General features: G+C 36.8%; 6 protein-coding genes across 12 annotated transcripts; 4 read left to right on the top strand and 2 right to left on the bottom strand.

Annotated features, from left to right (window-relative positions):
* Positions 1-22,856: 22,856 nt before the first annotated feature.
* LOC116126871 lies at positions 22,857-24,811 on the bottom strand. The gene is made up of 4 exons (XM_031412544.1): positions 24,708-24,811; positions 24,533-24,615; positions 23,182-24,244; positions 22,857-23,101 (listed from the first exon to the last, which is right to left on the bottom strand). The coding sequence occupies exons 1-4, from the start codon at positions 24,789-24,791 to the stop codon at positions 23,021-23,023; spliced, it is 1,311 nt and encodes a 436-aa protein (XP_031268404.1). The 5' UTR covers positions 24,792-24,811; the 3' UTR covers positions 22,857-23,020.
* Positions 24,812-33,900: 9,089 nt separating this feature from the next.
* Positions 33,901-36,244, top strand: LOC116126877. Its single transcript, XM_031412551.1, has 4 exons — positions 33,901-34,956; positions 35,023-35,184; positions 35,305-35,669; positions 35,735-36,244. Exons 1-4 carry the CDS (start codon positions 34,143-34,145, stop codon positions 36,242-36,244), a joined length of 1,851 nt encoding a protein of 616 aa, XP_031268411.1. The 5' UTR covers positions 33,901-34,142.
* Positions 36,245-44,618: 8,374 nt separating this feature from the next.
* On the bottom strand, positions 44,619-46,178 carry LOC116126876. Its single transcript, XM_031412550.1, has one exon. It carries the CDS (start codon positions 46,176-46,178, stop codon positions 44,619-44,621), a length of 1,560 nt encoding a protein of 519 aa, XP_031268410.1.
* Positions 46,179-50,251: 4,073 nt separating this feature from the next.
* On the top strand, positions 50,252-55,907 carry LOC116126884 (splicing factor U2af large subunit B). Of its 7 annotated transcripts, none has more exons than XR_004127545.1 (13): positions 50,252-50,500; positions 51,319-51,611; positions 51,720-51,821; positions 52,442-52,518; positions 53,156-53,226; positions 53,322-53,369; positions 53,453-53,512; positions 53,589-53,649; positions 53,735-53,847; positions 53,978-54,424; positions 54,721-54,856; positions 54,971-55,201; positions 55,500-55,907. XR_004127545.1 is itself a non-coding variant. In XM_031412556.1 (13 exons), exons 1-13 carry the CDS (start codon positions 50,381-50,383, stop codon positions 55,635-55,637), a joined length of 1,731 nt encoding a protein of 576 aa, XP_031268416.1. In that variant the 5' UTR covers positions 50,252-50,380. The 7 variants fall into 7 exon arrangements, 6 of the variants coding, with proteins under 6 accessions (XP_031268416.1, XP_031268415.1, XP_031268420.1 ...); XM_031412556.1 differs by having other exon boundaries at positions 53,325-53,369; positions 55,134-55,201; positions 55,500-55,637; XM_031412555.1 differs by having other exon boundaries at positions 55,134-55,201; positions 55,500-55,637.
* Positions 55,908-56,641: 734 nt separating this feature from the next.
* LOC116126890 (pentatricopeptide repeat-containing protein At4g36680, mitochondrial) lies at positions 56,642-58,278 on the top strand. The gene has a single exon (XM_031412571.1). The coding sequence runs from the start codon at positions 56,742-56,744 to the stop codon at positions 57,930-57,932; it is 1,191 nt and encodes a 396-aa protein (XP_031268431.1). The 5' UTR covers positions 56,642-56,741; the 3' UTR covers positions 57,933-58,278.
* Positions 58,279-62,726: 4,448 nt separating this feature from the next.
* On the top strand, positions 62,727-65,315 carry LOC116126875 (indole-3-pyruvate monooxygenase YUCCA6-like). Its single transcript, XM_031412549.1, has 4 exons — positions 62,727-63,356; positions 63,586-63,834; positions 64,194-64,316; positions 65,118-65,315. Exons 1-4 carry the CDS (start codon positions 62,727-62,729, stop codon positions 65,313-65,315), a joined length of 1,200 nt encoding a protein of 399 aa, XP_031268409.1.
* Positions 65,316-71,257: the final 5,942 nt, after the last annotated feature.

Raw genomic sequence — 71,257 nt, 5'->3', positions numbered from 1 at the left:
ATAAATTGAATCTTCCACATCAGAAAATAAGGCTAGTTTATCTGTTAATATTTTCTTATAGTTATGTCTAAAATATCAATATTGCAAGTCTACAATTTAAAGCACTTAGTCAAAATGATGAATATGCTGATCACCTATGGCCAAAACAAGCTGCATTAAAGATGCAACAGAAACCTGACCTGGCCCAGGCCTCGGGTGGCTCGGCCCATGTTTGGCTCGGCCCAGGCATATAACACTCAAGTCTGGGCTTGGAAAATTAGGCCCAAGCATATATAACACTCATATTCGGCTTCCCTAGCTGAGAGGCACCGAGGAGAGGCCAAAGCTTCGTCTACCGAAGCTGGCTCTTGAGGCTCAGGTGAAGTTAAGTGTTGTCAGGGCCATGAGACTAGAAGATGAGCTGATGTTTGAGACCTGGTTTTCATAGGATGTAATCTAACAAGAGGCTTGATATTAGACTTGCTATGAAATGAAGGAGTGGCAGAATTGAGATCCATATGAAAGGGAATAGACATAGCAGAGAAATTACTAGGAACTAAAATAAGAGAATGGCCTGCTTGGAGTGAAGAAGAATTTGGACAATAAGAGATAGGATTGGAAACTGAGGGCGTTGTACAGGAAACATGTGTAGGAGGGGTTTAGAGTTTGGCGTGTGGACAATTTATGGCTGAGGAGCATTACTTGGGATAAAAAAGTATGTGAACTAGGCAAGAAATTACATATGGAAAGCATAGTAGATATAGGCCAAGATACAGGAAAGACTGAAATAAAATTAGAAGAATAACAATCAGGAGTACCTGAATTGAAGTTTGAAATGGCTGATTTTGAAGAAGTTGAAGAACCAAAACCTTGTCCTAAACGCAATCAATTTCAGCAAAAGAAACACTTCTCACAATGTCTATCCTCCTTGACGAGTTCAAGTATTTATACCCTTTATGCAAGATACTGTATCCGAGAAATACACATTGAGCTTAATGAAAACCAAACTTGTGTTTTGCCTAAGGCCTGAGATACTGAAAACAGGCACACCTAAACACTTTGAGAAAGGAATACGAAATAACACTTCATAGGGAGAAACATTTTGCAACACAGGAGTAGGTAATCTATTAATAAAAAATTAAAAAAGTTTGGAATAAGGCCTGCCACCAGTATACTAAAGGCATGGAAGCTTGTGCCATGAGGGCGAGACCAATCTCCACCAGATGTATTCTTTCGCTTAGCTTTACCATTTAGCGGAGGAGTATTAAGGACAAGAATAACAGAATATAATACCATATTGCTTCAAATAAGGCATAAGAGCAGTGATAGAATTTGAGATGAGCTTGACTCCTCACCCAATAAGGCCTTGTTGAATAGAAGGATTACACTCTCTTATAAACCAGTAGCTTGAGAGTGCCTAGTCGGTGTGGGACTCTAACACTTTCCCTCACAGTCAAGCCCATATGTTGGGTCATGCCTATTATTGGAGGTAGTTGTTGGCTCTAACTTCTCATCCGCTGCTCAAGCGCTCAGCTCAACTGAATCTGGCTGTGATACCATGATAGAATTTGAGGTGGGCTTGACTCCTCATCCAATAAGGCCTTGTTGAATGGGAAGATTACTCCCTCTTATAAATTAGTAGGCTTGAGTGTGCCAAATTGGTGTGGGATTCGAACAAGCAGCAAGAATTCACCACCTGAATCAAACTGAAAACACTTTAAAGATGTGTGAAATTATGGTTCAGCCATAACATGGAACTGTATAAACATTNCCTTGTTGAATGGGAAGATTACTCCCTCTTATAAATTAGTAGGCTTGAGTGTGCCAAATTGGTGTGGGATTCGAACAAGCAGCAAGAATTCACCACCTGAATCAAACTGAAAACACTTTAAAGATGTGTGAAATTATGGTTCAGCCATAAAATGGAACTGTATAAACATTTATTTGGTTCTGATTTAGCTTTCAATTGAAAAATCCAAGTAAATCTACTAAAATCTTCAATGAAGTGAACAAAGTACTTGAATCCTTTGGTGGACAGCATAGGGGTAGGACCCCAAACATATGTATGAACCAAATCTAAAGGTACTGAGGTTTTTGATGTTGAAAGAGGGGAAACTAATTCAACTGTGAAAAATGCACCAGTGGAATAAGAAATTGAATTGGTGAAAGTAGTAGCATCAGTGTAGTTGGTTGGGGAACAAGTCTTCAAAGGTAATGTAAGGCAATAAAGACCTTATTTAAGCTTCCATGGTGATCACGTAGTCCCAAGTTAAATAAAATTGTGTCAATGGAGTTAATATAAAAGACTTAACTATATTCATAAAAGTAGTGCCCAACTGATTCATTTGAGCCATGGAAATGATGAACATATTACACTTAAAAATATACAACAAGACTTTAGTACAAGAATTCAAAGTTCAAACACAAAAATGCACATTGAAAATAGATCTATCTCCTAATACAATTACTGAAACCACTCAACTTGCTTAATGGAACAAATGGTATGTATGAAAGTTAGCAGTAGCAGTATAATTGCAGCAATAGTTCCTGTGCCTTTCCATAGATTGCTGAAATAAACTCTTTTCAAAGTTGCCCTTTTACGGTTCCAGCCATTTTCATAATGTGCAATTAGATCCCATGCAATGCCACTATGGCAGGACTTATATTAATGTCAAGGCAAAGTCTGTTAAACATCCGTGCAATTGTAGCATTGTCGCCCATAAAATTAAAAATAATTCCTTTTTCAATAAGCAAATCTACATCCTTCTCCGTGTCGATAAGAAATCCATGAAACTGATGTAGTTACAAACGTGAGTATTTGATATGGAATTGGGAATTTCTCTTTTCTCGTTCTATATTAGCTAAACAACGTCCTGCACTAACTGTAAACTTCACTCCTGATTCTTTCAATTTGACTGCTGAAGGTAAATCTGAAAAAGAATCATATTCTTGAGGGTAGATTTGCAGGAAATCATGTCTTCTCAAATAAGTGAAATGATTAACTTTTGAACGATAAATTTGTTTTTTACCGCACATACTATCACGGAAGAACAAAACAATAAGATAAAAGAAGTTCGGAGGATACCCTTGTACTTTAAATATAGTTGACTTGTATAATTCTTCGAGGACAAAGTATCGGAGTTGATTTTCAAGTAATGTAAGTCTCGCTTTAAACCAACTCCTAAGTATTGTTTATTTAGCAAAAAATCATTTTTGCTTTCTTGAAAATTTGAACTAACTTTTTGTTTTTCCATTTCAGCCAAATCCTTGTTACCATGATGAAAAGGGCCTATGGAAATTGATTGAGGAGCATATGCTGCTTCATATATTTTGCGAAGCACTTTAGGAACCTTATAAATACAACACTCAGAGTCAGGCTCTAACTTTTCGTCAATACCAATTTTCAGCTCTTTGCGTTTATGCCCTTCAATGAAAGTATTTGATAACTTCCCGTAGCTAATCTTCATTTATCCTAGTAAAACATATAGTATGTAAAAGTTGTTAACGCGGAGTATCATATTATGATGCAAAGAAAGATTAATTACTAAAATACAACTAATACTATACATCAACTTATAAATTTTTTATTTTTAATAAATTATCATCATACTGTCAAGGGTTTGTTAAAAAGAAAAAAAAAAAAATGTATAATTTATTCAATTTTCTTGTTTCACTATAGCTGATTATCAACACTTTTATATAAGAAATATAATTATACAGGGGCAAAATTAAAAATTAATTTTCCAGAGGGCTAATAAAATTGATTTACAAGAAAAATATAATACCCAAATCATAAATTTAAATTTATTATAATCTTGTCCAGAAAAAGAGATAGAGTTATTTTTTAATTTAAAATTGTACATAAATAAAGAAGAGAGGTTTGGAACAAGAGAAAAAAAAAATAGCATAAATTGAATTCTAACAAAAATGTTGAGAATTTAGATAATTAAAATTATTTTTTAGAGATAATAACCTTATTTATAATAAATAATGTATTTTAGATATTTCTTTAGAAAATCAACATAATTTCGACTATTATACATAACAAATTATGCATTTTGTTATATTTATAAGTTATAACATTGAAAAATATTAATAAAAATTTTTTAGAAACTTCCCCGGGCCACTGCCTGGGGCCCTGGCTCTACCGCTGCTTTTATATAAATGCCTATTGTAACGGGGATTTTGGGAATTTATTTAAGTTGGATAGTTTATGAGCTTAAATAAAGACTACAATGTATAAGAAAACATGAAATAAATCTTAATTGTAATGTTGGAGAAGTAACATAATATGTGTTTCTAGTAAATAAATAAATAAAAAGACTTGGGATAGAATAGAAGGAAGTTAAGTATTGTTGGGTTTAAGAAAACTGATGTCAATAGGGTTAAGAGTCTAAATATCTAGGATTCTCAAATAATTATAAAGAAAAAAAAAATTGCCAAAAACATTTCTTTAATCAATTTTTATCAATAATAATATCTTCCGCTGCCTATATAAAAAAAAATCCAAAATCCTTCTTCTCAAAAATAACTTCTACAATAAATTAGTTATTTATGTATATATATTATAAAATTTTTAAAAGTTCATGAAATACCCAATCAAGAAATGATTCTAATTTAGAAATTGAATGATAAATATGCAATGAAATAAGTTACAAATATCCTAAACTAATCTTTTAATACTAAAACTATAAGAACTTCATAGCTCAAATTAACATTAAAACATAGTACTATTAAATAGAGAAACTACTTAGTCTGAATTTTGGTGCATATATAAATTAAAGAACTTGATCTTCAATATGAATTTCACAAACCAAAATACAGAATAAATAAATAAAGAGCGAGAGAGAGAGCAAACAAACAAAGCCAAATTAGAGAAAGTTAAAATGAACCTGGATAATTCGAAGGAATAGGAAATAGTGGTGAGATTGACAAAAGAAGAATAGCTTCAAAAATACCACAATGAACTTTAGAACTTTTGGTAGATCTATGTAATCTTCCTTTCACTTTGATAATGTGTTTCCTCTTCTTCTAATATATATATATATATATATATAGATTTGTGAGAGTATCTGTATTTTAAATACAAACCGATAGTTTAAGAGGGTGTTTATCTGAACTTATGAAAATTAGTTTATAAGCAACAAGTACTTATAAGCTAATTTTAGCTTATAAGCATTTGAAATTTTAAGCAATTACGTGTTTGGTTAAAATACTTATAAGTGACTGATAAGTAGTTGACGTGTTTGGTAAAATGTGGCTTATAAGTACATTTTATTATAAAATGACTAAAAAAGATACTACATTAAACAATGGTATACTATGAAATTTTAAAATTAAACAAGGATAATATGGTAATATACTTTGTCAAACTAGCTTATAAGCAGAGTGCTTATAAGCAAAAAAAAAAAAATAAAAAAATACCTCCCCCCAACTTTTTTTTTTTTTTGCTTATAAGCTCAACTTATAAGCTCAAAAAAGTTATAAACAAACAGATCAGCTTAATTTTACAGCTTATAAGCAAGTTTGACTAGCTTATAAGCTTAGACAAACACCCCCTAAGTCGAGGGAGAAACCATAAATTAATTTCGGTGATAAAGGTATTCATATATAAATTGTTTTTTCGATTTTGTTGATATGAGAAAATTTATTAATAAGCAAATACTTATAAAATTTAATGAGTTTTATTATTTTAAATTTATATTCTTATATATTTCAAAAAGGTAGAGAAATAAAGATAATACCCATAATATAAGTACTTGAAAATTAAGATAATCTATTTAATAACATTAAAAATATTTTTTTATAAAAAAAAAAACTTAAATACTATGTAATAAATTATATATTTAAATTTAATTACAAATTTATTTATTTATTTATTTTTGTTTTAAAAAATTTCACCAGGCTTATGGCTCTCTCCTTCGCAGCTACCAGTACACTTACACCCAATAGTTATTGTTTCTCTACATCATCCAGTTTTCTAAGACAAAACAGTGTTGTTCTTATTTCTAATTTGATTAAAAATATGCAAAATTGTTTGCTGTGAGATTTTGAAAATTCTTTAAAATTTATTATGAATGTGATTCTATTTGAATCTCAAAAACAAACAAGCTGGAATCAGCTTATCCTATTTATTTCACTTTGGCCATTGTTGCAATTAATTCGCCCAACGGGCGGTTGGCTACTATAAATAGCCTTAAAAGCCTTCTGTAAATCGTACAATTGAAATAAGAGCACGAGGATGAAATCATATAGCCCCTTATAGTTTCCTAAAAAATTTTTTCAGCCATATTATTTTATATTTCTATATAACAATTATACTGCACATATAAAAATTATTCCATAGTTCATATTTCAAATCATGTGTAACCATATATGATCCTAAAATGTAAATAAAGACATATTAGACATGCCTAATATACCTATATAGTTTGTGTAAAGACATTATTTTGCGCTTTAACCTCATTTACATTTACAAAAGCATTTGAAGAACTTGTAGAACCCTTCTTTGTGTTTGATACACATTGTTTCTGTTCTTTAGATCTCTCATCTGAATTTAAAAATAATAATAACATAATTAATACCATACCATGCAACAAATTATATAACTGAAAAGCTTAACCAAAAGGCAAAAACAGTAATTAAATATCTCATTTATATTTATAGAAGCATTTAAAGAAATTATTGCATTTTTCTTTGTCTTTGATACACAAGTTTTATGATTGAGACTATGTTACACAACAAATTATATCATTAAAGAAAACAGAAACTGATTTACTCAACCATGTAATATATAACAAAGTAATTAAATAACATTATGTTTTTTAAGATATAAAAAACTGAATGTTTAAATGCATGTTGACAGATTCAGGACTCATGATTGTATTGTTCTACATTAGTGATTGGAATATTAGAGTTAGGCTCTGCACACAGAGAAGCACCTGAAAAACATAGATTTAGTTAGTCAATTTAAGTTATCATAATCTTAAAAACGTAGGTAACCATTAATATAATATTTTTTTACCTCTCTTCCCTTTTAATACGGACATTCTCTCTGTTCTATTTTCCTCACATATCTCATTTACATTTACAAAAGCATTTGAAGAACTTGTAGAACCCTTCTCTATGTTTGATGCACATTGTTTCTGTTCTTTAGATCTCTCATATGAATTTAAAAATAATCATAACAGAATTAATACCATACCACGCAACAAATTATAGAACTGAAAAGCTTAACCAAAAGACAAAAAGAGTAATTAAATATCTCATTTATTTTATAGAAGCATTTAAAGAAATTATTGCATCTTTCTTTGTCTTTGATACACAAGTTTTATGATTGAGACTATGTTACACAAAAAATTATATTATTAAAGAAAACAGAAACTGATTTACTCAACCATGTAAAATTCAAAATACTTGTATGACTATACCAAAATAAATAAGGTAGTTACTTTTGTTGGATACTTTATTATGGATCATTTTGCTGTGAAATTCATACGTCAAAACACCGATTTAAAGTTCATGAATAACTAAAAGAACAAAGATATAGACTGAACTTGTTTACTCTTTACATACTAATTATATAAAGTTCTAATATTAAATATACTTTTTTTATTTTTGGAGATTGACTTTCTGACTCGCTTTAAAAATCTAGGCCTTTTTTTGTTCCATATAAACATTCTCAATTTTCTATTCTCCTTGCATACTTTTGTTCTGAAATCAACAATACTTATTTGTCCAAAATCATACGCCAATCAATAGTTTTCAATCACTTGCAAATGTATTTCCTGAATGTATGACTATATGGCTACTGCATCTTCATCTGTAAGAACCATTTTATAATCTTGCACCTGACCAAAACAAAAAATATATTGTGTTAATTGCATTCTTTTTTTCACCTTTGCTAGGTCCAAATTTTTATAATCGTATGCAAAAATTGATAACAAATGATTTACTACAGTTTTTTATGTAAATTTATGGATGGACAAATATTTTATTAAAACTTTATAGCATAAAATATTATGATCTTGCAGCAAGATTTGAATCGAAACAGAGCTTCATTTGTTATAAGCACACATTAAAATGGTTCAGCAACAAAGAGATTTCCAAACAAAAGAAACATTTATTATTATAAATATGAATAAGTTGTTGGTTCGGCAATGGTCTATCAAAAGTATATCATGAATTCGTTGGTTTGACAACTAAGAATACGTTCAACTATGACCTTAAAATGAAAAATATACCTACATTTATTACAATTATACTTATATTATGGTGTTCTTATTAACTCATCAAAATTCTACAGGCACATTATAAATAAATAAATGGTTCGTCAATTAAATTTTGATCTCATGGTTAATCTTAATTAATTACAATTCTAATGAAAAATTATGATTAACCATGAAGTTTTGAGTTTGTTCTTTATTGGTTTTCCAAGAATTTATATAAATATTTTTACAAATTAGGATCGTCAAATTCACTTGTATAAAATACTTGAGTTATTTGAATCTGATATCACAATCAATATTCAATTTAACAATTGTAAAAAAAATAGTTCACAGAAACAATATATTCATTACCTTTAATAGGAACCACACTGTAACTATAAGGAACAATTGTTTCATCCAACTGTATATATCTACATTAACAAAAAAATAAAATAAAGATGTAAGAGTAATACAATGGTAAGAAGGATGTAAATATTATTATGCATAAATTATTTAAGAAACAAAAATAGTACGATATAAAGAAAAAAAGAAAATGTAAACCTTAAAGTAGATCAAACACATCATACATAAAATTATACCAGTCTAACGTTCAAACAAATCTCTCTCTCTCTCTCTCTCTGTGTGTGTGTGTGTGTGTTTATATATATATATATATATATAGCAATGTTATTAATTTCAATAACCAGTCAAGCACAATATTCTATAACATTTACAATGTATGAGTCTATTCAAATTCACATAACTATTTATATATGTATTTATAAATGCCTCATATTATACCTGATCATTTATTTATCGGATCAGATTCATCTCACCTGTAGTTTATTAAGAGCAATACATTAATGAACAAATTAAATTTTACAAAATAAATCATTAGGAAATTAATAGTTTGATATATCTTTATATTTTCAAATATTTATATATATTTTTTAAACTATAATGAAACCATGAAGTTCATAATTAATTATGTTTTTATCAGGTGTAATTATATTCGGAGTTGGACATCTTCCACTTGGTTAAAACGTCACCGTTTAACATGTTCATCGTCTTTAAAAGCAAATTAGGGATTAAGGTCATTTTATCGTTGACTTCGTAATCACAGCTGCACTTCAAAATTGATTGTTTTTATTGACGCCTATCATTATTCAACTATGTTTTTACTTGCATCAACCAACAACTTGTGGGTAATTTCAATATTTCCTATTGAGTTTTATCTATATCTCATTTTTCTGTCTAATAATGTCGCACATAGAAATTCCTAGCACAGTTACCTATACCGATCTTTTGCAATTTCGAAAACATTACAATATCGCCAACAATTTTGATTTATTACCATGTGATGATTTTAAAATTTTTATAAATTCGAAGACGCCTCCTAGGTTTTTCACCTTTTTTGAAATTTTTTCCAGTGTGGTCTTCTGCCTCCTTTCTCTTCGTTTGTGGAAGAAGTCATGATTGTTATAACATTGCACCCACTCAGCTCCATCTCAATGCCTAGAAATTAATTTTGGGTTTTGAAAGTTTGTGTTTAATGCACAATATTTTATCCATGTTTTATATTTTTTAACTACTTCTATGCATTGAAAAAAAGGCTGAATAGTCCATTTTATTTTATCGAGGGTAGAAAAAGTTGAGTACCGTTAACTAGATTATCAAATAAAGTGTGAGGATGTGGTGATAGTTATTTTCTATTGGGTTGCAAAGAAGGTTGTGGTGGACTACCCACACAATGGACAAAAGCTACAATACCCCACCAGAATCTCAGTAAAATAGATGTGACGGAACCTGGCATTCAGAAATTGGAGAAGTTTATTCAAAATCAACAAACATTTGATGTTTTCGATATGTTGGAGAAATACTTCATTCTTTAATTCGAAAGACGTATTGCAATTTTTTATATGATCACTTTTCACTTATTTATTAACTGATTCTCATGTAACTTTTGTTTTTCGCTGGTTGTAGTGGATATCGACATTGAACCCCCAAATTTAACAGCTTCAACATCCACTTCTACACCCAAACTGATGAGCGCTATTTCTGTGTGACCATCTACATTTGAAAATGAAGATAAAGATGAAGATATAGAAGAGCTAACACTGATTAGACGAACCAAGCGTAATAAGGTGTGTGATAAGGAAGTTCAAGTCTCAGCCCCTCCCATCAGGTTAAAAACAATGTCTAAAAAAGATCTTGAAGAACTTACATCAGAAGAGGTGAATTCTATGATATAAAATTGATGAATTTGATTTACTTTTAATTTATTAAAATTTTTTTTATATTATTGTTGTTGTTGTTGACATGTTTGTGGCACAGAGAGTTATGGCTTATTTGGAAATCAAAAGGCGATGGTTGGCCTCCGATAAGATCATTGAAGATTTGGAAAGTAACAAAAAAAGATTAGTTGTTCAGAGGGGCAAAATCAAAAGGAAATAATGGATATAGAGAAACGGATGGCAGAAGCTATGAATGAATTGGAGTTTTATAGGAATAAATTATCAGTGATTGAACAATCATGTTCAAATGCAAAGTTAGAAAATGATGTTCTTGAAAGAAAGGAGAAAGAACTGTTGGATTGCAACAGCAAGCTGAAATCTAGCCTTGTTGTAGTTGAAAAGGAAAGAGATAGAGCTTCTGATGTTGTCTCACGCATGTTCTTGAACACTCGAGAAGTATGTTGTGATGCATTTAAGTCCAGATTTGCTGATGAAGATTTCAATTTCTTAGAGAATTTTGTTTTGCAAGAGGAATAGACAAATTTGGTAAAAGAGGATTGCAACGCGGACATTTATGGTAACACTAGCAAATTAGTTCAGGCCTTGAAGTTTGCTGTTACTTATAGTTTGTTTACGGATCTGATTCTTATACTACTTCCATCAATTTTTTTTGTTCAAATCTGGATTTTTTGTTTTGGAAATGTTAATTTCCCCAAAAGGCAATTCGATTCGCATCTGAGAGGTGTTGGATGATAATCTCGAAGAGGAATTTGCTTAAATTCATGAAATTGTTGATAAGTAGGATTACGTAGCCATGGGTACCAAGTTTGCTGGTGTTGTTTTGTGTTTGTCTGGGAGTTTCAAGAATATAAATATAAACGATGACGTTGAAAGTTATGTTTAAATTCATTTGATTGGGGGTAACGTTTACAGATAACAATGGAAATTTACCTACTTGTGGTTTGCAAGTGATTCAGTGGATATGTTGCAGCAATGTGTGATTGACTTTAAGAAGAATATTGAGAAGCGTATTAATGTCAATCCATTTGGTGAGCTTTTGATGTCATCAAGGATTGTGTTGAATGATGATGTTTACTGGGTTACGTTGGTTTATGTTTGTATGTGTAAAAATATTCCCTGATATATTATTACTAGATTGTGTGTGGAGCTATTGTAATTGCTATACAGCATGTACTTGGTTAATCACTGGTGCACTCTTAAGAACATTAACTTGGATTGTATTAGCAAATATTGAAATACTAGTATTACAATATTGCAATCCTATTGTTTAACCAGTGGAAAATGATTTCAAACAATAAACAAAAAAAAAAAAAAAAATTTATACGAGAACAGAGATCCGTTTAATATATTTTAATATCAAAATACATGTGTGCATTGCCTTATATATTTAGGTTCAGGTTTTGTAGTCATCTTATCAAAACATTCTGATTCCTTTTTTTTGAGATCAATCAAATACTCATGTGTATTAAACCTAACAGCAATAAGCTTAACATCGTCCGCGATTTCAAATAAAGCATCAATCATATCGTTGCATTTTTCTCTTGTACCATTTAGATTTTCAATGCTGCTACAAACATTTGGTAGTATCTGTTTGAACTGATTTTGTCTATCACCCATTGTCACACAACAGGTTTAAAAGTGTGATGATGATGTGGCTTGAAATTGCCACTGTAGAGTCAACATCAGTCAAAGAAATCAGATTCAAACCTAAACTAAGACGGCGTTGTTTTGGCTATCAAACTTAAGTGCCCTATCTGGCATTGGCAGCCCATTCTGTTGCAACAAACTCACAGCTCACCTCTCTTTGTCTCTGGTCCCATTTCAGCCCTAGTTCTTCATTCATGACAAAAGATTCCAGTGCCCACCTTCTCCAACGAATTATAGATCATACTGGACAGTTGGAGGATGACCAACGGAGTCCTGATCTGTATAAAATCAGACTAATATGTGCAAGAGGAAATAGAGTTCTGAGACGGCTTAATCGGGTGTGTTCTTTCTTGTATTTCTTTGGTTGTATACTCTCTGTAATCTTGGTTTCCTTGATTAATGAAATACCCTATAGTGTGCCTTGAAGAGTGGATGTAGGCTACCTTATCCAAACCTATAAATGCCCTGTGTCTATTTCTTCTTCTGCTCTTTCATGCTTTACTTAATCTCTGAATCGATTGCTTGTTGATTGATAAGATTGTGTTAGCTCATTGATTGATTTGATTAGCATAGTTGAAAACCCTAATTAGTCACTACAAATTGGTATCAGAGCCTAGTTCGAATCTTAATTAGGGCTATTTGAAATTTATTTCCTGTCATTGCAAACCTTATTCCAAAAACATGTCCACTAAATCTGAACTCAAAAAGTTTACGGGGGACAATGATTTTGGACTCTAGAAGATGAAAATAAAAGCTGTGCTGATTAAAGAAGGACTAGCCTTAGCGTTGAAAGAGGAATCTGAGTTGCCTAACACCATGACTGAAGCTGAGAAGCAGGATGAGCTCAACAAAGCTAAGAGCTACTTGATCTTAGGACTAGGTGACAAAGCCCTATGAGAAAACTACTATTGAGATCTGGAACAAGTTAGACTCCCTGTATCAATCTAAAGTTGTTCCTAATATACTATATTTAAAATAAAGACTGTTTGGGTTTAAAATGGATGAGCAGAAATCTTTAAACAATAAGGATGATTTTCTGAAACTTATATAGGATTTAGAAAGCATATCAGTAGAGGTTGGTAATGAAGATCAAGCTGTAATTCTTCTAAATTCCCTACCAAAACCTTACTCCAATTTTGTAGAAACATTAAAATATGGTAGGCATATACTAAAATTAGAAGAGGTTGTAGAAGCAATCACAGCTAAGGATAGAGAGAATAGAATGACATTAGGCAGTGATGGGGAAGGTCTCATGGTAAGGAGTAGATCAGAGAAGAGAAACTGGAAAAAGGGGGGACAAAATAGGAATAGATCTAAGTCCAAAACTGGGAAATGGAAGTGCCTCTTCTGTCACAAAGAAGGACATCTTAGGAGAGACTATCTTGAAAGGGAAAATAAGAAAAAGTATGGAAAGGAGGAAGAAGAAGGCAGTGCTGGTGTTGTGTCTGAAGGTTATGAAAGTTCAGAGGTATTAGTCATCTCTGAAGGTAGAAACAGTGAGGAATGGATTTTAGACATAGGATGTACCTACCACATGACACCAAATAGGAAGTGGTTTAGCTCTTTTCAAACTGTAGATGGTGGAAAGGTTATGATGGGAAATAATGCAGTATGTGGCATTAAGGGCATAGGTACTATTAAGTTGAGCCTTCACAATGGCCTAACCAAAACTCTCACTGATATAAGATACATTCCTAACCTCAAGAGGAATCTAATATCACTAGGCACCCTCGAGTCAATAGGACTAAGTTACAAAGCTTCAAGTGGAAGTCTTAGTGTAATGAAAGGGTCATTATTAGTGATGAAAGGAGAAAAGAAAAATGGTCTCTATGTGTTAAAGGGTGAGACAGATTATGGCATAGTTGCTGTAAGGTCTTTAGTAACACAAGAAAAAACCTTATTGTGGCATCAAAGGTTGGCACATGTTAGTGAAAGAGGGTTAGATGAGTTGAGTAAACAGAATCTATTAGGAGGGGATCAAACTGGAAACTTAACCTTCTGTGAACACTGTATTTTTGGCAAAATGTGCAGGGTGAAATTTGAATCTGGTAAACATTACTCAAGCTCACCACTTGAGAATGTTCACTCAGATGTATGGGGACCAGCTAGACACTACTCACTAGGGGGCTATAGGTATTTCATTAGTTTTGTAGATGATTATTCTAGGCATGTCTAGATATACTTTCTGAAGACTAAGGATGGGGTATTTCTTAGGTTTAAGGAATGGAAATAATGCTTGAAACTCAATCTGGGAAGAAACTTAAAAGGCTCAGGACTGATAATGGTCTTGAGTTTGTGAATGATGAATTCAATAATTTCTCTAAAAACCATGGAATTTTTAGGCACAAAATTGTTAGAAATAACCCACAACAGAATGGCCTCTGTGAAAGGATGAATAGGACAATCCTAGACAAAGTTAGGAGCATCCTATCAAACTCTAAGCTACCTGTAAAATTCTAGGTAGAAGCTGTACATACTGTGGTGTATTTGATTAATAAAACCCCCTCATCTGCCATAGGTTTCAAGGTGCCTTTAGAAAAATGGACTGGACACCCTATAAAGCTGGAACACTTAAGAGTTTTCGGGTGTCTATCTTATGTTCATGTAAAGGATGATAAGCTAAAACCTAAAGCTGTAAAGTGCCTGTTTCTTGGATATCCAGAGGGAGTAAAAAGTTATAAGTTCTGGAATCTAGAAACGAAGAAGTGTATAATTAGTAGGGATGTGGTTTTTAGGGAAGAGGTCCTTCCTAGACTAGAATGTGAACTGGAAAATCAGTTGATAATGACTCAGGATCAGATCTTCTAGAACTGGAAATTCAGGATGTAGTTACTAGTCATCAAGGTGGAGCTGATGAGAAAAAGGAGAATCCTAAAAATCTCAATACAGATGAGTTAGATGAGTAAGGAGAATAGGAACCAGACCTGATAAACTATTAGCTAGCTAGGGATAGAACCAAGAGAGTCATTAAACCTCCCAACAGACTAGGATATGCAGACCTGGTAGCTTATGCACTTCAGGTAGAAGAAGAGTTGAATGATGAGCCTAAAACATTTCAGGAAGCTATATTAGGACCTGATAAAACTGAGTGGAAAAGGGCAATCAAGGATGAATTCAGTTCCTTAATGAAAAATAATACCTGGACCATAGTTGATAAACCAGAAAACTGCAGGGTGGTTAAGTGCAAGTGGATCTTCATAAGGAAACCAGGTCTAACCTCAAAAGATTCACCTAGGTATAAGGCTAGACTGGTTGCAAAGGGATTCACTCAAGTGGAAGGCATAGACTATAATGAAATATTCTCCCCAGTTGTAAAGCATGCATCAATCAAAATTCTGATTTCTTTGGTCGTACATTTCAATCTGGAACTAGAGCAATTGGATGTAAAAACAACCTTTTTACATGGTGACTTGGAAGAGAATATTCTGATGGAGTAGCCAGAGGGACATTCAAGACCAGCAGGTAAAGTTTGTCTTCTAAGAAAATCACTTTATGGCCTAAAACAATCACCACAACAATGGTACAAGAAATTTGATTTTTTATGATTGAAATTGGCTTTAATAGATGTCAGTTTGATAGTTGTTTTTACTTTAAAAGAAATTCTGATTTGACTCATACTTACTTGTTGCTTTATGTGGATGACATGTTGGTTGCTTGCCATAACAAAACTGAGCTTACTCAATTGAAGAAAATCCTCAATACCAAGTTTGAAATGAAGGAGCTGGGTCAAGCTCAAAAGATTCTTGGTATTACCATTATAAGAGACAGAATGCAGGGAAGCTTGAAGCTGGTTCAAGAAGAATATGTAGAGAAAATTTTGTAGAAATTCAATATGTAGAATGCTAAGGCTGTCCAAACTCCCCTAGGGCAACACATCAAACTATCTCATGATCAGTGCCCGAAAACAGAAGAAGAGCAAAAGGAAATGTCACCATTCCATATGCAAATGCCTTGGGCAGCCTAATGTACCTAATGGTTTGCACAAGGCCAGATCTGGCATATTCTGTGAGTTTAGTAAGTAGATTCATGAGCAATCCAGGAAGACTCCATTGGTCTGCACTTAAATGGATTCTAAGATACTTACAAGGATCAAAATCAGTGGGCATAGTATTCAGTAAGAACAAAGAAGAAAAATATTGCATTAGAGGGTATGTTGATGCTGATTATGTAGGGGACTTTGATAAGAGAAAGTCCACTTCAGGATTTGTTTTTACATTGTGGGGAAATGTGATTAGTTGGAAATCAAAGCTTCAGCATATGGTTACACTCTCATCAACAGAATCTAAGTATGTAGCCTTGACAGAAGCATCAAAGGAAGCTGTATGGCTCAAGGGTTTTATGAATGAACTGGAGCTGGAACAGAAAACTGTGGAGATCAAAAGTGACAGTCAGAGTGCAATTCCTCTATCCAAGAACCAAGTCTTCCAGGAGAAGACAAAACACATAGATGTCAGACCGCATTTCATCAGAGAAATGATTGAAAAAGGAGAAGTCAAGATTGAGAAGATAAGAGGTACACACAACCCTGCAGACATGCTCACCAAACCAGTAACTATAGATAAACATAGGCTCTGTATGAGCCTATTACATGTTCAAGCATAATTCAGTTTTTCCAAGGCCACTTAGGGTGTCAATTCACAAGCCAAGGTGGGGAATTGTGATGATGATGTGGCTTGAAATTGCCACGGTGGAGTCAACATCAGTCAAAGAAATCATATTCAAACCTAAACTAAGATGGCGTCGTTTTGGCTATCAAACTTAAGTGCCCTATCTGGCACTCGCAACCCATTCTGCTGCAACAAACTCACAGCTCACCTCTCTTTGTCTCTGGTCCCATTTCAGCCCTAGTTCTTCGTTCATGACAAAAGATTCTAGTGCCCACCTTCTCCAACGAATTGTAGATCATACTGGATAGTTGGAGGATGATCAATGGAGTCTTGATCTGTATAAAATCAGACTAATATGTGCAAGAGGAAAAAGAGTTGTGAGAGGGCTTAATCGGGTGTGTTCTTTCTTGTATTTCTCTGGTTGTATACTCTCTGTAATCTTGATTTCCTTGATTAATGAAATACCCTATAGTGTGCCTTGAAGAGTGGATGTAGGCTACCTTAGCCAAACCACTATAGTGGATGTAGGCTACCTTAGCCAAACCACTATAAATCCCCTGTGTCAATTTCTATTATGTTCTTTCATGCTTTACTTAATCTCTGAATCGATTGCTTGTTGATTGATAAGATTGTGTTAGCTCACTAATTGATTTGATTAGCATAGTTGAAAACCCTAATTAGTCACTACAAAAAGAAACAATGAATTTCAATAAATATTTAGACATGCCAGAAATACAAATTGCATTATAACTGTATATATATATATATCAAAATAATACGATAATATAAAATTGAATTCCAAATAAATAAGTCACTGAAATGTTTAGAGTTTATAATATTTTTTGCTTAGTTTTATATTACATAACATTTGTATTACCTTCTCTCTTGATGTCTTCCCATTCCAAGTCGTTCCTCATCTGTAGAAAGTAAAGTATCCTTTGTTTTCAGATCCAAAACAATAGCAACTATAGAATTCATGACTTGGACTAGCAAATGCATGCCTTCTCTTATTTTTGTTTTTGCAGTATTTATATCAGTAATATTCTGGTCGATGTCATACAAAATCTGTTGTAGAAGGTCACCTTTTTCTCTAGCGTTTATTGAACCAATTAAAGCTAAAACAGATAAATAGAGTGTACAAATGTATAAAAGTTATGTGAATAGAAGTTGAGATTGATACTGTTAAAATATATATATATATATATATATCNATTGAACCAATTAAAGGTAAAAGTGATAAAGGGAGTCTATAAACGTATAAAAGTTATATGAATAGAAGTTGAGATTGATACTTATATATACATACAGTTTCAAGAAGAGCTTAAATAAGAATAGAAAACAAACATATGGAAAACAAACAAACATGTCCTATTAAATGAATACAACGATTGAAGAACCCCAAAACATTAAAAACCCAACTGAGGTAATATGCACTAACTTGAAACGTTTCATCAATTTAATAAATTATTACATTTGGAAAACCAACAAAAGAACTAGTAATAAAAAAGTATAATAGTACATCTCTGATTGTTTGCCATATGTTTGTTTTCTCTTCTTATTTAAGCTCTTCTTTATAAGTTATTGGGCAGTTTGTTAAGAATGTTATTATATAATTTTTAACTTATATAACTTTAATTGTTTAGTAGACCAATGGTAAGAATGTTATTGTTCAATGAATGATATAATGTCTATAAACATTATCAAACTTAATTAATATGAAACCGTATATTAAAGTAATTTGTTATTTTAATTTGCTTGATGGTTTTATATTAATTAGGTAAATAATTTATTAAATTAGTAATGATATTTTAGTTTTACATTCCAGTTATATTTTGCCAGTTGACTTATTTGAATTAAGTATATTTCACCTAATTTTTGCAATATCTAACAATAATGTTGTTCGCAGTATTTGTAATAAATTAAATATTATTTTATTAAAAAATGCACCTGCTATTTCAAAATCATCGGTCCAACCGGTTTTCTATAGTCGGTAGATTAACAGTCATTTATGTTTCATTAATATATTCATTTATCTGGTCTTTCTTTATCTAATGCATTTTCTATTTCTTTAAGCTGTGTTCATGCCCATTGTCTGTCAAACACGCTATCAGTGAATCATTTCGACTTTCTCTTCTATTGGTGCAGACTTTCTTTCAAATGGTTTGAAGCTTTCGCGTCGAGATTTTCTACATTGTCGATTCAATTATTGTATATCTGATCCCTCTTTTCAATATTGTTCTTTGTTTTTCGTAGTAGTTTCATATGTTTGTTTCTGTAATGTATCATGAAATTTTGTTTAATGTTATAGTATACAATTGTATTTGATGGGCATTCCTACCAATTGAAGTTATTTCTATGCAATTATTACACCTGTACAAAAATTTGAATCAAGCATTATCAAAAACAAAAACCTAGGTTTACCATTCATAAGAAATCAATACTTGAAGGGTCACAAAAAGGGAAGAAACAAAAAATAACTTGTTACAACAATTTTTAGAGAGAAATTTCTTGTTTCAGAATTTACATGTTTGAGATAACGATGCTTTTTTTTTTTTTTTTTTTTTTTATTGGTTGTTTTTCTCGTTAATATATTTCAGTTTTATATTTGATTGCTTTATTATGTAATCTTAGTAGAATGGAAAAGACGACTCACAAAATGATGACAAGAGTTCAAGGAACAGTTGTGGAAACTAAACATAAGAAAGTTGGTAGGTGCTCTGCAAGACTTTAAGGAACAGTTGCAGAAACTCACAATGATAACATTCAGCGTGTGATAGAATCGATGGTTTTCACTTATAGCAACCAAGAGATCGAACTGCAATCACCTTAGCAGATAAAAGAGCCTAACACAAGTAATACAACTAAAAATTTGAAAGCAAAGGTTGACCATTTGATACACGTAATCAAAAATCAGCAAACCAGATATAAAGATCTGTACTTCGAATCCCATAAAAAGGTATAGAGATTCTGGTAGAATATCATTTGCTCTTTTAGATGATTTAAAATGCCATATCTATTTAATTGTTGTTAATGATCTTAATGATTTTCTTTTCACTCAAATTCAAGTGTTAATTTTTTTATGTGGACAACTGTAATTCTTATTTAAATCCCATATGATACAAACTTATACTATTATATGACATAAGCAATACCATCTATTTCATCAACACTTTAGTAAAAACACAATATTAAGAACCAAATTAAATATAAGGATACCAAACATCATCGTAATACCGAAAACATCAATAAAATAGAAAGTACATTAACCGATAATTAAACCAAAATTCTGATATCCTAACCATTAATACTAATATCACATTGAAAGTATCACATAACAATACATTGTACAATAATCTTATTTACTATCACATTACCTGTAATAGGAACTATATCTAAACTATGCTAGCAATCTGTTTGTTTTTTTTTTTTTTTTTTTNATTTTTTTTTTTTTTTTATAACGAGAGATTTGTATTGTGGCCAAAGAGTTGATTGAAATTAACAAGAAACTCAGAATTTGGGTCAGCGAAATGAGATTCCTGTGTCGATTATTCAGCTTGGCGAAAACACATGCAGCACATGCACATGCACTAGATAATATGACCGTCCACAAAAGTACGTCTACTTTTCAGAGAGAAGAAAATAGAAAAGCAGGAAAGAGAATGACTGGATTTGGGTCGACACTTGGGCCCTCAGCAATCAGCAATCAGCAATCAGCAGAGGAATTTGTTCTTACCAGAACACGCCTCAAACACTTGCATGTGCCATCAGCTAAAATGGTGGCACGTGCAAGTCAAAAAAGGCGAAAAAATTTTTGACTTAAATTTCGTTAATAAATTTTTGTATACAAAATAATTTTCTATTTATTTATGACAAATTAAAATATATTTGATATTCCAGAACAAACAAAATATTTAAAGGGCCGGGCCGGGGAATGTGCCCAATGCCCATCCCTTATTAGTGGCTCAGACTTCAGCACGTTATTAAAGGGTTATCTTAACATGTAGTCTTATAGCATGTGTTAAGAGCACTAATTAATAAAATATTTACTTATTTTAATATATTTAATGTACAAAATAACATAGTTTCCATATTAATATTCTAACTATTTTGTTTGTTAAAAATATTAAGACACCCATCAAGATAATTCATTGTTAAATAATAGAGAGATGCTGGTGATGAAAAGTGTCAAACTTGAAACTTTGAAAGAGACTAAAAGACTATCAAATCAAACCAATGTTGTAAGATCCGGGCCGGGACTCACCCAGTCAAGGGGCTGGTTCTTAGTCGGACCGGTTGAATCGGCCGTTCGGATCGGTGATGACATGAGCATGGCATAATAAAATTTTAAAATCCTAATAAATTTCTAAAATAATTACATCCAAATCCAAAATCCATATAACAATATAAAATAAATTTAAAATCTCAATCTAAAGATGAACTGATAAATAAAATAAGTCCGAAATCCAAATCCAAATAACAATATAACATAAATAAAATAAATTCAAATCTATTTCAATTTCAATTTCAAATAAAATAAAATCTGGGCAGTAGGTGCTGGTGAGTTCTATGTGGCTTTTTGTCGAACAGGTGGTCTGCAGGTTGGAGTCGACAGAAGTTAGGTGGGGAGTGGCCGACGACCGGTGAACACAACACAACAACACAAACAAACTTCCACAAACAACTCCAAACAATCAACCTCCAACAATCGACTCCAACAACCCAAAACCACAATCTCCGAGCAATAAAAAATCTCACGATTTCAAGGGTTGTCGCACAAACTGACTATGGAAAGGTGGAGTTCGGATCGGACTAGCGGAGGCAGGAGGCCAAGTGAACTAAAGTGCAGACGGCCGGCGACGCGAAGGCTAAGCGAACTACAATCCAAATCGAATATTAGAAGATTTGAAGGAGGGAAGATGAAGAACTATAAATTGAAATTGAAGAATCGAATTTAGGGAATTTAATTTTAGGAAATAGGAATTCGGTTTAGCCACCCATTCTCTAACCCGACGGTTTAACCAACTGTTTCGCCGGTTCAATCTGGGTCAATTATGTCCAACTTAGTGATGGCAATGGGTTGGGCCGGGACTGGGTACCTCTTGGCCCAAGCCCAAGCCCGACCTCATGACAAAGGCCCAAACCCGGTCTAGACCTATCACGGGTATGATAGGTAAAGCCCAAGCCCGACCTGACAGACTTTTTGTAACCTCAAGTCGAGCCCAAGCCCGCTATTTTTATAATGTGAATTTTTAAATATTAATAAATTTCAATTTTTTTTTATATTTTTAATTCTAGAGACAATTTTTAGATATTAATTTATTTTTTAATACTCACCAAATATATAAATAACTTTTCCCAAAGTGCATTCATCCATCCATGTAGGGTTTGGAAAAAATGAGTATATATATGTAGGATAATCTTGTAATTAAATATATAGTATAAGGGTAATTTAGTATAATTAATACTAAAATTGCCAGGCCGGGCTCGTACCAAAGGTCGGACCTTAAAATCAGGTCCAGGTCCAAGCCTAAGTCTGCAAACATCGAGAAAAGCCCGATCTTTTTGGGTTGGACCGAGCCGGGTACCCAAAAATATCAGGTCCATTGTCATCTCTAGTCTAACTGCTATAACTGGGTTTAGGATGTACCTGGACTGGATAAGGGTCTAGTTCTCGGTTGCACCCATCGAACCGGTCGATCCTGTCCGAGTTTCAAAGCAATGAATCAAACCAATCAACTCAAACTCCCAAACCCACACCATCAAATCAACACAAAAGATCATTAAAAAAAAATTAATTAATGCATGTTAAAAGTAATTCTACAAGTTCGAATCCAAATTTGTGATTAATTGATGTTTATTCTTATCAACAAATATATGTGGAGGATAGATTAATGCATATTATGATTATTATCTGAAAGCTGAAAATCCCCAATTAAATTCCAATCAAAAAGTGTTCAGCTATTCAACAGAACCTTATTTTACACATACGCTTTTCGATTATTTGCGTTATTCGTTCGATAAGTTTCATGTAACTTCTGTTTCATTGAGCTCAAGGTCATTTTGAAGAACAAAACCAAACATGCAATAATTCTCAAAACCATGTATTTTTATGATCCTGTTTTGAACATTTCAGGAAATTTATATAACTAGAATGTGGAGGATTTATTCTTGCTAACCATGTATAAAAGCCAACATAAGTTTAACAGTTGCATCACAAACTAGATAAAACCGCCAATATATTTACAAGACAATTAACAATAGGATCATAATACTACCAAAACACTTCTCCCATGCTAAACCATCTCATACTCCATTAGAAATCAAGCTAAACTTCAGCAACACCAATTTCCAAAGCTTTCTCCAATCTTGCTTCAAAGGGGGTAGATAGCAACTTCAATCTCTCATCCTGCACAAGCAAAATCAAATTTATCAGTACCAGCATCGACTAATGCATACATGAACACACAAGCCTAACTTCTATTATACCTCACTATTTCTGCTTCTTGTTTTTGGCATTCCACGAGTAGAAGAGCCCGAGTCTGAATCTATAATTTTCCCTGTATGTTTCCAGAAGCTCCCAACAGTCCCTATTACAGGTTCCTGTGGAGTTATAGATCCAGATAATTGTTTGAGCTCCTCAACTGTCAAGGCTCCTAAAACTGGTTTGTCTTCATGACTTCTTGATGAATTCACAATCTGAGATGGCGAATTCCCAACAGAAACAGAGCTAGTCTTGGACACCGGGGTGGTTTCAGATTCAACCAACCAGCTTGAGAGGCTGGTATCAACTGCAATTTCTTGTTCCACAACCTTATTATTAAAATTCAATTTTGCATTGTGAGTTAATAGCTTGACATTAGGCTCTGGACTAGTGGGGACATCATGATTTTGCACCAAACTGATGTTCTCCTTATCTTGGTACTTTGATACAGGAGATGTTGCTCTTGCTTTTACCACTTTCCATTGACTAAGATTTTCAACTGGACTCAAGACGGAATGAACAAACTGACTCCTATCTCTAGCATTTTTACTCAATCCAATTTCCTCGAGTTCTGGATTCGCGCAATGAATTGGCATCGGACTACTATTCACCTCCTTTTCACCTGATTCAACTTCAGAAAATTGCTTCCTGGACTCTATTGATAAAGAAAACAATGACTCAGATGACTCTGCTTGAAACAATTTTTTGTCATCACCATCACTGTTAACATCATCTACTTCACATTCTTCCAAGTCTAAATCTTCAATTTCATCCTCACTACTTGCACAATTTTGGTATCTATGATTTGAAACATGAGGTATTTCAGTTGGGGTACTTGAATCAGAATCTAACTTGGTTTCTTTTGTTGGATCCTCTCTCTTTTCACTCCCTTCCTTCTCCTTGTTTTCGACTAAATTATCAAAAACATGAACTTCCTCACCCTCTTCCTTCTCCTTACTGGTTTTAACTAAATTATCATTAACATTAACTTCCTCATTAGTTTTAACATTCAAATCAAAACTAACTTCTCTTTCAGTACTACCACTGTTTGGCTCCTCAAGCTTCTCCCTACGTAAATACACATAAAAATCAAATGAATACATAAGAAAAAAAAAAGAAATTAAATCATTTATAAAATAGAAAGAAAGCACAAGGAAAAATGTATGTACATTATACATATTATTGCCCTAGTTTTGAGAATACTACTCTCAATGCTCATATAAACAACTTCAAAAACCCAGAAACCATTGACCTATTTAATACTTTGAAAAAATCAAAACCCGAGAAAAAAAAATATATAAAATAAAAGGTAAAAAACAAACACTAGATTTAGACTTGTTGAAAAGGATAACTCACTTTGATTCTGAAATGGGTTTCTTAGTTTCTGCTTGCTTAATCCATTCAGTCACTTGAAGAACTGCGCTAACCTCATCATGTCTCTGCAAAACAAAATTTCATTCACCAAAACGATTTACTCTGGAACAAAAAAAGAAGAATCCATTTAAAGTATCAAGGTTGGAACTATTCTTACAAGGTCTCTATAGTGATTTGTATTGGCCAAACGCTTGTGCTTTCGATGCTTATTAGCGCTAAAACATGGAAAAAAGCAGACCATTATGAGAAAAAATGCTGACTTGTATGCAAAAAGTGCTTCTTTCTCTTCAACAGAAGCGCTTTTAGTTGAGTGGTTTAAAAAATGATGGTCATAGAGAGAGAAGATAAGTGGGGAAAAGATGGATGAGGTTGAAATGGAGGACAGAACGGTAAAAAGATTCTGAAGTATCTGATGAGGATTGAAAATTTGACCGTTAAGATTCTTTTATTTTAAATTTTGTTTGGGCTTTCATTTAAGGCCAGAATGGATTTCTCTGAGTCGCGTTAATTAATACAGCAACTGAGTTACTTAACTAGTTTAAGCGGCTTATTTATTATTGTTACTTTTTATTATAAGTAATCTTCTATTATTTATTTAAAATTAATGTGATACTAATACTAGACTAATGGATGTTTGGATGAGGTTATATAGGATAACTGCGATCATATTATCATATATTACTTATATTATCATATTTGGTTGTCAAGTAATATAAGATTCTAACAATTTTATAAAATCAATAACAATTTACATGAACTTGCTATTACAATTTTACCCTTAATTAATTAAGTTTTTTTTTTTTTTTAACAGTAATCCCCTTGTATTTAAAACAAATTGTAGGCCATCAAAGACCACCACCACCCGTCAGCAACCAACGTCAATCACCACCGACCAACATGTCCGAAACAACGCACAATCGATTAGATCTGGTCAGTCATGCACCGATCTGACCGTTTTTTACTAGATTTTTAAACTAGATCCAAATGCTACCAATATAACAATAGGATCATAATACTAACAAAACACTTCTCCCATGCTAAACCATCTCATACTCCATTAGAAATCAAGCTAAACTTCAGCAACACCAATTTCCAGAGCTTTCTCCAATCTTGCTTCAAAGGGGGTAGATAGCAACTTCAATCTCTCATCCTGCACAAGCAAAAACAAATTTATCAATACCTGCATCGACTAATGCATACATGAACACACAAGCCTAACTTCTATCATACCTCACTATTTCTGCTTCTTGTTTTTGGCATTCCACGAGTAGAAGAGCCCGAATCTGAATCTATAATTTATATTCTTTCGTATGCTGTCCATAACTCTTGGAGCTAAGTTGATGTCTCCTTGTTTCATTTTTACTCTATCTTTTTGGAACTAAATATGCATCTATGCAACAGGACAGTTTGATATTAATCCTATTTATATCTTCTCATGCATTTTTTTTTTTTTTTTCAAATTTCATTTCCAGATATAAATCAGTGATGTTAAAATTTTTAATTAATGTCAATTACACAGATGATGGAGTGGTGGTATCAATCAGTGAGAAAAAATGCTGACTTGTATGTAAAAAGTGCTTCTTTCTCTTCAACAGAAGCGCTTTTAGTTGAGTGGTTTAGAAAATGATGGTCATAGAGAGAGAAGAAAGAAGGGAAGTTATGTGGGGGAAGAGATGGGTGAGGTTGAAATGGAGGACAGAACGGCAAAAAAGATTCTGAAGTATCTGATGAGGATTGAAAATTTGACCGTTAAGATTCTTTTATTTTAAATTTTGTTTGGGCTTTCATTTAAGGCCTGAATGGATTTCTCTGAGTCGCGTTAATTAATACAGCAACTGAGTTAACTAGTTTAAGCGTCTTATTTATTATTGTTACTTTTCATTATTAGAAATTTATTAGAAATTATCTTCTATTATTTATTTAAAATTAACGTGATACTGAGAGATTAATAATAGTACTAGACTAAGGGGTGTTTGGATGCGCTTATATGGGATTACTGTGATAATATTAACATATATTTACTTATATTATCATATTTGATTGTCAAGTAATATAATATTCTAACAATTTTATAAAACCAATAGTAATTACTGTTAGTTATATATGTGACAATCTGATTACCACTATTTTCTTAGGTATTTTGAGATTACTTGGTTATATAATTTTTGTTATAATTTTACCATTATTGATAAAATGTTAAGACAATAATGCTCTTATTTTGATTTTAATTTACATAAACTTGCCATTACAATTTTACCCTTAATTAATTAAGTTTTTTTTTTTTTTAACAGTAATCCCCTTGTATTTAAAACAAATTGTAGGCCACTCAAGACCACCACCACCCCCCAGCAACCACCGCCGACCAACATGTCTGAAATGATGCACGACCGATTTGATCTAGTCGATCATGTGTCGATCTGGCCGTTTTTTCTAGATTTTCAAACTAGATCCATATTGAATCTAACCGAAAACAGCCAAATTGAGACACGGTTAGCCAAATCTGGTCAACCGTGCACCATTCTAGCGATTGTCGACTGCCGTCCGACGATAGTGGCTGGCTGTCATCTTGGGTGGCTGAAGTGCTTTAGTTAATTTTTAAACTTTTCTTGTGGGGGTATTTAGCTAAATTAACAAATGTAGAGGGTTAAAAAAATAATCTAAAATAATAATAATATTAAAATGGAAGGGCAATTTAGTAATTTATATAACATACCCACTAATTTATTCCTCCCAACAAAACATATAAATATAACACACCTATCAATTTATTTCAATCTAACCAAATACATTTCTTTAAATAGTTCCAATAATCATCAAACTAATCTATATTTCCATTAATATAATATTCTCGTTTCCTAGTAGTACAACATTTCCTGAACGAAACACATCTTTTTAAGATAAGATAGTACGCCAAATTTTTTTTTTTTTAATTTTAAATTTCAAATGCATATTTTTTTTTTGAATTATATGGTTGTAATTGAATAAATTATTGTGTGTATTGATGAAATTAAAATGGTAGGGGTGGGTAGAGGGTTTTAGTATAAGCTAGATTTAGATGGGCTGGCGTGGTTCATGTTTGAGCGTATTATGTAGGAGGCCATTTTTTCTGTGTTTGGATAAGTAGCTTCCCAGCTTTGTACGCAAGGCAGAATATCTCCGAATCATTCTGTTTTGATTGTACGTATGTAATATGTACGCGGAAAGTTACGAAGAAATACACCCAATTTTTACCCAAAATACTAAAATACCCTCATTCATAAATAAAATCCATTACCATCTTCCAAATCTCATAATTCAAACTAAACACTTAGAATTTTTAATTAAAACAAATAAGAAATTTTAAAATGATAATTTAGAATATTTTGGTCTTTTTAATAAAAAAAAGTTACTTAAATAAAACCTTACAGTAATGTAATAATATAAATCTTTGTGATGTAATTTTGAATTGGATTTGGAACATTAATGATTGGGTAATTAATTTAGAGTAAACTCACCTTTTTTCACTCAAATAATAGTTTAATGACACTTTTCTATTTACATACTTTTAAGATACCACTTTATTATCTAAATTTGTATTCTGTTTTTCGATTTTGACATTGTTGCGACCCCACACCACCGCCATTCTTTTCCTCGATCATCATTTCATCAAAACCTTTCAAATCCTACCCTCATCGACCCTTCCAATCGTTGATAATCGAGCGATTAGGGTTTGTGCACCCACCCCTCCCAAATCAAATTTCGATCAATCTCAACCACCAGTATCTAACTTTCCACCGTCAAAACACTCATCGGTCTCCCATTTTCAAAAACCCAAATAGCTTAAACCGAGTTTGTTCCCTATTCGTTGTTAGAATATAAATTTAGATAATAAAATCATATTTTAAAAGTCTGTAAGTAAGAAAGTCTCATTAAACTATTATTTGGGTGGAAAAAAGTCTCTAACTTGTTTATTAGTCATAACTAGACATAGGGCCTACGCGTTGCGTGGGTATGTTTATCTAATGTTTTTGAAATAGATTATAAAAAAAATTATTTTAACAGAATAAAGTAATTAGATTAATAGATGATAATTGTTAAATTATACAAGTTTTAGAGTAAATATAAATTTAGATACATACAGAGTTGTGTTAGGATAAAATTAATAATTGTACCTTCATAATTATTAATATCAATTAATATTATCAAGATTACTTATTTAAACTTAAAATTTCTCCAATCAAGGTTTGAAAACAAATTCATGTTTATACAGTTCATTCAAAGGCTTTGTTTGTTTTACAGTTGAGAACATGATAAGTCAACTAATTTTTGGGTTAATAATTGTAGAACCATAAAACGGAATATGAAGAGGCTAACTTGCATTTTTATACGTTTCTTTTTTAATTGTTTAGATTTGTTGAATACATATGTAATGTACTTATATAATTATTATTAATACTCGTGTAATGTGTGAAAATGGAATAATTAAATCAAAACTAAATTGTCAAGAAGGAGAGTTTTTAGTAGATTCATTAAACAGTAAATGCAATGCGTCAATTAAAAGTACACTTTTCAATCAATTAGTGAGTAACATTTAAAATTAAGATAAAGTTGAATATAGAGAATAATACTTTTATTATAAAAGCAATGAGTACATCGGTTTTTGATATTGTCAAGCAGGTTTGGACGACTTAGATGATGTTTATTTTCTATTCTTCTTATACCTATTTAGTTCCTCTAGAGGATATTCGTGCTCTCTTTTGTTTCAGTTATATATAATATCCATGGAAGATTGCATGATTTCTAACATCTGCTGAATGACGTCTTTGAATTTGTTTCTAATAGTATGTAGATCTTCCAGATTGGTCTCAACATTTTTGAAAATGTCCCTCAATTCCGACATTTCCTGAGAAGTATCTAAACCAATTGTAGAAACAACATATAATCAAGTTTTATAAATATATGGAAACTATAATTTTTGTGAATATATGTAGATGATACCTTTTGGTTGCTTTGGTGGAGAATTATTGTTGTCGAGGTTGTTGCTGATATTTGTTGCAGATTCTTTAAGTTATGATGTTTTGTCAGCCATTTTTGAATTAAGCTGTTGAGAATAAATGAACAATTAAAGTGTATAGAATGTGAAGAAAGTTAAATGGATGATTGAGGTCAGGGTAATATTTATAGGAGGTTAGGATACGAAGAATTGGAATCTGAATAGACAACTAGTAATAAATAAATGTGTCGATCGAAACAATGTTAATAATTGTTTGGATAAGGTGATACGAAATGTTAGTAGACTATCTATACAATATTAAAGAAAACCGTAATAAATATTTTGTTAAGTGTGCAACATATTAATAAGGTAGTTAATGATGGTTCGGCAAGATGCTAAGTTATTATAATAAATAAACATTGTGATTTAGTAATAATAAAATCTTATTGATACGATCTCAAGGAAAGGCAATAAATATTTTATTAAGTATCTAAGTTAGAGATTGTATGATAATATATTTATTAATTTATTAATTGTCGTTCAACAATATGGTTATGAAACATGTATATAGTTCGGCTTGGATCTTGTTTGATCAATAATGGTACAATTTTTTTTTTTTTTTTAAATCTGTAGTATAAATGGTTATTTATTGTTTTTTTTAATTGAGATTATAGTATATCTAGACTGATGTTTTTTGAATGTTTTTTAATTTTTAATATTTTTAGAAATAGTTTTGTCTAATATTGTTATTAAATGTCTATTAAAATATTAAATATTGTTTATGTTTTATCCAGTGTTTTAGCCTTGTACTTAAAATTTTGTTACTTCACTTTAGAATGTATATTGACTTGTTTTATCTAAATAGAGATAGAAAATAAGCAGACATAATAAATTTGAACTCATGTTTTATGCAAGAATTTTTGTTACAATATAAAAATTGCAGTGGGAAAATTAACTAACATTTAGTAAAAGATAGTCACGTTGATTGAAAAAGTGTTGATAACTTATTGGGTGATGAGATACGAAACGGTAGCAAACCGTTTGTAACGCATGAAAGGGAAGCATAATAAATAGTTGACAACGACTGGATAGGTGGGTTTCCAGAAAATGTTTTGGTTTGGCACGGAAATTAATTTAATGAATAATGGAGTGGAAATTTATCTTGATATGTTATCAGAATAATATTTAGATTACTGTTTGTCGAACGTGTTTAATTATCTAAAATTCTCATAATCATCGGTGTTTAATATTTTTATTAAATATTGTTTATGTTTTATTGCTCACTATAATTTTATGATCAATTTTTCTTTATAAATTAATAAATATTTTGATCAATTGTGGATAATTGAGTGAGCTTTAAATTTTATTTTTAGATTAAACTAAAAAGCATTTACACTTTTATATGTGCAAGAAATTACATAATCAACTACAAATTAAATTTCATACAGACTATTTGGTAATCCACGTTACATCTATGACATGTGATATTTTTTGGTGACGTTGACCTGTTCCAGTGTATACGATTTTGATTCTCCTTGTTGCAACTCCCAAATATTCGTCTTTTAATGAGAATTGTGGCAGTTGGAGTCAGTGACTTGAATTCTTCTCTACAATATTTCAGTTTGTAGAAATGATTAGGTAGTTTTACTAATTTCATCAGTATTTGTATGTAGAGTGAGCAGGGCAACGACAATGTTATACATTCCTTGCATGTTATATTTTTTGCAAACTGCAATCAGTAATTGTAATCCCATATGTGTATTACGTTCGATGAAGAACAAATGTGTTCCCAGCAATAGCAAAACTTGTTTATTTTCTACTTGTGCAAGTGTCTTCAGAATTGAGAGTCTTGCTATTGTTATTGTCGGCAGTCTGTGCTGTTGTCTCAAAATGTTTATTCTTTGTAATATTCGTTTTATGTTTGATTCCTTGTTAAGAGACTTGCACCTAAAAATTGTACTGTAAATATTGGTTTTTGAAGCACAAGATTCGTAATAATTAAAACAAAAAATCCATAGTTGGGAATCAGAATACCATGGCCTTATGATTAAGCAATTAAGAATAAATAAGTGTAACAAATATGACTCGGTTAAATATGGATTCTAAAATGTATTTTGGTTTTTGTTTATTATAAAATTATTAACAACTAAAGATACACATGGTTTGCCACAATCATTTGTACGGTTAACCATTATTGTTATAAGACTCCTGCGGAATAAATCACTATCCTATTGTTATTAGTTGCATGTCTAACCATTTTGTATAATATCATTTTCTGTATGACTAAAAAAATAATGAAATCAATAGATTAATGAAATACAATGGTTTCAGTAAAAATTATGTTAACCGTATTGCTTGTAAAGCGATGTCATTGTAGACGTAAAAATCTACCTGAACGGAAGGGGGGTCTGATCCCGTGAGGTCAAGGCCACTAGCGATCTGCTGCACCTGCACACGTAGAGAAACACACGCGTGAAGCGAACGGGAAACACCGGGGTGGTGTTTGCCGTAGGCACTCCGACGCTCAAGTCAGCAAGACTGAAAGGGGCTAATTTAGTGAGGGCTAAGGAATAAGAGATTACCGGAAGTCTAGTTGGGGACTGTGACTACGGCGACTCAATGAAACTCTCGAGTGAAGAGTCTCGGGTGTGAGGGTGTAATGTCGATCTCCCTTTGTAAGAGGGCTGGCCTCTGTTTATATAGTGATCGTCTAGTCTCCCAATCTTGGTAGAAGTAGGAGTCCTAGTACGACTCTGATACAAACCCTAGAAGAATTAGGATTGTGGTAAGCTGTCTTACCAGTGTCCGTATAGGAAGGTGATTCTAATTAGGAGTAACTCCGAGTAGGAAAGTGATCAGGAATAGGAAGGTGACCTTGAATGGGAGATTGATCAGGAATAGGAAAGTATCCTGAGGGGGTTGTGGGCTTTGGATTTATCCATGGACCTAAGACATGGGCCAGGTTTGAGAGGCTTGTGCCCGCTCAGTTTGGGCCGTTTTGTTCCTCATGTTAGAAGAGAACTATGGCTTGGGCCTCTGCAGGACTGGACTTGGTCCTTTTTCCCTATTTGGGCCAAGGACGATTTTTGGCCCTAACAGTTTGTCCCCCACTCTCTGAGTTGAGTATCTCAAGTTAGAGAGTAGGTCGTACTCAAGGCGAGCTCGTTCTTTCCCCATGGACGAGCAATCATTGGAGAAAGTAGACTGACGCAAGTGATTTGATTGGGTCTTGGTCGATATCCATTCCCGAACAAGAGCATGCCGCCACGCGTTGTGTCTGATCGGTTCGGTGAGTCGAAGAGCCGAAAGCTAGGTCGGGTCGCTCGGTATGTTAGCACGATTATCGTAGAAACACCGCGAGAACGATTGTTCGTCCTTCCCGGTCGGGCGAAACACAAAATGTTTACCGAGATCCCTTTGGTCGGGCTGTAGGGACGACCAGATGGGGAGACTAAAAATGTTGACCCATCGTTCGCCTCGGATGGGCGAATGGACGAGGCTTGATGGCTTCCTGAAGGTTTTAACTCGGGCTACGCCGAGCTCATGCGTCCATCGTTCGGGCTTTCCGGGTCGGTCGAATGCGAGGCGTCCGAGAAGGCTCATGGCTTGAGAAACTCGATCGGTGGGATGGGTCGATCGGCCATGTGCGCTACTGGGTCAAATATTGGGTGTGTCAGGACGTACTGCTGATATGTTCCGGCTGAGTCGGTCGGGAGGGTCGGTTGACCGAGATGCGGAATCTGGACAGTCTCACGATTTCCTAGGTGGTTAGGATCGCTGCCACGTGTATGGTGAGAAATGATTCGTCGTTTTGAGAGCGGGAAAGCGAAGAGACTTCTGACAACTGATCAATCATAGCCTGCCACGTGTCCCCCCTTTTTCTTTACAAAATTGGGGAGCAGACTGTTCATCTTCCATTTCAGTTTGGTTTCGCGTTTTTCTCCCAAAAATCCTTCACCCTTTTCTCTGCGTTTTTGTCCCAGGTTCTTGAGCGAAAGTGATTCTATTCCAGTCTTACAAGGTAATTTCTTCTTTTTGGCGTCGTTTTGTTGTTCTTTAGGTAGATTTTTCTTTTTTGATAAGATTTCTGGAAAGTAAAGCAAGGAAGTTTGGAGTTTGGTGGTTTTAGATTGGGTTTCTAGGCGTTTTTGGCGTTAGGATACAAGAGAAATTTTCTAGGTTTGAGTTTTCCGGTGAGTTTCTGGGAAGAATTTGGTCGTAGGTGAAATTTCTGGGTTTTGGGTTTAGATCTGGAAGACGAAGTCAATTTTGGCGTGGTTTGGGTCGGTAGGTACGTCTGACCGAGTGGCGAAAAGTGACTAGGGGAACGGTCGCTCGGGGCGAGTGAGTAGTGATCAAGGACAGCAGACTGTTGGGATTGACGTTTCAGGTGGATCGGTCGTCCGGGGCGAACGAGTCAGCGTCTTCGAGTCTGGCTGAGGTTTGTTCGGTTGGATAGGTCGAACCGGAGTAGAGACTCGTTTGCGGTGAGCAGGCAGTTCACCCTTTCGGTCGGTCGGCTAGGTAGGGCGACTGGTGTTCCATTCGGTAGAACAGGTCGACCGAGGCTAAGTTCGGTTTGGTGTAGGAGTCGGTCGGTTGGAGCGGGCTAGTGATCCGATGTCGGGTGATACGTCCGAAAGTTCGAGTCACGAAGTGGACTTGGGGGACGAGTATGAGCGTGCCCCCACTATGGTGGTAATGCCTGAAGGGGATGTTCCGGTCGGTGTGCCGACCGGAGTTAGTGTGGCTGCTCCAGGGTCGAGTGGAGCTGGGCTGAGTGGAGCTGGGCCGAGTGGAGCTGGGCCGAGTGGCGCGGGTCGGTATGGTAGGAGTGGGGAAGACTCCGGAGCTGACAGACCCTCTACGTCCGGTAGTAGCTCTGAAGAGGGGCCGAGCCAGCAGGGTAGTGGGATTCTAACTAGGGACTATCCGCCCGTGCTGAGGGATAGTGACGTGTGGCGCCTCCGTACCCTGTATCATATTCCTGTTTCTGTTAAGGTTCAGGCCCCACGGTCGTACGAGCGTGTTGATTGGGAGGCTGAAGGTTGGGTCTGCGTATATGAGAAGTGGTTCCACGATGGGTTGAGGTTGCCTGTGCCTCGCCTAGTCTGGGAGGTGCTGAATCATTTCATTATCGCCCCTTCCCAGCTTATGCCGAACGCCTGGAGGCTGTTGATGGCTTTGGAGGATCTGTGTGTTCGGCATCAGATTGTGTTTGGGTTGCACGAGCTGCTGTACTCGTACTTCCTGAAGGAGAACGATAAGGAGAAGGGTCGATATCTACTGAACTTGAGGCACGATAGGTCTCATCTGGTGACCGACCTGCGGTCCAGTGACAAAAACTGGAAAGACCGTTACTTTTTTTTGAAGGGTCAGGCCGTCTTTGGAGATAGGGGCATGGGCGAGATCCCGATCGGGTGGCGAGCCACTGGTGAGAACTTAGTTGTTTCTTTCGTGCTTTTGATTACTAAATCTTGATTATGTTTCTTGTTTGCAGAGCTCGATTTCAATCGCGCTGGGCAGAGCGGGGACGGCTTGGACGTAGCTACCCAGAGGGTGTTAGCCATCCCATTGGAGCAGAGGGATTGGCGAGTGGTGCTAGCAGAGTCCAATCTGAGGAGCAGTATTCTTTGGGCCGGTGTAGAGGCTATTCAGAGAGGTACTCCCTTTCCCTCGCTGAAGCAGACTTGGGATGTGCTCCTGAGTCGGTACTCCAACCATCTCATTTTTGGTGAGTCAGGGCTGAACCCACTAACCGTTGGAGAGTTTGCCCTTGCAGAGTCGCTCATGAAGAAATTGACTGTCCCGAGCGCGAGCGAATCCATCGCCAGGCGTCGAGAGAAGAGGAAAAGGGAGTCGTTGGTGAGAGCGGATGTAAGGGTCGAGGATGTACTGGTGACGCCGCCCAGTCGGCAGCCACCGAGTCAGCAGCCCTCGTCGGGAGTCGGGTCGTCCCAGGCTGCCGTTGTGGATGAGGAGGCCGGGACTATCACTATCACGATTCCGGCTACTGCGTCGACTTACTCGGACGCAACATCAATGAGTAAGATGGCCGACTCCTTCTTATTCCCCGCGGACGAGGCGCGTCTGAACCAGATGGGTGCGGTTGCTGCCGCTGACTGGGGCGTATCCCGCGCTGTTCAGGTATGAGCGTGTTTGTTTACTTTTCTTGTTTGACTTCGTTCTCATTGCCCGGTTTTGTTTTGCAGGTACTCACTAGCAGTCTCCATCTGAGGAGGTCTGTCGTGGCGCAAGAAAAGCGAATACAAGATATATCCAAGGCCAACGTTGGTTTGCGTCAAAAGGAGGTAGCATCCCGGAAGGCTGAGCAGGAGAGTCAGCAGCGCCTCCGGGATAGTGAGGCTGAGGTCGAGAGACTGCGTCGTGAGTTAGCCGAGAGGACCACGGAGGTCGAATCCCTCAGGGAGCAGTGCATCTCTATTGCTGATGACGCCATTATTAAGGCCCGAGGCGAACTCATGTTGGAGTTTAAAGAGGGGCGGACGTCTCATTGGGATCCGGATGAAGACATTTTGCTCATGCAGGAGTTATTGGAAGAGGAGATTGGTCATCCGGTGGGGCAGGGCGAGGAGCAGGCGCCTGAGCTCAGTCAGCCAGGCGTTGGGGACGAGAGCGGTCCGGCTCCGGGGCCGAGCACTAGTGGTGTATGCCAGGCAACCGACTTGACGGAGGACGAGACTCATGCCGAGGATGCTTAGTGCCTTCCCCCCTTTTTTTTTGTGTTTTAGGGCCTGCGATGCCCTTTCATCTGGCGTCTGTGCCGTTCTCTGTATTTCTAACTTGGGCGTTTGGCGCCTTATATATATATAACTTTTGACTGTTGGTGTCTCATGTTTCTTTGGATGAATCACCTGCTCTTTTATTTCTCTTGTATTTGTGCATGTTGCCTCGTCGTCGCCTGATGGCCGAGACGCGTGGGTTTTATGTTGGGCTGGTTTGGTGCTGTCACTGGTGTAGGACTGGTTCATCCAGTTTGGCCGGTCGAGTGTGTAGTCCCCTGGATGGGTGACGTTTCTTAGGTTGAATGAGGCCGGTTCAGCGGTGTCCAGTCTTGAGGGTGTCCGAACGTTTATCGGGCAAGACCGATTTGCAGGTGTCCAAACGTCAATCGGGCGAGGCCGATTGGAGGGTGTTCGAACGTTCATCGGGCAAGGCCGATTTGAAGGTGTGAGAACGTTCATCGGGCGAGGCCGATTTGAAGGTGTACGAACGTTCATCGGGCGAGGCCGATTTGAAGAGGAGGGATTCCGGGGGTTGTGGGTTTGGATTTGTCCATGGACCTAGGACATGGGCCAGGTTTGAGAGGCTTGTCCCCGCTCAGTTTGGGCCGTTTGTTCCTCTGTTAGAAGAGATACGGCTTGGGCCTTTGCAGGACTGGCTTGGTCCTTCTTCGCTAATGTCCTTTTTCCCTATTTGGGCCAGACGATTTTTGGCCCTAACAGTTTGTCCCCCACTCTCTGAGTTGAGTATCTCAAGTTAGAGAGTAGTCTACTCAAGGCGACTCGTCTTTCCCCATGGATGAGCAATTTTTGGAGAAAGTTGACTGACGAAGTGATTTGATTGGGTCTTGGTCGGTATCCTTCCCGAAAAGAACATCGCCACGCGTGGCCTGATCGTTTCGATGAGCCTAGAAGCCGAAAGCTAGGTCGGTCGCTCGGTACGTTAGCACGATTATCGGAAACACGCGAGGGCGGTTATTCGTCCTTCCAGTCGGGCAACACAGAAGTTTACCGAGATCCATTCGGTCGGGCTGTAGGGACGAAAGAGATGGGAGCCAAACATGTTGACTTTCTTGTTCGCCTCGGATGGGCGAATGACGAGGCTTGGTGGCTTCCTGAAGTTTTAACTCGGGCTACGCCGAGCTCGTGCGTCCATCGTTCGGGCCTTCCGGGTCGGTCGAACGCGAGACGTCTGAAGGCCCTGGCCTGGAAGCTCGATCGGTGGGATGGGTCGAACGGCCATGTCCCTCTAATAGGCTATCAGAACGTACTGCTGGATTTTCCGCTGATCGTCGGGAGGTTGGTCGACCGAGTGCGAATCTGTAGCTCCACGATTTCCCAGGTGTTAGGATCGCTGCCACGGTGTATGGTGAGAAATGTTCGTCGTTTCGAAGCGGGAAAACGAAGAGACTTCTGACAATTGATCAATCATAGCCTGCCACTTGTCTGCCTTTTTCTTTACAAAATTGGGAGCAGACTGTTCATCTTCCATTTCAGTTTGGTTTTGCGTTTTTCTCTCAAAAATCTCCTTCCTTTTTTCTCGTTTTTGTCCCAGGTTCTTGAGCGAAAGTGATTCTTTCGTCTTCCAAGGTAATTTCTTCTTTGGCGTCGTTTTGTGTTCTTTAGGTAGATTTTTCTTTTTGATAGGATTTCTGGAAAGTAAAACAAGGAAGTTTTGAGTTTGGTGGTTTAGACTGGGTTTCTAGGCGTTTTTGGTGTTAGGATTTGGAGAATTTTTCTGGTTTGAGTTTTCCGTGAATTCGAGATTTGGTTGTAGGTGAATTTTCTGGGTTTTGGGTTTAGATCTGAAGACAGTCATTGGCGTGGTTTGGTCGGTCGGTACTGTCTGACCGAGTGGCGAAAGTGATTAGGGGAACGGCTCTCAGGGCGAGTGAGTAGTGATCAAGGACCAGACGCTAGAATTGAGTTCTAGTGGCGGCGGTCGTCGGGCGAACGATCGGTGCTTTGAGTCTGGCTGAGGTTTTGTTCGGTTGGATAGGTCGAACCAGAGTAGAGACTCGTTTGTGGGAGCAGGCTAGTTCACCCTTTCGTTCGGTCGGCTAGGTGGGGCGACTGTGTTTCACTTCGGTAGAACGGGTCGACCGAGTCTGAATCTTTTTTTGGAGGGCACCGTTCGGTGTTGAAGGGCGTCGGTAGTTTACACTGATTTTCCTAGAAGTCGGTCGGTTGGATCGCGCGAGTGATCCGATGTCGGGTGATACGTCCGCAAGTTCGTCACGAGGTTGACTTGGGACGAGTATGAGCGTGCCCCCTATGGTGGTATGCCGAAGGGATTTTCCGTCGGTGTGCCGACCGAGTTAGTGTGGCTGCTCCAGGGCGAAACACCAGGGTGGTGTTTGCCGTAGGCACTCCGACGCTCAAGTCAGCAAGGCTGAAAGGCTAATATAGTGAGGGCTAGGGAATGAGAGATTACCGGAAGTCTAGTCGGGGACTGTGACTATGGCGAATAAGCGAAACTCTCAAGTAAAGAGTCTAGGGTGTGAAGGTGTAATGTCGATGTCCTTTGTGAGAGGGCTGGCCTCTGCTTATATAGTGGTCGTCTGGTCTCCCAATCCTGGTGGGAGTAGGAGTCCTAGTATGACTCTGATGCCAACCCTAAAAGAATCAGGGCCGTAATCAGCTGTCTTATCAGTGTCCGAAAAGGAAGTTAATTCTGATTAGGAGAATTAACTCCCAAGTGGGAAAGTCATCAGGAAAGGGGAAGGCGACCTTGAATAGGGGGTTGATCAAGAATGGGAAAATATTGAAAGGGCTATGGGCTCTGGACTCGCCTATAGACCCAGGAAGTGGACTGGGATTAAGAGGCTCGCGCCCATGTGGTTTGGGCCGGCTATACCTCGTATCAAATAGGACCAATCCGAGTTGGGCCTCTGCAAGACTGGGTCTGGCCATTCTTCACTACTGGTCCTATTTCCCTATTTGGGCCAAGGACGATTTTTGGCCCTAACAGAAAGTATTCTAGACAAGTAAGACATGTATTTATTAGAGAAAAGTCTGATGGTTGTATTCAATCTATAATCAATAACAATTCAGTATATTTCTAGTTTGGAAGTGTGTTTCTTCTTCTTGGTGATAAACAGTTTCATGGCCACATTGCACTCGTCAGCAGGAGACCTACCGTAGCATGGTCTCGTGTCTTTCAGTTTTTATTTTTTTTATTAAATGAATATCTTATAAAAGGTCGATTTTGATTTAAATGGGTAAGAGTTTTGGCTGTGTTTGGTACAGTGTTTAGAATAATATTTTTGAAAAAATTGAGTTAGGTTGTTATTACGAATAATAGGATTTGAATTTGAAAATGTGTTTGGTAAATTTTTGGAAAATATTTTCTAAGAATATTTAAATTATTTTTAATCACCTACATTTATTAATTTAGCTAAACACCTGTAACGCCCACATGGAGGTAAGTAATTTAATTTATGCTATTATACCTTTAGTTGATTTTTTGCTAAAGTTATTTTGAGAAAATGTAAAAAAAAATGTCTTAAACTTGCATTAAGGGTAAAATGGTCTTTTCACTCAAAATTATTTGAAATTGTGGGGAGTGAAAAGAGATAGAATTTCATGGAGAATGCAATAAAAATGAGGGCATTATGGTAATTGATTAAGGGATAAAGATGAAATTTTAAAGAAAGTACAAGGGCAAAATGGGAAACTAATATATAATTTTTATGTTATATCAAATTGAAGAGTAAAACCCTAGCCACTCTTACCCATTTGCATGCCACTTTCACCTCCATAGTCTCTCAAATTCTTCAATTCTTNTGGGGCCGAGTTTGCCAGAGTTAATCTCCTTCGTGTTTTGGAAGACCTTACGAAGGACCCAGTCGCCTATCTTGAAAGTGCGGATCCTCACGCTGCGGTTATAATGTCGGGTGGCCTGTTGCTGGTAGACTGCGTTGCGGATGCTCGCTTGTTCCCGTAGCTCGTCCACAGTGTCTAGGTTCCGGCAAAGGTTTTGGCTATTTGATTTCTCGTTCGCCCACTGGAGCCTGGTGGACGGAACTGATACTTCGGCTGGAATGACTGTTTCTGAACCGTATGTCAGGGAGAAAGGTGTTTCACCAGTTGATGATCGAGCCGTGGTTCGGTGTGACCAAAGGACTTCGGGTAGCTCGTCCACCCATGCGCCCTTAGCTTTTTGTAATCGCTTCTTCAGTGTCTGCATGATTGTTTTGTTTGACGACTCGGCCTGGCTGTTAGACTGGGGGTTACGGGGTGTTGAGAAGCTTAACTTTATTCCCCACATGTCACAGAAATCCCTGAAGCCTGAACTAATGAACTGGGACCCATTATCGGTGACAATCTCCTTTGGTATTCTGAACCTGCAGATCACGTTCTTCTAGATGAAAGCTTTTACCTCTCGGTCTCTGACTTGAGCGAAGGCTTCGGCTTCAATCCACTTGGTAAAGTAGTCTGTCACAGCCAACATGAAGACTCGTTGCCCCGGTGCAGTAGGTAGCTTTCCCACGATGTCCATTCCCCACTTCATGAATGGCCACGGTGTGAGAATGGAATGGAGTCGTTCTGGTGGGAGGTGTGAGATGTGAGCAAACCTCTGACAGCTATCGCATTTCTTTGTGTAAGCAGTCGAGTCGGTGCGGATAGTCGGCCAGTAGTACCCCGCGGTGATCACCCGATGAGCAAGACTGCGCCCCCCTGCATGGTTGTTGCATTCGCCTTCATGGAGTTCGGCTAGAACACTTTGGGCCTCTTCTAGGCTTATGCATTTGAGGTAGGGGCCCGAGAACGACTTTCTGAGGAGCTGGCCCTCATGTAGGGTGAATCTGGCAGCTTTTGCTTTCAATCGGCGTGCTTCGTTCTTGCCAGCCGGGAGCTCATCGTCTTCCAGGTACTTTACTATTGGGGTCATCCAACAGTCGGCTTGTTCAACGCCCATCGCTTCTACAGGGGACTTGTTAGGTGGCGGTTCCTTCCAGTTGGCTGGCCACTGCATGAATAAGAGGGGGATGGATGATTGGGAGGAACATGGGAGTGTTGAGCCAAGGTTGGTGAGGGCGTCGGCATGGTTGTTCTCAGCTCTGGGGATCTGTACTATTGAGAACTCTTCGAATTCGGCCTGCAGCTCTTTGACCATGCTCAGATAGGATGTCATTTTTGAATCATGTGCTTGGTACGTACCTTGTAGTTGATTGACCACGAGTTGGGAGTCCGACTTCACTTCTAGTCTCTTGGCGCCAATTTCTCTGGCCAAGGTAAGTCCAACTAGGAGGGCTTCGTATTCGACCTCGTTATTCATGCACTTGAACCCACACCGGACTGCTCGCTGGATGATGTCACCCTCTGGCACGATCAGTACTATTCCGAGTCCGCTTCCATTGACATTACTCGATCTGTCTACTAGGAGGGTCCACTTTGAGGGNAAAGGTAAGTAAATCCTACCCTAAGTATGATTTAAGTTATGTTGTGTAGAGAACTTTACAACACCCCCTATAATAAAAGTTTTAAAATTAACAAAAATACCCTCATCCACTCGTTACATGTCAACAGCCAGCCACCATCGTCAAACAGTGGTCGGAAGTCGCAAGAATGGAGCATGACTGGTTAGATCTGGCCGAAAAGGGTTAGATCTTTCGCCGTAGTTATGGTTGGAAAAGGCCAGATCGACGCACGATTGACCACATGCAGTCGGTTGTGCGCCATTCTGGCAGATTTCGGCCACCTTCTAGCAATGGTGGCCGGCTACCAGGAATATGTAGGTGGATGTGGGTGTTTTTGTCAATTTATAAACTTTTATTGTTGGGGGTGTTTAGTTAATTAGCAAACCTAAAGGGTTAAAAAACTCTAAATATTTTGAGTTGAATATAATAAAATTAGATTTTAAGAATATTGAAACAAATATGCATTTTGATAGGATTGGATAAGATAGTATTTTGAATAGGAAAACAAACACAGTCTTAAGTTCTAAGTCGCACAGGTTAAAATTATAGTTTAACTGTGGTTAAACTAACAAAAGTGTGACTTAAGCTTAGAGTGGTTAATGATCATTAAACTGGAGTAGTTTGGTTAAAATGTGAATACTTGAAATATGATGGATGATTTAGCAAAAACTAGGAGAGCCGTTTGTTTTTTTTTTTTTTTTTTTTTTTTTTTTTTTTTTNTCGAACTAGCACCGCTGATATGGCCGTCTCTGAGACCGCTAGGTAAGTGTAGAGCTTCTCCCCGTCCATGGGTTTGGAAAGCAGCGGGGGGGTAGTCAAATACCTCTTCAGCTGTTGTAGGGCTTCTTCGCATGAGGGGGTCCAATCAAACTTGTTGGATTTTTTGAGGGCGTGGAAGAAGAGGTGGCACTTGTCAGCGGACCTGGAGATGAAGCGGCTCAGGGCGGCCACTCGTCCTGCAAGGCGCTGGACATCTCTGATGCAAGTCAGGGATGGTATGCTGAGGACCGCTCTGATCTGGTCGGGGTTTGCTTCTATCCCTCGCTGAGTAACCATACAGCCTAAGAATTTACCTGATGAGACGCCGAATGAGCATTTTTCTGGGTTCAGTTTCATGTTGTACTTCCAGAGAACAGCGAATGCCTGGCTAAGGTGGTCAAGGTGTTGTTCGGCGATCAGGGATTTGACGAGCATGTCATCGATGTACACTTCCATGGTCTTCCCTAAGTGTTCAGAGAATATTTTGTTGACCAGATGTTGGTAGGTGGCTCCGGCATTCTTCAATCCGAACGGCATCACTTTGTAATAGTAGGTTCCCCTCTCTGTGATGAAGGTTATCCCGAGAAGGCGTCCATGAAACTGAGGAGTTCGTGCCCTGCGGTCGCGTCTACCATCATGTCGATATGTGGAAGGGGGAAAGAATCCTTGGGGCAGGCTTTGTTCAAGTCAGTGAAGTCGATGCAGACTCTCCACTTCCCGTTCTTTTTCTTTACGACTACAATGTTTGCCAACCATTCGCGGTAGTGGACCTCTCTAATCATGCCGTTGTTTAAGAGCTTTTCAATCTCTTCATTGACAATCTGGTTTCGCTCAGGTGCGAATTTCCTCCTCTTCTGCTTGACTGGCGGGTGATCCGGATCTGCCTTGAGCTGGTGGACCATTGCGTCTGGATTGATTCCGGTCATGTCGGCATGGGACCAGGCGAAATAGTCTTCGTTCCGTTTTAGAAATTCTATCAGCTTCTCTCTTGTCTCAGGGTCGAGGCGGGAGCCTATGTGTGTCTTTCTCTCCGGGTCATCCGGATGTATCTGCACTTCATCCAACTCCTCAATGGTCGATTGGTCAGGCTCTGTTCGAGGGGTTGGATGAGACTGTAATTGNCTGGTCGGGGTTTGCTTCTATTCCTCGCTGAGTAACCATATAGCCTAAGAATTTACCTGATGAGACGCCGAATGAGCACTTTTCTGGGTTCAGTTTCATGTTGTACTTCCGGAGAATGGCGAATGCTTGGCTAAGGTGGTCGAGGTGTTGTCGGCAATCAGGGATTTGACGAGCATGTCGTCGATGTAAACTTCCATGGTCTTCCCTAAGTGGTCAGAGAACATTTTGTTGATCAGACGTTGGTAGGTGGCTCCGGCGTTTTTCAGTCCAAACGGCATTACTTTATAACAATAGGTTCCCTTCTTTGTGATGAAAGCTGTCTTCTCCTGGTCGTCCGCATGCATCAGAATCTAATTGTATCCCGAGAAGGCGTCCATGAAACTGAGGAGTTCGTGCCCTGCGGTCGCGTCTACCATCATGTCGATATGTGGGAGAGGGAAAGAATCCTTGGGGCAGGCTTTGTTTAAGTCAGTGAAGTCGATGCAGACTCTCCACTTCCCATTCTTTTTCTTTACAACTACAACGTTTGCCAGCCATTCGGGGTAGTGGACCTCTCTGATCATGCCGTTGTTTAGGAGCTTTTCAATCTCTTCATTGATGATCTGGTTTCGCTCAGGTGCGAATTTCCTCCTCTTCTGCTTGACTGGCGGGTGGTCTGGATCTGCCTTGAGCTGATGGACCATTGCGTTTGGATTGATTCCGGTCATGTCAGCATGGGACCAGGCGAAACAGTCTTCGTTCTGTTTTAGAAATTCTATCAGCTTCTCTCTTGTCTTGGGGTCGAGGCGGGAGCCTATGTGTGTCTTTCTCTCCGGGTCATTCGGATGTATTTGCACTTCATCCAACTCCTCAATGGTCGGTTGGTCAGGCTCTGTTCGAGGGATTGGACGAGACTGTAATTACTATGAAGAGTTTCCCTTGCCTTTGAAGGCGTTTTTGTAGCAGTCCCTAGAAGCTTTAGGGTCACCCTTGATCTCCTGTACTCCCCACTTGGTCGGAAACCTGATTGTCTGATGGAAAGTAGATGGGACTGCCCGCATGTCGTGGATCTAGGGGCGGCCCAAAATGGCGTTGTAGGGGGATGGGCAGTCGATCACCAGGAAGACTGTCTGTTTGTTTACTCCGCCGACATAGATAGGAAGGGTGATCTCCCCGATAGTATATTTCTGCTCCGAGCTGAATCCTACTAGCAGTGTCGGTCGCCTGTTGATATTTGCTTCTTCCAGCCCCATTGTTTTGACTGCTTCGAGGAATAGGATATTTGCTGACGAACCCCCATCTACGAACACTGTTTTCACTAGGATGTTGGCTATTTGCAGGGAGAGGACTAAAGCGTCGTGGTAAGGAGCGGCTAGGGTGATCGGTTCGTCATCCTCGAACTGAATTACCTGATGGGAGTATGTCCTCGAGACCGGGTGGACGGATTGGACTTCATGGTGGTTAGTTCTAGCATGCCGTTTCGCTGATGAGTAACTTACCCCACTGATTTCTGATCCTCCGGAGATTAGCGAGCAGAAACCCTTCGGTGTGGGTTCTCGCAGAGGGGGCGACTGTTGTTTGGAGCTTTTCTGGCTAATGGTGTTCTTTCCCTTATCAGTGAGTAGATCACGGAGATGTCCTCTCTTCAGAAGTGCGGTAACCTCGAGCCGCAAGGTGATGCAGTCTGCAGTGTTATGCCTGTGATCATTGTGGAACTCGCACCACTTGGTTGTGTCTCTCCTGGCCTCGGGATTGAGCTTACCAGGCCACTTGACAGCGGATCCCATTCCTTTCATTATCGCTACGACCTGGGTTGGTTCGATGCTAAGACTGTATTCTGGTATTTTGAACTGGTTCGATCCCAAATGCCTGTTATCACTTCTCAAGGGTCGGCGGTCATATGGTCTCCTGGCTCTGCCCAGATTCCGTGCGGGGGGTTGGTAGCGGTGTTCTACCGGTCTAGGCTCTGGCTTCCTGTCGTTCCGCCTTGGTTCGTATCTGGAATGGGCGGCTCGGTTCATCTCATCTTCCTCCCACCTTATCTGGATAACGGCTCGGGCCAGAGCGTCTTCCATGGTGGTGCAGCCCAGCTTTGTAAGCTCTTTGTATAGTTCTCCATCTGGGAGGAGGCCTTTTCTGAAAGCGTCCACAGCAGTCTCGGGGTTACAGGAAGGAATAGAGATCTTCTCTTTGTTGAATCTGCTAACATACTCTCTTAATGGTTCCCCCCTTCGTTGGTATACTCGGTACAAGTCGGCCGACAACTTCTCTAGCTTCTTGCTGCTGGCGAACTGTTCCACAAAGGTGTCAGTAAGCTGAGCGAATGAATCGATGGATCCGTTCGGGAGGTTCGTGTACCATTGGAGCGCCGGGCCGGACAAACTAGAACCGAAACTTTTGCACATGCAGGCTTCTCTAAGCGGTCGGGGTATGGAAACAGTGAACATCCGCTGCTTGTATGAGGCTATGTGGTCGTCCGGGTCAGTGGTACCGTCATATGGTTTCATGTTGGGGATAGTGAATTTCTGGGGCATGTCAGCCAGGGCGATCTCGTCTGCAAAAGGTGAATCGGCGTAACAATTCGGTCTGCTCTTCTTGGTTGGGATCGGCATTCCTGGGATACGCCTCATTACTGCCTCAACGTCGGCCAGTCTCTTGGCCAGTAACTGTTCCACAGGGGAAGGGGATACTATCGGGTCATCCCGTCTTACCGGGTCTGGTACGTCTCATGGGGTCATCCTTCGGGGGGTAGACTGATAGATTAGTCCTTCGTGCGCTCCTTGGTAGCATGTGTCTTCGTTCATCCCTTCTGGTTGGATGACTCCCATTGTCACTGTTCTGTTGTTCTTCCCTACATGAACGGTCAGGGGAGTTGTCTGGTAGTCGTTCGGTCTTTCGGGATGGACGGGCTCAAGAGCTGGAGTTGGTTTGGTTTGGCCGTTCACCCCGCGAGGGTGAGCCAGGCAGGAGGGGGTTTGTGTTTGGGTTGACTGGAGGGGAAGTGGTATGGTGGAGATGGGTTGATCCTTTGGGTTTTCTATTGTTGGATCGTTTTGATCATGAGGCTGGGATGGGTCGACTGGACCGCGCCCTGTTGTATCTTTATCTCCGTTAGTTAGAACGGAGTAGTCGAGCGCCAATGCGTTAAGCGGACGCGGCCCTTTACCAGAATCCGAGGGTTGATGCTCTGGTGTGGAGAGGGGTTGCATGGATGGGACAATGGTGCGGAATCGATTGGGGGGTGCTTGGTTGGGCAGAAACTCGAGTTCATAGAATCGACTTACTTTCTCTTTTAGCGACTGGTTCTCGACCCTGATGGATGTGTTTTTGGCTTCTAGTGCGGCCACATTGTCTAAGTTTTGTTGCATGAGAGCGGTCAAAGCCTCCAGTCTGGCCTCGAGGCCTGAGTTAACGTCGTCTGGATTGTCAGCCATGGAATATTCCTCCACGTAGCAAGGTTCGTCACGCCGAATGATTGCTAGAGGCCCCACGGTGGGCGCCAAACTGTAGACGTAAAAATCTACCTGTACGAAAAGAGGGGTCTGATCCCGTGAGGTTGAGGCCACTAGCGATCTGCTGTACCTGCACACGTAGAGAAACACACGCGTGAAGCGAACGGGAAACACCAGGGTGGTGTTTACCGTAGGCACTCCGACGCTCAAGTCAGCAAGGTTGAGAGGCTAATATAGTGAGGCTAGGGAATGAGAGATTACCGGAAGTCTAGTTGGGGACTGTGACTACGACGAATAAGCGAGACTCTCAAGTAAAGAGCCTTGGGTGTGAAGGTGTAATGTCCATGTCCTTTGTGAGAGGACTGGCCTCTGCTTATATAGTGGTCGTCTGGTCTTCCAATCCTAGTGGGAGTAGGAGTCCTAGTGTGACACTGATGCCAACCCTAGAAGAATCAGGGCCGTAATCAGCCGTCCTTATCAGTGTCTAAATAGGAAGTTAATTCCATTTAGGAGAATGACCCTCAAGTGGGAAAGTCGCCAGGAAAGAGGAAGACGACCTTGAATAGGGGATTGATCAAGAATGGGAAAATGTTGAAGGGGCTATGGGCTATGGGCTCACTCATAGGCCTAGATATTAGACAAGGCTTAAGAGGCTCGCGCCCATGTAGTTCGGGCCGGTTATACTTCGTATCAGATAGGGCTAATCCGAATTGAGCCTCTGCAAGATTGGGCCTGGTCATTCTTCACAAGTGATCTTATTTCCCTATTTGGGCCGGGGACTATTTTTGGCCCTAACACCTGGGTCTGCCTCTGGTCGTAGTTGTTAATGGAGTAAATATGTAAGAATGATTGTAAGGGTTGATAATTAGTACTTTTGTCATATATGTATTAATGTGATGTGTTTTAAACAGTTGGATTAGTACTTGAAATTAATATGGGTTTTTGTTTTTAAAATTATCGGGTGACAAAATTACCAATAAACTGTTTAATATTATTAAAATGTAACTGGATAAGTTATATAAATATAATAATATATTATTTTAATAAAATGCAATAAAATATTATATTAATAAATCATTTATAAAAAAATATATCAATCAAATATTCAACACAAATATCAAAGTCAAAATACTCTACTAATAATATATTATTTTAATAAAATGCAACAAAATATTATATTAATAAATCATTTATAAAAAAATATATCAATCAAATATTCAACACAAATATCAAAGTCAAAATACTCTACTAATAATATATTATTTTAATAAAATGCAATAAAATATTATATTAATAAATCATTTATAAAAAAATATATCAATCAAATATTCAACACAAATATCAAAGTCAAAATACTCTACTAATAATATATTATTTTAATAAAATGCAACAAAATATTATATTAATAAATCATTTATAAAAAAATATATCAATCAAATATTCAACACAAATATCAAAGTCAAAATACTCTACCAAACACATATTTTGCAAATCTTATTCTCGTAATCATAACCCTACTCAACTATCTAATATTATTCCCAAAATCCTATCCAAAATAATGGACCAAACGTACCCCAACACATTAATTTTCACAACCCTCCCCTTTAAAAGTAAGATAAAGTTGAGACAATTATACCTTCATCACGTAATCTGATAGAAAATCACATTCTCCAACTAGAGATGAGACACGAGCCGAGTAGCTCGCAAGCTACTCGAGCTCGACTCATCGTAAGCTCGAGTTCGACTCGAAAACTATCGAGCTCGAGCTCTAGCTCGAGCAGCTCGTGAACAGTAACGAGCTGAGTTCGATCCGAGTTGAGCTCAGCTCGTCGAGCTTGCGAGCTTAAACGAGCTTTGGGGGCTAATTTGCAAAATTTCAAAAGTTTTATTTTTAAGTTGTCAAAATTACAAACAACACCCATTGACCCATTCACAGACAAAAACGATAAACCCATTTCAAAGCTCAAACAAAAACTCAAAACCCATTTGGGATTTTTCTTTCGGCTTCAAAAATCCAACTTCATTCATCTTCTCTTTCACCTTCATTCATCCTTGGTTCCATTCAAGCTTAGAATGTGAAAGAAAAACAGTGAAGGAGAAAATCGGAAGGAACAGAAGAAGAAAGAGAAGAGGAGGTGAGAATAGGGAAGAGAATATGGAAGAAGTAAAGAAGAAAGAAAAAAGAATGGGGAGAAAGAAAAGAAAAAAAGACAAAGCAAAGGATCTGAAGAAGTAAGAAAAGAGAAGGGAATAAGGCGAAAAGAGAAGAGGACGGGGAGAAAGAGAGAAAAAAAGATGAGGTGACAAAATGAGGTGATAGGTGAAAAAAAGAAAGAGAAAATGAAGGGAGAAAGAGAAAAAAAAATGAGGTGATAGCCTGATAGGTGAAAGGAAGAAAGAGAAAATGAAGGGAGAAAGAGAAAATACAATATTTTAGTATTGAGTTTGATCGAGCTCGATCAGGCTCGAGTTCGATTAAGCGAGCTCGAGCTCGAGTACACCTTCACAGTACCGAGCTCGAACTTGAATACGAATATTGAAGCTCGCTCGAGCTCGAGCTCAGTACTATTCATCACAAGCCGAGCTTGAGTATAGAGATACTCGGCTCGGCTCGTATACATCCCTACCTCCAACCAAGAGTGAGCTCAACTGACTGGCCCTAATAAAATTGGTTCCTAGCGTTAGTCTAAATGGTTCTATACTCAACTCACTCTTCCCAAGTTCATAGGCTCTCATGGTTCTTGTCTAAACTGATTTTGTGTATACAAATTTAGAATAGTATTATTCATACTAATACAATTTTATATGAATAAATCCTAATTTGACTTCAGTAATACTACACTTACCGATTAAGCTACCGATTTTCACATACCGACCCACCTACCCAATTATCCAAACTCAAAATTTAACTCAATCAGTATGCCAAATCGATAGTTTAATCGGTAAGTCAAGCATTATTGATTTGACTTAGACTATTAATATACTTTAACAAAAGTAAATGTATGATTTATCCATTTCAACCAAATAAATTCGGAGAATAATTACTATTCTGTCTTATCGATTAAGAGGTTTTTTAATTACAATCAATTAAGAAGTTTAATAAATCTAACATGTAACTCTATACATGACATGACTTTGACAATTCGATTTTACTATAATACCCTTCACTTTAGTTTAATGTCACATCACGATTTTCCTATCCTCGTCGCCACTTGCAATAATACATTATATCAAATTTCCACAAAGCAGGCGTTGTTTAAAGAGAGGCAGACAAGCCCTTTTCTCCCAAACCCTAGAATTCTCTACGCTTTAATTTTGAAGCTAAAGCAAAGTAAGACAAATCTCATTTGAGATAGCAAGATAAGTAATCAACCTGAAAGATGGCTGATTACGAACTTAACGGTGAAGACGTCGACAACAACAACAACAACAATGATTACGCTTTTGATTCCTCCCCGCAGCCTCGTGCTACTGATGATTACAGCGACTCCAAATCTCAGGTATTCATATTGTTTTACTCACATACATATAAATCTATTATTTTTATTTTGTTAATTGTTTCAATGTTGATTTCTTTCGAATTGTTAGATAACTGTCTTTTTGAAGTGTGGAATTAGGGTTTTTTGTTAGTTCTAGATTTTGAGGGTTTTTGATGATGTTCTGAATTCTTTGATGAGATGAAAATGCTTTTATTAGAGATTGCATCTTCGTATTGTCGTAGGGTTTATTACAACTCAGGTATTAATACTCTCTCACTTAAGTCTTTGCGTTTGCTTTCTGTATTCAATTTCAGATCAATTTATAAGAACGTTAGATGTGTTTTCTTGTATGAAATTTTTTACAGAGACTCAATATCACATTAGTTAGTTGCAACCGAGCCATGTAAAAGGTCCCAGAGGCGTTAATCTATGTGGCTTCTTATGTCACATGAGTCGCTGGAAATTTTAACATTGTCCGGGTTTCTGTTTGCTTAATCATGTGTTTAACTCTGAATTTCTCTGTTTATGGATTCGCATCTGTAAAATTTCTGAAATGAATTACTATTTATCTGGGGTTATTTTTATCATTTCAGTCGATGCTTCATGTTCTCTCTGTTTAATCATGTGAGATGCTTACAGCATGCTACCTTAAGACAGTTTCATTTATGTACCTATAGAAATTACTTACATCAAACTATCTTAGGACATAGTTTCATTTATATACTTATAGAAGTCATAATTATTATCTTAGGACATAGTTTCATTTATATACTTATAGAAGTCATAATTATCGAGTCATCTTTCACTAATTAGTTTTAATTCAATTTATTCATTTGCAGCGTGGATCTCGAGATTATGAAAGAGAATCTTCAAGAAGCAGAGAAAAGGAAAGAGAAAAAAGTCGTGATAAGGAGAGGGACCGTGACCGGGATAGGGATCGGCATCGTGACAGGGACAGGGATCAGGAGAGAAGCAAAGATAGGGACAGAGACAGAGATAGGGAAAAGGACAAAGAAAAGGATCGTGATCGTCACCACAGAGATCGCCACAGGGACCGTAGTAGAGAACGCAGTGAAAGGAGGAGGGATAGAGATGATGATGATGATTATCACCGAAGCCGAGATTATGACAGGTAAAAAAAGCAGAGTAATTTTGTGAGTTCAGCCCCATTTTTATATTCTATCCTTGGTTTTACATACAAACTAGTTCCATTTCTTTAGTTGATATTTTTTATTTGTAGGCGGAGAGATTATGACAGAGAAAGCAGGCACATACGCCGTTCTCGATCTCAGGGTAGATCTGAGCACAGATCAAGGTCACGTTCTCGCTCACGTTCAAAGAGGTATGTTATAAAAGAAGATTTTGTCAGCTTCCATATTCATGTCATTTGTCCCTATTTGTGATGATATTCGATATATTAGTTTCTGAAGTTTATTTAGCTTCTCGAAGTTTTTTTTTTTTTTATTTTTTTTTTTTTTTTAGTTCTTGCTAAATCTTTGCTATTTTTGTGTGTGGTTGCTTGTTCTCGTAATATGTCAAATCTCTTTTTAGGAACTTTAGTTGTGCATTTGTTTCCATACTTTTGTCATGATTTAATACTCTTTGATTGGGAAGTTTATAATTGAGTGACAATTGTTATTAAGTTTTGTTAGTCTTGTTTGTTTTAAAAGTTCTGATGAGATTGCATGAATTCTGTTGGGAGTGTATAACCTTTTACTTAGAAAAGGCTTTGTTTAATTGAAGTTTTCAACTATTATCTTTATAGTATATTCTGATGTATTCTTTTCATTTTCAGTCTCTTATGTTTTTGTTGTTAGACGGGGTGTGGTGTAGCTTTCTTTTTGGCAGTCTTTGCCAGGTTGTGGTGATAATAATATTTCCATGTGGTCTTCTTTCTTTCTTCCTTTTCCTATCAATTTTACATTGTTCTGTTGTTGGTATACTAACCGCATTCACTTACAGCAAAAGGATAAGTGGATTTGACATGGCACCTCCTGCTTCTGCAATGGTAGCTGCTGGTGCTGCTGTTGCTGCTGCAGGTATATGCATCATCCTATATACTTAATATTGTTACTCTTTTAACTGTTATTTTTTTTGTTTTGGTTGATCTAGTGTGGAAAGTTCGTACAAAATAACATGGTGTGATTTTGGTAAGCTTAATTTTGTTCTTCTACTTTGTTCATCATATAACCTATTGAAGTTGTGGTCTCTGGATGGGCTCAATTATTATTTTTATTTTTTAATTAGTGAAATAATTCTGGAACTGAGAGAGTTTTTGGTTTTTTTGTTGTGTTTGGTGTTTGTTTTGTATGTTTCTATGTCTTGTCTTTGTTGTAAGAAGGCAATGTTGGGCTACTTGTCCCACTCTGCTGACAATGGGCGTGAGCCGACTTCTGTAGCTTTAATGTACAAGAAGGAATCAATGCACCGGTTTGATGGGTTTTGTTCGTCTTCAACCTTGCCATTTTTGGTAGTCTTGCAAATATTTCCTCCAAAACTTGTATATGATGTATTTCTTTCATCCATTTGGTAAATATATTGTGAGAGGTTAGGCATTGCTTAATGAAATTGGTTGCCTAGGAAAATGTGCTGTAGAAGTCATTTTGGTCTTTTAACTGCAATAGAGTAAGATGATTCATGTATGTGCTCTGATATGGAGTTTAATTACCTTCTCAGGTCAAATTCCTGGGACAAGTCCAGCCATTCCTGGCATGTTCCCAAACATTTTCCCATTGGCTACTGGTCAGGTATTTGTTCACTCACTCCTATAGAAGGTATATTTTTTGATCATGCTTTTTCGTTCTGTATAAATTAACTTTTTGGCCATTTTCTTTTCATGCAGCAGTTTGGTGCTCTTCCTGTTATGCCAGTTCAGGCAATGACTCAGCAGGTTTGCTTGATTTTTGCACATTCTATAGTTACTTTCCTAAAATTTTATTTTTTAAACATATATGATTTATTTTCTTCTTTCAGGCTACTAGGCATGCTAGGCGAGTATATGTTGGAGGACTTCCCCCAACAGCGAACGAACAGGTTTGACATATAACTGAAATGCATATTGCCATCTTTTATGTCCATTTTATTTCTGACCGTTCATATTCTGCTACAGTCTGTTGCTACTTTCTTTAGCCAAGTTATGGCTGCAATTGGAGGAAACACAGCTGGTCCAGGTGTGTTGATGTTTGACATATATTTATGTACAAGTATCTCCTGTTTTAGATAGTTGATTGACTTATGCATGTTGGTTCTGCCCAGGGGATGCTGTTGTTAATGTTTACATAAACCATGAAAAAAAGTTCGCTTTTGTTGAGATGAGATCTGTTGAGGAAGCCAGTAATGCAATGGCTTTAGATGGGATTATTTTTGAGGTTCTTTTCTTTTCATTTCTGTTTTGTTTTTCCTCAAGTCCTCTTGGATCTCAATTAAATTCTATTTGATTTGTGCAATTTACTATTCTGAATTAGGCTGTTACCAGGTACTGACATGTTAAATTTACAGGGAGCCCCTGTCAAGGTGAGGAGGCCCAGTGATTATAACCCATCTCTCGCTGCAACACTTGGTCCCAGCCAGCCCAACCCTAATCTTAATTTAGCTGCTGTTGGTCTAACTCCAGGTTCTGCTGGTGGGCTTGAGGGCCCAGACCGCATTTTTGTGGGTGGGCTTCCCTATTACTTCACAGAAGCGCAGATCAGGGAGTTGTTGGAGTCTTTTGGGCCCCTGCGTGGTTTTGATCTGGTTAAAGATAGAGAAACTGGAAACTCCAAAGGCTATGCGTTTTGTGTTTATCAAGATCTTTCAGTTACGGACATTGCATGTGCTGCCCTGAATGGGATAAAAATGGGTGATAAGACTCTCACTGTTAGGCGTGCGAACCAGGGTGCTAACCAACCTAAACCTGAGCAAGAGAGTGTACTATTACACGCTCAGCAGCAGATTGCGTTGCAGGTGACAATTTAGATTTCATTCTCATCTTCTCTGCATTTTTTTTTTTTTAATTTTTTTTCTTCTGGGTGGGAAACAAATCTTCACGATATCATTCTATCCCAGCTATACTGTTAATTAATTTCTATATACCTTATTATTTTATTTCCTAGTTTGCTAAGTAATTAGTATTGTAGTTAATTTATTGTTTCCATATCCTCCTATTAGTTAATATTTATATCCCTTATTATTCTAATTCCTAGTTTGGTAAGTAATCTATATGATTTGTAGGTTAATTTATTGTTTCTTTTCTTGTGCAGAGGCTTATGTTACAACCTGGTGCAGTTCCGACCAAGGTGGTGTGCTTAACTCAAGTAGTTACTGCAGATGAGCTCAAGGATGATGAGGAGTATGAAGATATTTTAGAAGACATGAGAACAGAAGGAGGGAAATTTGGTAAATATCTTGAATTTTGTTTTCCTACTTGGCCCTTTTTTACCTTGTGAATGTTGTTGCTTATTTATTAATTTTCTTTATTTTCTTTGTTTTGTGTATATGTCTGTTTTACAGCCTTTTGTAGTCCCACATTCTGCTATAAAGAATCAGGCCTAATATACACAGATAGAAGACTCCATAACCTTCAATTTGTTTATTTTATATTCACCTTGATATGTTTTTCTAACAATTTTTAAAGTTTTTTGTCTATTCCAAAATTTTCACACTTGATATGCAGGTGCATTGGTGAATGTTGTCATTCCACGCCCAAGCCCCAATGGTGAACTATTACCAGGAGTTGGAAAGGTATGATGTTTATTTGCGGCTTCTGTGCCTGTATTTACTGTTAAAACATTTATAGTATTGTGAGGTGTCAAATATCCATCAAGTGTCCAACCACACTGACATTGCCTTGCACATACATTAAACATGTTAGTGAGCCAAAATTCTCTTGGGTGGTGAGTGGCCTCATTGCCCAAATGTTATAGTGCTCCTGGGTGGGTATGATTTTATGGTGTTGACATTCTTTGTTCTTTTTACCAAAACTTGCTCTAGTGATTGTTGGGATCCATGGTGCTGAGTACAATTTTCTTGTTCATTCCAGGTATTCTTAGAGTATGCAGATGTTGATGGTGCTTCAAAGGCCCGGACAGGGATGAATGGAAGAAAATTTGGTGGGAATCAAGTGGTCGCTGTGTTTTACCCGGAAAACAGGTTTGCTCAGGGGGATTATGATGGATAGTATTCTTCTGAAAAGAACTGCTCTGACATTCAGTCGACTAGGCCCGTGGTATTAGATGGTTTACAAGAATGTTCTTTGAGAGTTTTTGGTGTAATGTTGTTAGTTATACTATTTTGATTGTTTGCTCAGGGGTCATTATGAATATTGTTCCGGCTATTATTAGTTAGAATAGTGAATGTGCTCTATTGATATCCAATAACATTTTTGCTAGATTTGAACAGATCTTTTTTTTTTTCTTTTCACAAAATTTTATACTAAGCATTGCGATCATCAGATGTTTATTTCTGCGATTGCTTGAGAGTTGAGACATTAGCTTATAATTGAAAAACTACTATGTAAATGAGAAAAAAATAAAAAAAAATAAAATCGTGATACAGAGAAGATTAAATACGGGAACCCAAATGGAGAAAGGATGATGGAATTTATGAACTCTAAACCATTTCGCTAAAACCCCTACAGAAAAATTATGGGTTTTTCATACCCTTTCTTCCTCCTTTGGTGTTAATTATTATCAACTCTTTGGGTCCACGTTTCAGCCGTTCTGGATTAAACAAAAACAAACATAACTCACCTTGGTCAAGGGGTTCATCATGTTTACAAGTTTGATCCAATTTTTGCCATGAACGCACAAACCCAATCACCAGAGTCTAAACAACCACAATTCTATCAATCAAGCACAAGTTAACATATAACAACCATTAAGCAAGTTTAATCATCATCAAACAACAAAAAAAATTAACCAAATCTTCATAAAGCTCTATGGATGGTCACGGTGAGAAGGAAATGAAAAGAGGAAAGAAAGAGGGAGAAAGTAAAAAACTTAAAAAAGGAAAGAATACGGGGAGAAACAGAAAAACGGAAAAAGGAGGGGGAGATAAAAGAGAAAGGACAGAAAGTGAAAAGACGACTTTACCCTGGTGAATTTGACTAAGCTTGGATGGCGTTAGGGATTTAGGGGGAGATTGATCTTTTTTTAAAACCTTAGGGGGCACTCTAACCAAATCTACACAGTTCTCCGGAAGGTGAGACTTTCCAAAACTGGGTTGGCTTTTTAAACCCTGTATCCAACGTCATCTTGCACCTAAAACCTCAAAAACCCTAAAGATGTCCTCCAACTTCTGCCATCTTCGCCGTTTTATGTCATCCAAGTCATCAATGTCAATCTCTCAAGCCAAGTCCAGACTCCGTTCTGAATACGACCCTGACAAAGCCTTGGAAATCTACTCCTCCGTTTCCAAACACTACTCCTCTCCTGTCTCCTCTCGCTACGCCCAAGATTTAACTGTCCGCCGTCTCGCCAAATCTCGGCGTTTCGATGACATTGAAAACCTACTAGAATCCCACAAACAGGACCCTAAAATCACGCAAGAACCCTTCTTATCCACTCTAATTCGCTCCTATGGTCAAGCTGGCATGTTTGACCACGCTATGAGAACGTTTGAGCAGATGGAACACTTGGGTACACCCAGATCGGTAATTTCCTTTAATGCATTGTTATTTGCCTGTAATCAGTCCAAACTGTTTGATAAATTGCCTGTTTTGTTTGATGATATTCCGAGAAAATATAATTTTTCGCCTGATAAGATTTCTTATGGGATTTTGGTAAAATCTTATTGTCAAGCTGGTTTTCCTGATAAAGCGTTAGAATTATTGCAAGAATTGGAAAATAAAGATATAGAAGTTACTGGTGTTACTTATACAACGGTATTGAGTTCCTTGTATAAGCAAGGCAAAAGTGAAGAAGCCGAAAGATTGTGGAGCGAGATGTTGACCAAGGGCTGTGAATTGGATGTGGCAGCTTATAACGTGAGAATTATGAATGTACATGGTGGTGATCCAGAGAAATTGAAGGAGTTGATCGATGCTGAGATGAGTAATGTAGGATTGAAACCGGACACAATTTGTTATAATTATTTGATGACTTGTTATTGTAAAAATGGGATGATGGAGGAAGCTAAGAAGGTTTATAAGGGACTAGAGGGAAATGGATGTAAACCAAATGCTTCAACTTTTAGGACTTTGATATATTACTTGTGTAAAAGTGAGGATTATGAGAAGGGGTATAAGGTGTTTAAGGAGAGTGTGAGAATGCACAAGATTCCAGATTTCAATACAACGAGGCTTTTAGTGGAAGGGTTGGTGAAGAAAAAGAAGATGAAGGAGGCCAAAGGTATTAGTCGAACGGTCAAGAAGAAGTTCCCTCCCAATGTATTGAGAGAGTGGCAGAAGTTCGAAGAGGAGCTTGGGTTGGTTTCTGCTGTTACTGTCCCTGAGGATCAAGAGGCTACTGAATAACGATCCATTGGATTGTTGTTATAGAGAGATTTGAGTTGGGTAAATTCAATTTAATTGAATGGTGAGTTTTAATTAAGCATACTAGTTAAATTTGTAGATCAGCTGTGGAAGCTAACATAGGGGCTTGATTGAAGCTATTTGAGCTTCATTAGCCCAACACATCTAAGCATCTGGTTTGAGAAGTTAAGGTAATTTTGAAAGTGTTAAATGTAACTTTTATTGCCTATCTGCCATTGAATTTGTTATTGATTATGCAGTTATAATTCTAAAAGAGAAATGCCATCGACACTTTCTTTGCCCCTATATTTTTCATTGTGATTCTCTCATCCTTCTCTAGCTGATTGTATAAAAGACGTATTTATCATTTTTTTACTAAATTATCCAAGTTATCACTTTGGCTCTTGTACATTTGCCTTGGTAGTAAGGTTTGGTCATCGGTGTTTATGTTAGTTTTCTTTACCTGCCTTTTTTTAATTCATTCATTCCTCATTTTGGTTATGTCTGTGGCAATAGTGTTAATCCGCAATTTGCAAGACATTGGCAAGCCTATGTGTTTAGGATTTGGTATCTAAAGCAGTTCCAGACGAAATAAATCCCGATTATGTGTTTAATCTGATAACCCCAGTTTAGTGTTATTATCTGATATAATATAAGTGAAAAGAACATAGTTTTATGATCTGGAGAATAGGTTGCTAGTTATTTAGGCAGTTTTGTTTGGTCTAAATGGATGCATGTTCCGAATGTTGAAGGTGGATTTGCTATAATATAGTAAAACTATAAAGAGAAACGAAAATGATTGAGCCATCGAAGGTCGCGCACCGAATCTGTGCACCGAATGATGTGGCAAAATCCTGACCGTTGATAATATTAACTGATAATAAATAAACGGTCAGAATTTTGTCACGTCATTCGGTGCACAACCTTCGGTGGTTGTAACATTACTCAAAAGAAATGATAAAATGGGGTGTGGTTTTTTTTTTCAACCAAAGGAAGCCCTAGTCACAGAATCTGTTAGTCCTCTTCCCCTTCCTGACTTAACAAGGCACAGAGCCATTACTAGGAAGAAGAACTATTTCTTATATCCTCGTCACAGTCCAACTTTGAAGTGATGTTTTGTTTGCTCACATGTTCATGATTTTGGCAGCAGATAAGTTAAACTTTTGTTGGATGAGCTAAACACAGATCCGAGTTTCTACAATTGAGTGAGGTCTTTCATGAATGCATGGCTCAAATTTTGGTCCAAAAATCTTGTGGGCATTGTTTGAGTTCTCACATCCCAAATTTCAAGAAGATTAAACTGCACACACATAAATCATAAATGACATTGATATAAAATCCTGATTAAATATCCATTTATTACACTTTAGATAAATATTAGAAATTATTATTAAAAGGAAATTATTAAACTTAAACTTGAATAATAAATTATCCTAGTCAATTTGGGAATCTTGGAAACCTTCAACAATCAATGAGACTTTGAGAATTACAGAAACCTTCATACCCAGTCATATTGATTGATCAAATTATATTTTCTTACTTAAAAAAACAGATTAATTCATAGTTTGTAGAAATATTTATCAAAATACTTTTACATAATATATTTCAAAATGAGAATATATATATATATGCTTAATGCAATTCTTTTAAAAGAGTTTACTTATATCCTGTAGCACTCTGAATTAATATTTCCTTAAAAATTCGGCGTGCGGTTTTCAGGCATCAACATTCTTCACTCAAATATAATACGTTTGGGCTCCAATTTTTACCTCGTATTTCTCGGAATTTCGTCATGTGAATTCTATAGGAATAACTACCATAGGTCCAATCATGTGCTATTGAAAGAAAGTTCGGTAACTTTATCTCAAAGGTCCTGGATGGTTCCACTTGATCTGTAGTAATTTGATCGACTTAGAGCGAGGAATGTAGATCGATGTGGATAATCAGTTAATCAGATTAGACTATTTTCTTCTCTTTTGTACTTTTGCAGTGATTTAGGATCAAATGATTGATCAATAATGGGGGGAGCCTTTGTAGTAAGGCCATACCATATGGCATGCTTTTCTTCTCTTATCCTGTACTTAATTTGTTTGGTGTTTAAGCTAAAACTGAATCTTCGTCGCTTTCATGCATACTCAATTGGGTTGTCACCACGTTGTATTACCACCCTCACCCACCAAAAAGATATTGCCTTGTGGAGTAAGTTTAGTTTTAGGTTTTATATAGTTCTAACGTCGGGTATGTTTGGCCGAGTCTTCTTTCACAGAAACTTCATAGCTACGACTTTATCCTACTTCATTAAGATTTGTCTGATAGCATTAGTGTATCAAATCCATGAACAAAATTTAGCACCCATCATCTGCTCTCATGATAAAAAACTAGCATTATCCTTTAATAAATCCTTATTTTCGGAGGTGAAAACAAACCCAGTTAGAAAAAGAGATGATATTAAGATTAAGATGATCCAGAATCACATTAAATTAATAGCATGCATCAACTTGAGCAGGCCAACTAAGCTTAATCCACATGTCAATATATATCAAGGAAGTAGAGATTCCATCACATCACAATTATTGCCGGGGATAAAGGAGAGGCTTAGAACAAAAGAGGTAGGATTGCATTTAATTGTAGAGATCAAAGAGCGGCTTAAAACAAGAGGGGCAAGAAGTTGGGAACAGAAGGAGAGTAACTAATCACCCTCAGAGATTTATCGTTTAACCTTTATATGATAATGACTGATAAACTTCGCAATCCTATCCACAATCTTTAGGTTTCACATTCAGCTTAGTAAGATACTTGACAACATTTTGTTCAGTATTTGTTAGATTTACGTTCAGTACACATCTCTTGGAGATTAGGCGCTTAATTAAACAATATTTGGTGGTTACATTTTAAATATAAAAAATGGCAGCATATAGTTTTGGAGCCTTGTACTCAACCCACATAGGTCCCTCCCTGCTTATTAGGCTATGTCTGATTGTCTTCCTTCTCACATTTCTTCAAGTTATAAACAAAAAGGTAATGAATGCAAATCCCCTTTCATACTTTTTGTTTTCATCCCCGCCACTAATCACAAGAATCCAAAATGATATACTTACACACGTGTCGACATTTGTGTGCTCAGATATCTGTATGTATAATGTATCATTAACATTAATAATGTATTTTTATGTATTGCATATGACAAAGATATCAGAATTCAGAGGCGCCCAGGAGAGGATGGTGAGAAGATGGCAACTAAAGATTCCTCTAATTTGTCTTGGTTCATAGAATAGGAGAAAAATGTGAATTTTGTGTGATAGAAAAAAATTTGTAACGAATACGGTATGAAATTTAGGGCATTTGAAAGCAGTACGTCCACAAAATGAGCAGAATCAAACTGAAGATATTAGTCATTTGCAGCAATAATCATAAACTCATAACTTGTATCAGATTCATTCGAGCCTAGATAGCAACTCAAGCACTATTGAATCAATAATAAATTGAAGAACTATAACCACCTTTGGATGATTGAGTGGTTGAATAGAGATTCTTAGGGTATTACTCAAGAGATTTTGAATTCGATTCATCTCAATTGCTAATAAGGATGACCAATGGAGGTTTATCTAGCTATTAACTTCAGGATCTCGGAGATTAGTTGAAGTACGCACAAACTGGTCCGGATACCCGGTCACCAAAAAAAAAAGAACTGTAAGGACACATGATATCTATAATTTGACTGAGAACATGGGTTTCGTGAATCCAACTAATTTTTTTTCTCACTTTTTGTTGCCTCTTATCTTCATTTCTTTCCTTAAAAGATTCATATGCTTTCGTCATGTTCTCTGTCAAACCGTCTTCTTTCTTGCACTCAATATAGCAAACAAATATAAGTTTCTTTCAACTTCGATATCCATGTGCAAGAGATTAGAAGGACGTGCTATTTGTTTACATCCATTAATTTGTAAGGGATCCAATGCAGACATTGATGGGGGATCAAAAGGCTGTTCATGTACCTTTATCTTTAGAGGCTCAAGCAGAGGCCCATTTACTTATGTTTTCTCATATGAATCTCTTGTCTCCTGCTATTAGAGATCCCATTTCGGTACCGATTCAAGATATGCTTACTAGACTCTTTGTATTAACAAACGGGAATCATCGATATTTGTGCAAATAGGTATAATCCCATCCATGTAATCAAAGAAACTATCAAAATGAAAGAATTGACTATAAAAGTTAGAACTATTTAAAGGAAAAATATAAAAAAAAGAATGACTTTATTATCTTTTTAGAAACTGGTAAGAAGTAGGCAAGTGGTAATCCCAGTTTTTGCCAGCATGTTTCTTATGTCTTTCATTTTTTTCTTCTTATGCTTATCTAACTACTTGGATATATACCTTTTCACCTAATGCATTGGAAACTAATCTCGTTCTCTACACAAATCTCCAATAGCTTCAACAAAATTCTTCATAAAAAGATTTTCTTTCCTCACATGCACGAGTACTGTAAAGGATTCATTTAAATTTATTGTCAACTATTTCTAATTGTCTATTGTCTATATTATCTATCATGGATGTCCTTTCCTGATTGTAGTTATAATAAGAGTCTAGCAAAATTTTCGTCTTTATCTTCGAACATCTTTTATTTTCATTATTAAATGTCCTAAAAAGATCAAATTTCTTGGTTCTATACTGTGTTTATTTCCACTCTGATTACGATTTCCTGAATTGAGTTTGTAGCAACAAAGTAACGGAGGTAAATCCATCTCACGAGTTAAATTAAAACTGAACCTAACAACTTTTCACAAAGTTAAACTCAATGGATGATGAAACAATGAACTCCAAATCCAAAATTTTTTGGACCCGAGGACCAGTTATTATTGGTGCTGGACCCTCGGGGCTAGCTGTTTCAGCATGCCTTAAACAAAGAGGAATACCCTCTTTGATTCTCGAAAAAGAGAGCTGCATAGGGTCTCTATGGAAACTAAAAACATATGACGCTCTGCAGCTTCACCTCCCTAAGAAATTTTGCCAACTTCCTTATGTGAAATTTCCTAGTGAATACCCAACATACCCAACAAAACAGCAGTTCATAAGTTACTTGGAGGATTACGCTAGTCACTTCTCGATCAATCCCATGTTGGGACAGGAGGTTCAGTGGGCTAAGTACGAAGAAAGCAAGGAGTGCTGGCGGGTGAAGACTAACGAGCACGAGTACAGGTGCCGGTGGCTCATTGTAGCAACTGGAGAAAATGCAGAGCCTGTGATGCCACGAATTCCTGGAGTATCAGAGTTTAGGGGAACATTACTTCACACCAGTGCATACAAGGATGGAGCTCCATTCAGAGGAAGGAAAGCTTTGGTAGTGGGTTGTGGTAATTCAGGCATGGAGACTAGTTTGGATCTATGCAAAAATGGTGCTAAAGTTTCTATAGTCATAAGAAATAAGGTAAATTCATGCTCTCTTAATTTCCCCAGCTACTTCATTTCTAATCAGTTATTAGCATGGCATGGCATGAAAGGTGCAAAATAATGCACTTCATGTGTGACAGTTTTCTAACATGCTTCATTATGATTGTCCATATTTATACTAAACTATTAGTAAATTCATGTTTCAGTTTCTTTAAAATGTTTTCTTGTGATTTATGAATATATTTTTCAATTTTTGCCGCTGGTAGTTCCATATATTACCTAAACAGGTCCTGGGTAATTCAACCTTTGCTCTTTCAATGTGGCTGTTGAAGTGGTTTCCTGTAGAAACAGTTGACTGGTTCCTTCTTCTCTGTTCAAGACTTATCATTGGAGATACAAATCAAAGTGGGATCAGAAGGCCTGAAATTGGACCCCTGAAGCTAAAGATTTCTGTTGGAAAAACCCCAGTTCTCGACGACGGAGCTTTTGCGAAAATTAAGTCTGGTGAAATCAAGGTCAACATAACTTTTACTTGTATATTAGACAGATACTAAACTATATTATCAGAAATAGATCTTTTGAAAGCTGCTATAAAAGCATAAGAATATAACGAAGAGGACCATATTTTCTACAGTCAAGGTTTGGATAAATTAAGCTTTGCAATAGCCGTCAATAAAAGTCAACTAGAAGATATTAAAAGTTAAAACAATGATTAGTTTTTGCCTTTTTTAAACATAAGAACTAGTGTAAAAGCATAAGATATTCATTAAGAGCTTTATTACTATATTTTCAGATAGAGCCTGCATGCTTATAAAGGTAGACTATATTTTTCATGTCTAATTTTCTTTTCTTTTTTTGGTTTTCTGGGACATAGGTGGTGAATGCTATTCGAAAATTCACAACCAGTGGTGTTGAGTTTGCTGATGGAACGTTGGAGGATTTCGATGCGGTAATTCTAGCAACTGGTTATAAAAACAATACTACATCATGGCTTCAGGTATGAGCTTCTTATGTTTAAGATTGTTTGAGATCTCGTATCGACTAGACTCGTTCTACCTAATGAGTTTATAAGAGTTTGCAATCTTCCCACTTAATAAGATCTTTTGGGTGAGAAGTTAGACCCAGACCTGGGCATTTGAGACCGATCCTAAAAAACTAGTCCTCACAAGGACCGATCTTACGAGGCTTAGTCCCAAACCTAGACCAGACCCATGGAGGAGGGACTAGTCCCTAGATCGGCCCCTCCTCCAAGGCCCAGGCCTAGGACCAGTCTCAGGCCAAGTCCAAACCCTTTGAATTTTTTTTTAAAAAGTCTTTTAAAAAATATCCAAAAACCCCCTGTAATTTTGAAATTGATAAAATATTGAGAGCTAAATTAATTTTTACAAAATTTACTAATCTCAAGGGTGTAAATTTTTTTTCCAAGCCCCTAAAAATTACATAAATCCTCCTACATAATTTTATTTAACCCCTTAAATATAAAAAATAATTGGAGAGTAAAAAAAATTTTCAGGTCTATGGGACCGGTCCTATAAGCCCAAAAACAATCCTTAAGACTGGTTCGAACCCTAAAATTTTTCATAGGCTTGAGACCGATTCCAAACCTATGAATAAATAGTCCCAATCGGGGCCAAACCGGCCCTTGCCCAGGTCTAGTTAGACCCAAAAACCAATAAAGATCTACAATAGACCTTTAGTACTGTTTGAATTCAAAAAAAATATATTTTATTATTATAAAAATATTAACGTTAATCTTGTTTGTTTAGTCATCCTAATTAGTTTCTTCTTGCAACACAAGGAGGCAAATTTCTTCCATCAAAAGAATGGTCATCGTAAAAGCTCATTACCCAACAATTGGAAAGGCCAAAAGGGAGTGTACAGTGTGGGTTTCACCGCGCAAGGTCTGCTGGGAGCTTCCATGGATGCACAGAAAGTAGCTGAGGATATAGCACAGCATTGGAACTCCACGACAGAGAAATACTGTCTTGATGGTTAACTATTATTTTCACTACAGCGTATCAGTTATAGCTAGGCACTTTTATCTTGTTCCGCTATGGAAGAAAACTTTGCTTTTATAGCTTAAATAAAATAAATTTGATCTGTTGTAGATTTCTCTAAATTCGCTAGAATCAGTCACAGGTATCGGATTTGTGTGTATCATATAGTTTATGTCATGGGAATGAAAGTTCATACTCGTCCTAGATGCTAAAGCCTCGGTGAATGACAATTAAAGATAAATATCTTCCTTTGAAATATTTTAGAAAATTATAGCAAATTAGCCGATCGCGTGCCGATATGGTCGTTTCCAGTCAGAATCTAACCATTGTTAACGGCTAGAGATCTAGTTGTTGATGGCCAAATCTCTGGTTTTCATTAACAACCAAAATCTAACCGTCATCAATGACTAGATAGATCTGGTCGTAATCTGGGCTAGATCTCTGGCCGTAAATCTAGGTAAAAACGGTCAGATCTAACCGGTCGTGGGTCGTTCCGACTATGTCGGCGGCAATGGCAATTGACGGTGGTGGTCTTGGGTGAATTAATTTTCAGATTGGAAGAAGAGAAAAATGTTTTTAGTTGAATAGAGTTGAAAAAATATTTTCAATTGAATAAAGTTGGATAATCTGAAAACAAGTTGTTGACTTTCGTGGAAATGAGAAAGAGAAGAAGATATCTGGAAAAATTACAGTCACTACATATATTGATGATCACTGTTTCTTTATATACAAGAAGATAACCATGGTTAACTACTAACTAGAGTTAACTAAATGATTAAGTTAAATACCTGACTAACAACTATGCTAACAAACTAAATAACAAACTAAACTGATTCTATTAATCAAGACTAACAGCAAACTAAAAGTAGTTAAACAGCAGGTTAACAAACTAATCAGTTTAATACTTCCAATACAAGTCCCACCCTCTTTTCATTTTTAGACAAAAAAAAAAAAAATCTTATTTAAGTTAGATTAATTTTCAGATTAGATTGGTCTAATAAGTAAACAAACATATATCCTATTTTTTAATTCAAACAGGATAACAAAATACTGATCCATAATAGTTTAACAACAGGGACTATATGATCAAAGATCAATATTCATTCCAAAGCAGATGAATCTAATGTGAATTTGTACGTATATTACCTAAGTTCAATTTTACACTAAAGAAACATAAAATATCTTGTATGAAGACAATCTAACCCACATGGAAGAGAAGTTACATCAGCATATGGTTAAATTTCTCGAACTGTGGAACCACTAATCGAAACAGTTGTAGCTTGAAGTACTAAGTACTAACTAGTCCTTTAAAGTCACCACTGAAACAAGGCTGGTCCCATCCCCCATAACTATTGAAATCTGCAAGATCACTGAGAAAGATTGTCATTACCATCCAAGCTCTATGGTCCAGTCAATAACTTCGGCAAATAATGTAAGGCCCACACCCGGGCTTTGATGAAATTCTTTATGCCTTTTTGTGGTGAAGTCGTAATCGTCTGTTCCTTTTGAGTTTTGATATTGATACTCATTCCCCACTTCTTCATTGTTGGTTAACTCATAAAATTGGAAATAAATAAAATAGTTCTGCTTAGATGGTTTCCCATGTTCAGACACGAAATATATAAGAAGTAATTGTTGGAATTGTCGAACATTTCAACAATAAGGGACCATGTACACGCATTCGGGGGTTTCGTTACTCGGTCAAGGGAGCAATACCCCTGGGCTTGTAAGTGGTTTAGGCCTATTCTATGAAGAGCCGTTGAAAAATTTCTTTAAGTAATTAATTCCTAATTAGGTTTAAGGTTAGGAAAATGGATTTTGTAATATTAGGTTTTATTCTTTAAACCTAATATACAAACTTAGTTTTCTTAGTGATAACAAATCATAAGGAAAATTATATTCATGATAATGAGAAGGTAAGATAATATTTTAATAATATTGATTATGTTAAACGTAGTATGTTAATTGATTGAATCAAGATAAATTACGCATGTTTTTTTCTATTTACTTGTATGTATTTACTTAATTATTTTGATTTGGTATTATTCTAGTTTAAGTAATTGAAGTATGGATGTATTAGGAATTATGGAATGTGCAATAATTAATAATCGAAATTGTGGAAGGTACAACTCAAATCACCGCCGTTTTCCGTTCAGCGAAATAATTTGATCGCAGGCCCCATCATCAGTCATCACATTTATCTTTATGTTGATAGAGCAAAAGCAGACAGAAGAGCTGATGTGAAATTTTAATGCAAGGGCTTCTTTAATATATGCATGTATTTATATTACAGAAATTTTTTAACCCCTTGAGATTACTACTACTGCTATATTTTCTGTCTGTACTACAAAAGAAAAATGATACTGTAAATATCTCTTTGAGAAGCATGTGATTACTGTAAGGTATCTTTTATTGATTTCAAAAGGTAAAACTTCCAAGCATCGCATTAAATTTTGCAGGGAAGCTCTTGAAAAGCCAGCTAATTGATTTAACAACTGGGAAAGTCAAAAGATGACGAACTCCAGGATCTTTTCATTAGCTGATGCTCTGTTTCAACAACCGGAAAAGCAAGAACACGTTCAAATCCTGGTAATTCTTGCCGTAGTTTGAGTCATGTAGTAATGCGATAACTGAAATATTTAATAATGGGGTTCCTAAATAATATGTAAACTAAATGCCAACTCTGTTAAATCTAATGAAGTAACAGAGAACAAGAGATAAGTGACCTCAGACCTCAGCAATCTCATTATACTGTTCCTCAAAGTAGTGAAGATACGAGAAAATTTATAGTACATTAACCGTAACTATAAGAAGTATCAAATAAACCAAATATTTATTTCTTTAAAATAAGCTAAAGAAAAACTATAATATAACTAATTAAACATAAACAGTAAAACCTCTCTATAATCATAATGGTGGGATGATATGAATTTGTTTTTCTTTTTAGAAGGACCTATATTGTAGAGTAGAGTTAGCTGGAAAAATAAATTAATTGTTGGTTTAATGAAGGAAACCAAGATCTCAAGGCAACACCTTTTTTAGTGTAAAAACGCACACCTTCTTTATTGTTTCATCTCTCTTATATAAGAGATTACAATTAACATAATATAAAATAATAGGAGCTAATGCCTAGAAAATAGGAGATAATCACTCCAACAATCACATCTACCACAATCAAATATTATCCTTATTTAATTAATTCAACTATAACTCATTAAAAACACAGATAATTTAATTCTAGATATATTTATCTTTTAAGAATGTAACATTCCCTTTCCCTTGAAAACACCCTTGTCCTCAAGGGTTTAATTCAACTAAGGTGGCCATAGTATTTTAGGACTTCCACCAGTAATTTTCATCTCTTCATCTGCATCACTGTCATTGAGACAAGCTTGAATCATGAACAACTTTTTGCAACGATGTCCGAGACCAAATTTTTCATTACATTTGAAGCATAATCCTTTTTCCTTCTTTCATCTATTTCTTCCATTGTTAGTCTCTTGATTGGCATTGTTGCTGGACTACTTTGAGCTTCATAATTTGTGGATGAAACTTTGGATGAGACGAGATCACGGGCTTTATTCCTAGCTTCGTAAAGCTTGGCTAACCTAATGGCTGAGAATAATGTTGAAGGCCTTCCCGCTTGAACTTCAGTTCTGATATTGTCCTTTAATCCACTGATAAAACAATTGACCTGCCTTTCCTGTGCCAAATGTCCAGTTTTGGAAAGCAATTTTTCGAACTTAGTCTGATATTTCTCAACGGATCCTTATTGCTGCAATTTGGTGAGTTCGCCAAAGAAATCAAAATATTGGTTTGGACCATAACGAGAGTGAAGCCCATATTTGAATTCTTCCTAAGCAATAACGGGTGCTTCCTGCTTCAAGAGTTGATACCATAATTGGGCGTCTCCTTCTAAATGAAAGGATGCAAGCGACACTTTATTAGTTGATGGAGTGTCATGAAATTGAAAAAATTGCTCAACTTGGCATATCCAGCTGGTAGGGTCTTCTTGGCCATTAAAACGAGGAAAAATCAATTTGACAAACTTTGATGTGTACGTGGAGTGAGAGCCATCCCCACTGCTACTACCATGAGCCCCACTGAGACGGGTCTTTGCTCCAAAACTCTCTCCTTCTTGCCTTGAAATTTGATCAATTCGGGTATTGAGTTGGGAGAAAAACTCATTTAGTTGATTGATGATGGTTTGTTGTCCCCCTGACAGAGACTACACTTCCTTCTCCAATTGCTCCACTCTCTGATCCATGCCCGAGCTCTGATACCACTTTGGTATAAATTGGCTTTTCTTTTTAGAAGGACCTATATTGTAGAGTAGAGTTAACTGGAAAGTTAAATTAATTGTTGGTTTAATGGAGGAAACCACGACCTCAAGGCAACACCTTTTTGACTATAAAAACGCACACCTTTTTTTATTGCTTAAGAGATTACAATTAACATAATATAAAATAATAGGAGCTAATGCCTAAAAAGTTGGAGATAATCACTCCAACAATCACATCTATCACAATCAAATATTATCCTTATTTGACTAATTCAACTATGACTCATTAAAAACACAGTTAATTTAATTATAAATATATTTATCTTTTAAGAACGTAACATGAGACTAACTAATTTTATTACTATAAGAAGGTTATAACTTAATAAGGGTGTAGTAAAAAAAAATTCTTATTTCATAATTCATGTTTTAGTAGTACAATAATATGATTTTAATTCATGTTTTAATAATATTGGGGTTTCAATTCAACGTTTTAATTGCCTACTTTTTAAACGGATAGAAGATCGTATTTTGAAACCAACAAAGATAACTGTCCTTGATGAAATTGTAAATGCAGTTGCTGCATGGCAACTAATGTGAAGCCATAGACAATTGCCAATTGTTTTAAGCATTACAAAATTAGGACCCCCGATGTCGATGAATTGCAAGTTACAAATAAAGTGGATGAGGAGAATCAAGGAGTCATTGTAGAATTGAGTGATCAAATTCGACAACTTCACTACGCTAATCGAATGAATATTAATGTCTTACTTAATCATCCAAATGAGTAACAAGTCATGTATACTTTAACAAAAGAAAAAATCATTTCTACAATTAAACAAGAAGAGAAAGGAAATAATTATGAGGATGATAGTACGAAAATATAAAAAGTTGCATGTCAAGAAACTCTAAACATGTTTGAGAAGCTAGAAATGTTTTGGTTTTAACAAGAAAATATCTATGCTAGCTAGAATGTACCTGTAAGTTAAAAGATGTAATAACAACTCTAAAGCATAAATTATTGTCCCAAACAACTTCAGATAAATATTTTATTTCATCTTAAACATTTAATGTAACATATTGATAGGCTTTTCGCAAGTGTACGAAATCGTGTAAGTAGTAAAACTCAAATAAACGAGTGTCGAATCCCAAAAGAACTACCTACCAAGTACCAAACTAGTCTATTTTATTGCTATTTGATAAAACATAATTTTATGAATGAATTTAATGTAAAAGAAAACAAATTAAAAACTAAACAAATCAGAATTTTATAAAAGCAATGGTATAAAGATCAATAAGGCTAAACCCTAGGGCACAGATTTCACACCAATTTAATCCTATGTATTGACGATCATTACTAACTTAATTAAGCTTATTCTAAAGGTCAAACTCCATATTATTCCCCTAATTTTCTCTCGAACAATTAGTGAATTAACCCTTAAACAACAACCCAAAATATCTCTAAGTTGGATTTAGAAGCTAAGAGATCATTAAGTTCCATGGAATTTACTAGAGCCTCACAGATCGTGGTAACTGTAGATGCAAAAAATCTACTGTCATGAAAATAGGGTGTGATCCCGTGAGGTTGAGGTCACTGACAATCCGTTAGACCTGCACACATGAAAGGGCAAGCGTGAAGCTTCCGGAAAACACCGAGGTGGT

This window comes from Pistacia vera, unplaced genomic scaffold (assembly GCF_008641045.1).
Source record: "Pistacia vera cultivar Batoury unplaced genomic scaffold, PisVer_v2 Contig185, whole genome shotgun sequence".
In the NCBI taxonomy this organism is placed as follows: Eukaryota; Viridiplantae; Streptophyta; class Magnoliopsida; order Sapindales; family Anacardiaceae; genus Pistacia; species Pistacia vera.
The sequence above is the reverse complement of the archived record's forward strand: the minus strand, read 5'-3'. Positions and strand labels throughout refer to the sequence as shown.

Coding starts and splice junctions, on each gene's coding strand:
- LOC116126871 (XM_031412544.1), bottom strand. CDS start 24,791: ATGGTCTGCTTTTTTCCATGTTTTAGCGCTAATAAGCATCGAAAGCAC. Junction 24,616..24,707: donor CAAATCACTATAGAGACCTT/GTAAGAATAGTT, acceptor TTTGTTTTGCAG/AGACATGATGAGGTTAGCGC. Junction 24,245..24,532: donor AAACCCATTTCAGAATCAAA/GTGAGTTATCCT, acceptor GTATTTACGTAG/GGAGAAGCTTGAGGAGCCAA.
- LOC116126877 (XM_031412551.1), top strand. CDS start 34,143: ATGTCGGGTGATACGTCCGAAAGTTCGAGTCACGAAGTGGACTTGGGG. Junction 34,957..35,022: donor GATCGGGTGGCGAGCCACTG/GTGAGAACTTAG, acceptor TCTTGTTTGCAG/AGCTCGATTTCAATCGCGCT. Junction 35,670..35,734: donor GCGTATCCCGCGCTGTTCAG/GTATGAGCGTGT, acceptor TTTGTTTTGCAG/GTACTCACTAGCAGTCTCCA.
- LOC116126876 (XM_031412550.1), bottom strand. CDS start 46,178: ATGAGGCGTATCCCAGGAATGCCGATCCCAACCAAGAAGAGCAGACCG.
- LOC116126884 (XM_031412555.1), top strand. CDS start 50,381: ATGGCTGATTACGAACTTAACGGTGAAGACGTCGACAACAACAACAAC. Junction 53,370..53,452: donor TTCAGGCAATGACTCAGCAG/GTTTGCTTGATT, acceptor TTCTTCTTTCAG/GCTACTAGGCATGCTAGGCG. Junction 54,425..54,720: donor AGCAGCAGATTGCGTTGCAG/GTGACAATTTAG, acceptor TTTCTTGTGCAG/AGGCTTATGTTACAACCTGG.
- LOC116126890 (XM_031412571.1), top strand. CDS start 56,742: ATGTCCTCCAACTTCTGCCATCTTCGCCGTTTTATGTCATCCAAGTCA.
- LOC116126875 (XM_031412549.1), top strand. CDS start 62,727: ATGGATGATGAAACAATGAACTCCAAATCCAAAATTTTTTGGACCCGA. Junction 63,357..63,585: donor CTATAGTCATAAGAAATAAG/GTAAATTCATGC, acceptor TGCCGCTGGTAG/TTCCATATATTACCTAAACA. Junction 64,317..65,117: donor ATACTACATCATGGCTTCAG/GTATGAGCTTCT, acceptor TTGCAACACAAG/GAGGCAAATTTCTTCCATCA.